The sequence below is a fragment of the Gossypium hirsutum genome, chromosome D11, assembly GCF_007990345.1.
Source record: "Gossypium hirsutum isolate 1008001.06 chromosome D11, Gossypium_hirsutum_v2.1, whole genome shotgun sequence".
NCBI lineage: Eukaryota > Viridiplantae > Streptophyta > Magnoliopsida > Malvales > Malvaceae > Gossypium > Gossypium hirsutum.
The window spans coordinates 63421490-63493578 of NC_053447.1; the positions used below are offsets into that span (position 1 = coordinate 63421490).

The window sequence follows — 72089 nt, forward strand, 5'->3', positions numbered from 1 at the left end:
ACATATATATATATTTATTTCATAACATGAATTTGCTAATAGACTTACCTCGGACAGTGAAAAACTGAAATTGGATAATTAGTCGACAATTTTAGTTTTTCCCCGATCTAGCTCTTATTTCTTTGGTTCTTGATCTAAACATATTCAAAATGAGCTAGTTTAAATATTATTAACTTCAATTTAATCCAACAACACATCAATTGGAAAATTACAAATTTGCCCCTAACATTTTAAACTTTTTGCAATTTAGTCCTTTTTGCACAAAACTCATAATACACAAAATTTGCCCTCACTATGCTAGGGCCAAATATTCATAGGCTTCATACAAGTCCACACATTTCATTTATTTCACATTTTAGTCCCTCAAAAATTTACTTTCACAATTTTAACCCTAATTACTTAATTTCACTAAACATTCAAAGACAAAACATGTTAATCCTTTATATATCTTTCATATTTCATCATCAACTATCACAAAGCTCAAGCATTCATCAATGGCATATCTCAAAATCACCATCAAATTCTAAAATTAAAGTATGAGTCTTGTAGTACACAAAGCAACGATCTCAAAAACATAAAAATTATCAAAAACCGAAACCAAAACATACCTTAATTTTGCTATGGAAGTGCTGAAACTTTAAAAAGCCATGGAAGGTTCCTTCATTTTCACTATTCGGCTAAGAAAGGTGAAATATTCATCTTTTCATTACTTATTTTTAGTTATAATATTATAATTTACTTATTGACTAAATTAACCTTAATTAAATAAATTATAAAACATATAACTTAAGGGAAATATTGACCATTGCAGCCCACTATCAACTAAATGGCCTAATTTCCATTTAAAACCCTCATTTTTGAAAGACAACAACAATTGGGTGCTTTTAAGTTTGACCTTCTAAATTTTCATTTTACGCGATTAAGTCATTTTATCAAATTGAGCTCTCAAACGATCAAATTTTTTATACGAAATTTTCACACATATTAATTCACATACTGCAAATACCAAAAATAATTTAAAAATATTTTTTTGACTCGAATTTATGGTCCCAAAACCACTTTGTCTAATTAGGGCCAAAATTGAGCTATTACACTTGTACGCAAACTCACACTGAGCCAATCCTTGTGTTGCAGGTAGAAATTGCCTCAACCTATACTGCCTCAATACAAGTAGAGGTGCATATCCAATGACTCCCTATATCCCGAGTAGAGAAACCCAATCGAAATCTCCACATCGGTACAAAATCTCATTAGGGATCATCCAAGGGGCACTTTATTCAACGTCTTCGTCTTGGAGACTCTAGTGAATTGCCATCCAATTTTCTTCAGAAATGTTTTCTCGCCTTGTGTAGTCACGAACTCTTTTAATGGAGAGTAGTTCTCAGAGAATACTCAAAAAGAAACCTTCCCAGGGCTACAACCTCGCTTGAAAGTTTATCATTTTTTACTTGTTCAGCTCCTAATTTCCTGATGAGCTCCTCGTTTTGTTTGTAGAGTACTTAATTTTCTGCCATCTTTTTTGAGTGCTCTTAAGATTTTCTTCAAGCTCCCTTTGAGTAGCCTCTACCCAAATGATATTCTCTTCAAGGCCTAAACCGATTGCGGAGGCCTCATCAAGGAAAGTTTGCAAAGATGAGCTGAGTGTTAACAATGTAGACTTCTGCAAACTCCTAGATGAGTCACCAGCACATATTTTCCTTTTTGTATCCTCTTTCCACCTCTCAACAATACCTTTCAGCTCCCTACTACTTAAATTCTGGTGACTTGGACCTTGCTCACCATTGTTGAGTAATTTTCTCTGTCTCATGGAAGGAAATTGTAACAGCCCGATTTCGACTCTAATCGGACATAGTGGTTTCGGGACCACAAGTCTGAGTCAAAAAAATAATTTAATATTATTTTGTGTGTTTATTTTGTGTGCATTTGATTGTGTGAAATTTTCGTGTTTTAATTTCGTCGTTTAAGCGTCCGATTTAATAAAAGGGCTTAATCGCGTAAAATGAAAATTTAGGGGTTAATTATAAAAGCACCTAATTGTTGATGTCTTTTTAAATGGGAGGATTTATGATGCAATAAGACCATAAAGTAGATAGTGGGTGGCATATGACATAATTGACCTTAATATATATGTTATATATATTTATTATAATAAAGTTAATTTAGTCAATTGTTAAATTAAACATTATAATCAAAATAAATGATGAAAAGATGAATGTTTTCATCTTTTCTTAGCCGAATTCATGCAAAAGAAAAAAAAAAGAAGCCAAGCAATATTCGGCCATTTTGAAGCTTGATTTAGGTTAGTTCTTTGTTCGGTTTTTGATAATTTTTATGTTTTTGAGATCGTTGCTTCGAATACTATCCGACCCATGTTTGAATTTTTGATTTTGATGAATATTTTGAGTTGTTCCATTGATGAATATTTGTGTTATGTGATGTTTGATGATGAATAATGAAAGATATATTTTAGATTAAAATGTTTTGTATTGGAATTTTTAGTGAAATTGAGTAAATAGGGCTAAATTGTGAAATTAAATTTTTGGGGGACTAAAATGTGAAATAAATGCAATGTGTGGACTTGTATGAGAACCATGAATATTCGGCCCTTGTGTGGTATGGGCAAATTTTGTGTAAATTGTGTTTTATGCAATAGGGAGTAAATTGCAAAAAGTGTAAATATTAGGGGCAAAATAGTAATTTGTCAAATTATGTGTTTTTGGACTAAATTGAATGTGTTAATAAATAAATTATCTCATTTTGAATATATTTAGATCGAGAACCAAAGAAATCGGAGTTAGATCGGGGAAAAGCCAAATTAGTCGAATAATCGTCCGACTTCGATTTTCCATCATCCGAGGTAAGTCTATTAGCAAATTCATGTTATCAAATCAATATATATATAAGTATATTTATTTTATAATTAATGAGCTATAACTAAAAGTATAAAATCGATGTTAGTTTATGTGTGAATCTTATACATATATATATGATGTTCGAATAGGTATGTATATAAAAGTATAAATTTTTGGATTCAATTAAAAGTTCAGATGTTATGGTTGTGTTTATATAATGTACGAATATATATATATGTGTGTAATATATATATATTTAAATTCTTGATCTTAATTGAAGTATGAATGTTATATAAGTTCATAAAAGATTCGAATATATTAAGGTATATACATGTATAATTTTTTGGTTTTTAATCAAAGGTATATATATAATATATATATATATATATATGGATCGCACAAGCACGCATATACATGTATGATACCTTATATGGAGTTGAATATGAAATTAGGGATGTATATATTAGATTCGAATATGTATGAGTATACAAGTATAAATTCATGTTTTGATTATAAGTATGTAATTATATATGTATATGATAGACTCAAATATATATAAATGTATTCGGTTGAATCGTTGAATTATCAAGTTTGAAATTGGTGATCTGAATCAGGCTATAAGCCTAGCAGGATAAGTGCCGGTGATCTGAATCAAGCTATAAGCCTAGCAGGCTAAGTGCCGGTGATCTGAATCAGGCTATAAGCCTAGCAGGCTAACTGCTGGTGATCTGAATCAGGCTATTAGCCTAGTAGGCTAAGTGCCGGTGATATGAATCAGGTTATAAACCTAGCAGGCTAAGCGCCGGTGATCTGAATATGTTAAATTAAGTGATTATATGCATTTGATATATATATAAATATATAAATGATTTTGGTTTATTTTAACTTAATGATGGAATAATTATAAGTATATATATATATATATATGAATTTTTGCTTATGACTTACTAAGCTTTAATAGCTTAATGTGTGCTTGTATTTGTTTACCTCTGTTTTATAGATTTTGGAGTCGCGTTACGAGCTCGGGGATCGTCAGCATAGTCTATCACACTATCGACCGTCTTTGGTATTTTATATATTTTGAATTCGAACCTATGGCATGTATAGTCTAGTTAATATGTTTAATTTTGGGATATGTGAATATGAGCCATGCGAAAATGGCTTACTCTGTAACACCCCGAACCCGAGACCGTCACCGGAGTCGAACACGAGGTGTTAACAGACTTTAAAAAAATTTTCCAGACACTGCCAATCTGCGTAATAGTCACTTTAAAAATCATATCTTGAGTTTCACAACTCGAAAATCAGTTTCGTGATTTTTACCTGAAACTAGACTCATATACCCATCTACATATTTTTTTCTAGAATTTTTGGTCTGGCCAATTAGTACAGTTTATTAGTCAAAGTCTCCCATGTTACAGGGATCGACTACCCTGACCTTTGTGCATTACGACTTGGATATCTCCTTGTACAGGGCTCCAATACTGATGCCGGTTGTTTCTATAGAAACTAGACTCAGAGAGGAATCTATACATATATGGTATGACTCCTAATTATCTCTGGTTAATTTATGGTAAATTTTCAAAGTCGAAACAGGAGATCCAGAAACCGTTCTGGCCCTGTTTCACGAGAACTTTAATATCTCTTAATATACTGTTCATATGATTGTTTCGTTACTTTCATATGAAAATAGATTCATCAAGGTTCGATTACATAATTTATTCACTATTTAATTCCATTCCTACAAATTTTTGTGATTTTTCAAATCCACACCACTGCTGCTGTCAGCATCTGTTTTCATGGTAAACTTTACCTATTTCGTGGTTACCATGGACCAACTAGGGTTTTGTCATACATAGGTCCACATATGATCATATTTAGCCATTCCAATGGCTGATCATTTGCCCAACACTTCCATTCCAAACCATAGTCACATCATGAAACCATATATACATACATAAACACAAATGGTCTAATGCCATACTCCACTTCTACAAGCCATTTTCGCATGGCTGTACACACATACATCACAAAAAGTGCTTAAAACAACAAGGGGTAGTCCTATACATGCCATATCCAGAGTTCAACTAAAAGAGTACCAAAAGAGCTTTGATAGTGTGGATGACTTCGACTTCGATGATCCCGAATCCGATAGCTAGCGAACAAAATCTATAAAACAGAGAGCCAAAGCAACGGGGTAAGCATTTTAAAGCTTAGTAAGTTTCAAGTAATGAAATCGGCTTTGACTAAAGTATTACATTCACATAGCTAAATGAATCACTTTATTAGTACACATTCTCATAATCATGCTTACTTCACAATTCATCAACATATATACACACACAAGGTATCAACCCATATAAAAGCCCAAAAGTTCGTTAGTCGATTGAACGAATACTACTTAAAACGAATTGACTTTTCCGAATCACATGCAAACATACCTTATCGTTTGGGTTTGTTGAGCGTATTAATTGAATTTATTACAGCACAAAACGCTCACATTCATACCCAAGTTTCTTCGGAATTTAGCCGGATATTACCACAAGCACAATTGCCTTCGGGTCTTAACCCGGGCATAGCAACTCGCACGAATGCCTTCGGGTCTTAGCCCGGATATATCAACTTGCACAATTGCCTTCGGGTCTTAGCCCGGATATATCAACTCGCACAAATGCCTGCGGGTCTTAGCCCGGATATATCAACTCGCACAAATGCCTGCGGGTCTTAGCCCGAATATATCAACTCGCACAAATGCCTGCGGGTCTTAGCCCGGATAAAATCACTAGCACAATTGCCTTCGGGACTTAGCCCGGATAAAATTCAAATGCTCATGCACATATATATCAACAATCATGACACATCCATATTTCACTTTCATTACTAAGGCTCAAACACAAAGCATTTATTAAACCTTTCCAATTTCGGCTCAATAGCCACACACAAAGAGCATGGTTTCAATTGGCTTTATAACATAGTCTCTATGCACATTTGACTATCCATCATAGGATGACTAATCATTTCAATATAATTCAAGTAGGGTCATTACTCGAAGACTTACCTCGGATGTTGTCGAACGACTTCAATGGCTATTCAATTACTTTTTCCTTCCCTTTATCGGATTTAGTTCCCCTTTGCTCTTGAGCTTAAGTTCAACAAATTTTAAAATAGTCATTAATCGACTATTCAAGTATTACTTTCAGAATAATATATAAATTGATTCGACTTTCACACACATAGATTATAGTAAGCTTTATAAAATCAATAAATAATTCATTAGCAAATTTTCATTAATGTTTACAACAAAATCACATATTCACTACGAGCTGTTTTCCCTGAGCAGCAGTCACTAAATTATTTATAACTGGAGCTACAAAACTCCAAATCACTTGCCGTTAATTTTCCCTGAATATAGACTCGTATATCTTCCATCCATAAAATTTTCAGAATTTTAGGCTTGGCCAATCAATACCAGATTTTTCTTAAAGTTTCCCCTGTTTCACTGTTTGACTAATCTGACCACTCTTCACTACGAATCAAATTTCTCATTTTACAGAATTCAAAATGTGTTGTATTTGATTTCATTTGAAACTAGACTCATTAAGGAGTTTAAGCATATAAATTTTATCTTATAATCATTTTTGTACAATTTATAATGATTTCCTAAAAACAGAACAGGGAATCTAGTAGTCATTTTGACTCAGCCCCACAATACTTCAAATATCTCAAGATCGGTAACTCTTTAGTTCTTATAGTTTCTTTTGTAAGAAAATAGACTCTTCAAGCTTTAATGACATAATTTACTCAGCTTCTAATTCAACTCCTACAAATTATGGCGATTTTCCAAAATCACCTTACTGCTGCTGTCCCCAAGCAGATTATTACCAAATCAAATACTAACATTTGCATTTCACCTTAATAGCTAGCTTAGCAAACCTTAATTTAACATATAATTCACACATATCACATTCCAAGCATTCACTCTATTCTATCACTTAAGGTACAAACATTACTCAATAACTTCCTAATTCAAGTACACATTCGGCCTTGGTACATAATAAGGTAGTCGATTCCTTTCCCTTTAGCACCCATTGCTCACATATGATTATTTGTATAGCTCAAACACTCATCTATCTTTATCATGAAACAACAAAATTTACCATTGTCAAATACCATAGCCGAATGTCATTAAACCTAAACCACCATGAAAATTTTACTTAACACCTCATACCTTATTATCAAATTGAACTAATTATGCCTATAAAAATAATATCAAAACCGAAACCTTTTGATAATTAAGCCTCTAATTATTTATTACAATTACCCAAACAAAATTTTCTCACATTTAACACTTATATACCAATCAATTGTTGAAGACAAACAAAATCTCATTTCCTCCCTTGACAACCACAACCGAAAGCTCAAACCAACATCTAAAATTCCAAGTTTTCAAATGGGCTAATATGGAACTAGCTAATTGACTTAAACTAAACTTAAAATTTCAAAAACTAACAAAATTTTTACTAACCTTCTCAAGCTTCAAGTGACTGAATGTTTCCCTCCTATCTTCCTCTTTACAATCGGCCAAGAAGAACCAAGGATACAAGCTTTGTTTTCATTACCTTTCTTTTTTCTTTTATTCTTTCTTTTATTCATTATAACTCCAATGACCCAATTTCTTATTATAATATCAAATTCAACAAATATATTGCCCATCATCAATCCATCTTGGCCGGCCACTATAAGGGAATTGGGCAATTTGACATGCAAGTCCACCCTTGTGTTGACATGCACTAATAAGCCCTTTAAAATTAGCCTATCATATTTCACCATGTCTCATGTTGATCCCTATTTAATAATTCCTCATGCAATTGGCAAAATTATGGAATGAAACTTCCACATATGCATGTACACACATATAATAAACATAGAACATAGCAATTAATTATTTTATAACTCGGTTTTGTGGTCCCGAAACCACTTCCCGACTAGGGTCAATTTTGGGCTGTCACATACTCATTTTGATTAAGCTTGGTTTTATAGTTTTGATCTATTTGGTATATATATAATGTTTAAGCTTATGCAAATTTCAATTATTTATATGGAAGTGTGATGTGTTTAGTATATTTGTTAATAGTTGTATAAAATAGTTATATTTAAGCCTATTTCGAAAATAATATGTGTATTATATGTATATGATGTATTGTGTATATACTGCCCAATTTTTTTGTGTATAAGAGCTGTCCAAACAGGGTAGATTACTTAATTTTGTAATATGTAGTATAATTAATAAATTGAAATGAAATAAATGCTTGGATAAATGTTTGATTTATGATATCAAATTTTGATTAGGTAAATGATAATGATATGGATGAATTGTTGAAACGTGGTTAGTATATGAAATTTGATTAAAGGTGCATGTTTGATTTTAATTGGTTATGTGATAATATATATATGGAATGGAATTTTGTGGTTGAGTTAAAAAAATACTAATAATAATAATTTTGGGTCGAATTTTGATCGGTAATACCTCGTAACTCTAATTCGGCGACGGACACGGGTCGGGGTGTTAGAGAAATATTCAGGTATTTATACATATTATCACTCTTCATGATTTGACTCCACTGTTCATGACTTGACCCCATTATTCATAAGACTGACATTCTGAGCGGAGCTTAGGCATGTTGAGCACGTGTATCGTTGTAGCTCGCATGCTAGAGCTCGCAGTTCCCTACATGCGAACTCCTTGGGTATATGTGAGCTAAGACCGCGAGCTCCCCTCGACTCATGCGAGTTGATACCACGAGATTGTCCTCTCACTGTGTGTCTCATGCGCATCGATCTGGTGGGGCCTAGCCTTATCTGGGTTTCGAGTTGGTGACTATTGGTGTATAACGAGTTTCAACATTTTCGTCCAAAATTTTAATCAAAATTAAATAAGAGATGGTATCGTATATGATTGATTATAGAATAATATTTATGTATCTTTAAAATTTGATAATATGACATTATTTTATTGATACCTAAAAACTATATATTTTAAGATATTCTAATATAAGTTATTCTAAAAAAAATTATCCCATATTTTCTTTAAAACCACGTGAAGAATATCATCAATGTTGAATAAAAGCTAAAACATTTAAATGCTGAAAATCTTTTCATAGAACTTAATAAGTCGAACTCCGTAAAAAATAATGTAAAAGACTATCCATAAAAATAGAAATCTGGAACTCTAAAATCAACAAGTCATCTAGAAATCTAAACATTTGTCCATATGCAGTACGGTGAAAACCCTCAAAGGCTGGTGCCAGGGGCGAATCAAGTTGCTGGTAGGGCCTTCGATTTTACTCCATTAAATTTTTTAAAAGTTTGAATTAGTAAAGGTAAAATTGTAATAAAATTTTAATTTAATCCTTTAAAATTTTCATTTTTACTATCGTAAAATTACAATTTAATTTTGTTCCCCTTCTAACTTTTCTCCTAGCTAGTGCCTATAAATAGAAGTGACTCATAAAAGCATTTGGATCACACAAAACTCATTAGAGCTTTTACCATACTAAACAAAATGTCTTCTCAAATCTCTACAAATCTTGTTCCATCTCAACATGGTAACACCTCCAAGGAAAGTCGTCATTTGTCCAAATTTAAACCTAGCTTTTGGGGGGACATTTTCCTCTCTTCTCCTTCTCAAATGGTATGTTCAGACGTATGATAATCACTTTTAATTTGTTTTTGTGTGACATCATATACCTATATTATTTAGATTTGATGTAAGTGCTAATATGTATTTCATACAAATGTATTCAATTTTTTAAAACTATTTTCGTAGTTGAAGAGACATACGTCTGTTCTCATTTCAATGTGTCCTTACATGCATGTGAATCATTTAAAATTAATATAAAGCTTTTCATTTAAATAGGAAATGGGTGCTGGAACTCAACAAGAGTACGAAGAATTGAAGCAAGAAGTGAGGAGAATGTTAGTGGCAAATACGGATAAATCGTCCCAAAAGTTGCCCATAATTGATGCAGTCCAACGCTTAGGTGTGGCTTACCATTTCGAGAAAGAGATAGAAGAGGCCTTGGAAATTATATACCATGATCATTGCAATCATATTGAGATTGATGGTGATGATCTTTACACTACTGCTGTTCGATTTCGCCTGCTAAGAGAGCATGGCTTCAATGTTGATTGTGGTATGGCTTAGCTTTTTAAAAGCAAATCTGGTAACAAAGAAAAGTTATGGAATATAAATTGGTTTAAATATGTCAAATGTTACTATATTATTTTAAAATTTAAAATTTAGTTTTTATATTTTAATTTGGAGACCTTAACTCTTTGCATTTTTTTAATTTAAAAATCTTAGTACTTCCATCTATTTTTGTGGTGAAAGTTAACGTGGTCAAAGGTGAAACAGCTCCTTTTTAGCCTTCAAAAAATTTATAAATATTGAGGGATAAAGGCTATTTTACCTTTGATACTTTAACAGAAAAATTAGATGGAGGCACCAAGATTTTTAAATAAAAAAATATAGAGATTTAATGTCTTAAAATTATAGTACATGGACTAAAACATGGACTAAAAACATAGTCTTGTAGCATATTTAAACCATTTAAATTTTAGACACGCTAGATACGACTATTTAAGGATTGTTGAAAACTCGAACCATACTAGTCTGTGGAACCTCTTGATCTAAGAAGTTGTAGTTTGTTCAATCCAGAATTATCATGATATTCTAATGATAAAAAATCAACAAAACAATTCTTAAAATCTGAAACAACAACATATTTTAAACCTTTTCCTTTAAAATTTCAATAAAAATTAGGTTAAAATATGTCATAAGTCGCTATACTCTTCACAAATTTAGAATTTAGTCCCTACACTTTTATTTTTTAGGAATTTAGTTCCTTTACTTTTTAAAATTTAAAATTCAGGTCCAACTGTTAACACTGTTAACTTTTTATGGTTAAATTTTTAAGTGTGATATTTAACAAAATAATGAACTTGAAATTAACAAAAAAAAACCTAGTAAAATTTTAACAAAATAATAAAAAAAATTCTCACTTGGTAGTCAAGTAACTAAAAAAATGAAGTAGTAATAAACTTGAATCTAATAAAATAATTTTAATGGTATCAACAGTTGGACCTAAAATTTTTAAATATGAAAAGTAGAGAAACTAAATTCTAAGAAATAAAAGGATAGAGACAAATTATAAGTTCATAAAAAGTATAAGAACTTTTGACATATTTTGACCTAGAAAATGTTATATATAATTAGATTATCTTTAGTTAATTTTTAATTTTTAAATTTTAATATAGTATAAATACATGGCAGCTGTCTAACCATACTATGGAGTTTTTAAAATCTACCCATAGTGGTTGTCCTTAGTCAAATACACATTTATTAAATCTAGTACGATGAATTGAAGTATTTCAATCCATAATTAGAGGACTCACCATTTTGACTCAATTTGAAATTTCAAATATTAGACTGTATGAACTAACTTAACTAATTAAGCATTAGATTTACAATTATTGTAATCTTGAATCAACCAGTTTTATTATTGAATACAAATTTGGTTTTGGCTAACCCAAAAAATTATAATTGAATTAAAAGGTGACTAGATTTTGAAATCCAAATCCTTCCATAAATATATTTTAAATTTGTAAAGTGGAACTTAGAAAATAACGTCTCAAATTTGTTTGATGATTGAGCAGAGACATTTAACAAATTCAAAGATGAGAATGGAAATTTCAAAGAATCTTTAATTGGTGATGTGAAAGGCATGCTAGAATTGTATGAAGCTGCACACTTTCAACTACATGGGGAAAATATATTAGAGGAAGCCCTTTCCTTCACTACAGTTCATCTGAAGTTGGCAGAAAGTACGGTAGACTATCCTCTCTCCACACAAATTGCTAATGCTCTAAAGCGACCCCTTCGCAAGAGCTTGCCGAGGTTGATTGCTAGGAGCTACATTTCCATATATGAAGGATATGGTACCCAAGATGAAAATTTAATGAAATTTGCAAAGTTAGATTTCAAAATCTTACAACATTTACACAAGAAGGAGATAAACAAGATAAACAGGTAACCGATAGTGGTAGAGGTTTCTATAAGTCAAGCCAAATAAAACTCTTATTCATAGCCTAGTCGATACACGGGTCTACTAATAATATATATGTATCATAATTTATTCTTCTTTCTTGTTTTAGGTGGTGGAAAGATTTAGATGTTGCGACTAATTTTCCTTTTATAAGGGATAGATTTGTGGAATGTTATTTTTGGATGTTGAGTGTATACTTTGAGCCCCATTACGCCATTGCTAGATCTTTTGCGACGAAAGTGATATGCCTCATATCAATTTTGGATGATATTTATGATGCGTATGGCACATACGAAGAACTTGAAATCTTTACAAAAGCAATCCAAAGGTCATATAAAACATATATTCACTTTTACTTCAAATCATTAGAAGTAAATGTTTTTTATTGAATTGAATAATAGAGAGAATTGACCAGTTGAATGGATGATATATTGTAGGTGGGATACCAATTGCATTGATCAACTTCCAGACTACATGAAATTGTGGTATAGTGAAACTTTAAATGTTTATAAAGATATGGAAGATTTGATGTCCAAAGAAGGAAAATCATATCGCGTCCAAGTCGCAATAGAAGCAGTATATCTGATTTTTACTCTCTCTTTTTTCTTGAAAAAAATTCTTATTTTGCAGTCTTAATCAGCTACATTAGTTGGTTTTTGCTCACTTTTTGTTTCTTTGTTTGTTAATAGATGAAACGACAATCTCAAGTTTACTATGTTGAGGCCAAATGGTTGCATGAAAATTACATACCGACAATGGAGGAGTATATGCCGATTGCATTAGTCTCTTGTGGTTATTGGACTCTTACGATGTCATCTTTTGTTGGCATGGAAGATAGCATAACAAAAGAGACATTCAATTGGGCATTTAATGACCCTAAGATTGTCAGAGCTTCAAGCACTATTTGTAGGCTGATGAGTGATATTGTTGGCCACAAGGTACAATAATTTATTTGTTTATTTTTATTATCTGACACAGCTCTACATTAGCTCAAATTAAGTTATGTTTATTGTAGGTTGAGAGAGAGAGAGGACATGTGTCCTCAGCAGTGGAGTGCTACATGAAACAATATGGGGTATCAATGCAAGAGGCCTATGATGAGTTATACAAGCAAATAAACAATGCTTGGAAGGATATAAATGAAGAGTTCTTGAAACCAACAGCAGCACCAACTTCGGCTCTTAATCGAATTCTAAACCTTGCAAGGGTCATTGATCTCCTTTACACTGGCGAAGATGCTTATACGCAAGTAGGGGAGTCAGCAAAAACTAGCATCACTGCTTTGCTGATAGATTCAATCCCAGTTTGATCAAGAATTTAAGGTTCAAATGAACATGAAGTCACTTTTGAAAAGTGACATTCAGAAGATTATTCTCTTATCCTCATGTTGTCAGCTCATTTGCAAAATAATTACTTGTCAGTGTGTTGTTTTATGGTGCTCTTCAATCTCTTGGCATGTGCTGGAGGATTGTGTTTGTGTTTGCGTCCATTGTCGTTGTGTTTTAGTGTTGGTCATGTTGCTTTAAATTCAAGTAGCTCCAGTTGTTTAAGTTTGTATTATGTATTGTCTCTTTTGTATTAATAAAACTTAATGAAGGTTCATTATCAGATTTAATTCCCAAAACCAGAACAAGAAAAGTGAGCTCCTTGTTTTTTGATGTATTGTCTCTTGGTTTTATGGGAGCTATGCTGTTTTTGTTTTTGTTGGATGAGAAGGCTAGTTTTGTTTCTTATGGAGGTGCACGTGATGCTTACTTAATCCTCTCTGGTCTTGAAGGTTTTTTTATTTATTAATATTTTAGGTGGCTTGGGTTGCTATCCTAAGGTGTGTTTTCAGGTGGATTGTGGCACATTAAAACTAAATAGAATTTAAATAAATATTTATATTTATGTTATTAAAATATTTATTATAAAATATTTAAAATTATGTTATTTATATATATTTAAAATATTAAAATATAATTGTCGAAACTATTTTTTTGGGAAAAGAGGTTGACTTTTATATTGAAAATAAATATAAAAAGGGGAGTCACCACCGATCATTTTTCTGAGGTATGATTAGGTCACCTCGTAATGATTTAATTTATTAAAATAAAAATATTGGTCTATGAAATTCAGAAAAATGAGCTCGAGAGTCGGTTACGTATGAGGAAGGATTAGCACCCTCGTAACGCCCAAAATTGGTACCTAATTGATTGATTAATGTCTTAATGTCGAAAATCGAAAATTTTGAAGAGATTCAAAATACAATCCTCTTGTTAAAATCGCTTGATTGAATTTTTTTTTGGAAAAGGGCGTGTTTCACGTTAATAGAGAAAAAGAATTATATCCCGTGAGTTAGGACACAATATTTTAAATCCCGAAACGAGAATAAACACTAAAAGTTTTATTTATTTTAAAGATATTTGATTATCTTGGTTTTAGAAAAGAAATCATAGTCTGTAAGTTAGAACACGATATTTTTTTTATTCTTGAACACGATTTTTTTTATTCTTGAGATTATTTTTTAAAAAAAATTATGTTAAAAAAGAGGGTTCGTATATTTGGATTTATCGAGAAAAATCGAAACCCCATAAGTTAGGGAACGAATTTTTGAATTCTAAAATACGAAATATTGCTTTTATTTTCAAAATTTTATTTTATACAAGTTTGGGTAAAATATGTATGATATTTGAAATGATACATGAATGAAATATCGCATTAATAAATGACAATAATAAATAAAACAATAAAAACAATTTATGAGAATCACATAATGTACACTATTTTATCATTAATATGAACAATCAAAAATAAATAAAATAAACAATAATAATGACTATAGCAACAATGTATGCACATAAAGGACAACACCAATAAAAAAATAAAGACAAAGAAACAAATACATAAATAAATATAGGGGAGGATAATTTATAAAATATCTAAAATAAAGAACCAAATTAAAACATAAATGAGATTAGGGACACAATTTGTAATAAAATATATAAATAAATAATAGTAAAATATAAACATACATGAAAAGAATGTAAATAAATGAACTTTAATTATTAAATAAGGTTGAAGAACTAATAAATAAATGGAGAAATGAGATTAATAAACTAATGGACAAAACAATTTGCAAAAAAGATTGAAGTTAAATAAATCAGGTATCAAATTGAAATTAAAATGACATTAGGGGTATAAATTATAAGTAATAAAAAGCTACTAAGGATTAAAAAAATACAAAACCCAAAATCATAGGATAAAAATAAAAGAAACAAGAAACAAGACCAAATTGTAAACCGTTTAAAACCAGAAGGACCAAGACACCAATTAAACGCATGGATCCCATCTAGAAACCAAGTCGGGTCTAGGGTCATCAAAAATGGCACCGTTTTAGGCGTCCGTCTCCTCAAATGGTCCAAGGACCAAATTGAAAATAAAGTAAAATTAGTGACAAAATTTTAAAAAGAAGAAATGTATTAAAGTGAAGCATGCCGAAAAAGTGGAAGGGCTAAATGCATAAATTGCCCATTAATAAAAAACACGTGGATCCTCCTTGGCGGGTCGGGTCAACACGCAAATCCTAGGTGAAACGACGTGGTTTTGGCCACTGGGATTAAGGCCTAAAACGAGGTCGTTTCGATCCTTTATAAAATAAAAAAAATCATTTTTCCTCTTCTTTGTAAAAAAAAACTTAGAACACTCTCTCCCCTCTCTCTCAGCCTCGCTCTCCGACCATGGCTTCGGCCGCCGGTCGCCGGCGATGACGCCACCGTCCACGGTGGTCGGAGATAAAAAATTGCCATTTTTTGGCTTTTTGACTCCCCGAGCCTATAAAAATGTCATTTTTCATCAGACACAACGAACCTCGGCCTCCCATGGCGGTGCAAACACCAAAAAAAAAAGGTAAGGTTCAACTTTTCTCTCTTTTTTTTTTTTACTTTCTTTCCCTTTAAAAAAATAAAATAAAACAGAAGACCAAAAAGAATGAAAGAAAAAAAGAACTACCTTTAAAATTTTTATTTTTTGATTGTTGTTTTTGTATTGATTTTGTGTCAATAAAAAAAAGTACATCACTGTTTTTGTGGCTTTTTATAGCCGAAAAGAAAAAATACAATGCTATCATTTTTTCTCTGTGTCTGCGTGTTTGTTTTGAATGTACAAGGGCTAGCTGTGTACGGAGGTCGATGTGGCAGTACGGAAGCACTGACATGGGCGAGGGCAGCGGCAGCTAAAAGGGAGTGGGAAACCCTAGGGTTTTTGGATTAGATTAGGTTGTGGGCCTTTTAGGCTGTTAGATTTTTTAATTTTTGGGCTTGTATTTGGGTTTGTAAATTTAGGCTTGTAAATTTGGACTTTTTATTTATTTTTTGGTTTTGCTTATTATTTGTATTTGGTTTTTGGGCTCGGGCTAATTGGGCCTACTACAGCTGCCCCTCTTTACTCGTTGTCGTGTAACGAGAATGGAGCAAAGACTATTAAGAAGGACTAATTTCGCCCAGTCTCACCAAATTTTGACTTCTTGGTGTTCCTTTTCTTCAAGCAGCCTCGTTCTAACCTGCTGCCACTTTAGGGGGATAAGACTTGCGGTTTTAGTCCGCTCCTCTGCAATTTCAAGGAGATAAGAGTTGCTATGGTAGGTTTAATCTGACCTACTGCAACTTCAAAAGTACAGGATTCAACATTTTAATCCGCTCCACCGCAACTTCGGGGAGATAGGATTAATAGTTTCAATCTGCTCCATTGCAACTTCAGGCAGATAATATTAGTATCTTCAATCTGCTCCATTGTATTCAGGGAGATAAGACCTGTAACTTCAACCTACTCTACTGTAACTCTAGGGAAATAAGGTCGTGACTTTAATCTACTGTACTGCAACTTTAGGGAGATAGGATTCGATATGATCTGCTCTACTGCAACTTTAGAGAGATAAGATCTATAATTTTTAGCTTCAATCTGTTCCACTGCAACTTCAAGAAAAAGAGATTCACTATCTTTAGTCTGCTCCACTGTAACTTTAGGGGGATAAGACTTGTAACTTCAATCTGTCCCATTGCAACTTCAAGGGGATAAGATTAGAGGCTTTAATCTACTCCACTACAACTTCAGGGAGGTGAGATTTGCCATAATGACTTCAATCCATCCCACTGCAACTTCAGCTGTATAGGACTTGTAGTTTCACTGATCTGTTCTCTGGGGAACATGACCTATAGAGTCCATTTCATGGACCTATTTATGTCTAATGATTAGGATGTCATGACCAGAACGAGTCAAATGCTCCTAACTAGGTGAGTATGAATGGTATTTGCATGAATATTGAATACTATTTTTTGAGAATGATCCTTTTTTAATGCTTATGTTGTCATTGCTCTTTATTTATCAAGGTTCTGACGTAGTACCCTGCCCTCTTGTTCAGCTGGTAACTTTGATAGAAAACCTAAAGAAATAGCCATAATTTAGACTATTCTTTCTCAAATGTTTTTAACCCTTAAGTTTGGTTAGTTCTAAATAATAGTCCTATTTTAGGTCCTTGTACTATTTAGAAGCTTTTAGAGTAATATGCAGAACTCCTTTTGCTTGAATATTATTATCCCATTAATCGTTATTTCAATGAAAAATGCTTGAAGAGGATTATCACAATGGACCTAATGAAATTTTATTGAGAGCAAAACTTGAAATGAATAAATTAATCAAGATAGCAAATTTTTTTAAGATACAAAATGAATAAGATAAAAACAAGTGCTCGAGATATCGTAACATGAGCTTCTTTGCACAAACTTCTTGAGAACCCTTTTGAACTTGAAATGTGTTTCGAAGATTCAGAGCGTTTTGTTGATGCCTCAAGACGTAGCATCCCTCATTCTTGTTAAATCAGAGAGGACAAGACTACCACATGCCCCATATTTGATCAGAATTTAAGCTGCCCTTTTTTGAGTTTTCAACTCAAAACCCCTTTGGTCTCAAGACGTCCTTTGCGAATTTTTTCATTGGCCTCTCCTTTTTTTTAGGTCTCAAAGCACCATTTGTGGGTTTTTGCATTGGCCTCTCCTCTCTTTTTAGGTGAAGTACTTCTTGATTGAATCTGAATTTACAGGATTAGGCAAGTTTTGACCATCCATCTAGGTCAAAATCAGCACTCCTCCAGAAAAGGCCTTCTTTACCACATAAGGTCCTTCCCAAATTGGCATCCATTTTCCTCTAAAATCCTTTTGTATAGGAATGATCTTTTTCAATACCAGACCCCCCTCATAGAATTCTCTAGGATGAACCTTTTTGTCATAAGCTCGTATCATTCGTTTTTAGTACATCTGACCATGACGGATAACCCTTAGCCTCTTTCCTTCAATCAAGTTCAATTGATCATATCAAGACTGGATCCATTCTGCTTCATCTAATTTTAATTCTGAAAAAACTCAGAGAGAAGGAATCTCGACTTCAATAGGCAAAACCGCCTCCATTCCGTAAATAAATGAACTTTAATTATTAAATAAGGTTGAAGAACTAATAAATAAATGAAGAAATGAGATTAATAAACTAATGGACAAAACAATTTGCAAAAAAGATTGAAGCTAAATAAATCAGGTATCAAATTGAAATTAAAATGACATTAGGGGTATAAATTATAAGTAATAAAAAGCTACTAAGGATTAAAAAAATACAAAACCCAAAATCGTAGGATAAAAATAAAAGAAACAAGAAATAGGACCAAATTGTAAACCGTTTAAAACCAGAAGGACAGGGCAGCAATTAAACGCGTGGGTCCCATCTGGAAACCAAGTCCGGTTTCAGGTCATCGAAAACAGCATCATTTTAGGCGTCCATCTCCTCAAATGGTCCAAGGACCAAATTGAAAATAAAGTAATATTAGGTGACAAAATTTAAAAAAGAAGAAATGTATTAAATTGAAGCAGGCCGAAAAGTGGAAGGACTAAACGCGCAAATTGCCCATTAATCAAAACACGCGGATCCTAGGTGAAACGACATCGTTTTGGCCACTGGGATTAAGGCCCAAAACGACGTTGTTTCGACTCTTTATAAAATTAAAAGAAATTTTAAAAAAATTCATTTCTCCTCTTCTCTTTTTTAAAAAAAACTCAGAACACTCTCTCCCCTCTCTCCCAGCTTCACTCTTCGGCCATGGCTCGGGCCGCCGTGACGGCCGCCAGTCGTCGGCGACATCGCCGCCGTCCATGGTGGTCAGAGATAAAAAAAATTGTCATTTTTTTGGCTTTTTGAGTCCCCGAGCCAAAAAAAAAACATCGTTTTGCATCGAAAACTACGAACCTCGGCCTCCCATGGCAGCGCAAACACCAGAAAAAAAGGTAAGGTTCGATTTTTCTCTTTTTTTTTTTACTTTCTGTCCTTTTTTTAAAAAATAAAATGGAAGAGACGACAAAAAGAAAAACAAAGAAAAAAAGAACTACCTTTAAATTTTTTGTCTTTTGATTGCTGTTTTTTGTATTGATTTCGTGTCTGTAAAAAAAAATTACATCACTGTTTTTGTGGCTTTTTATAGCCAAAAAGAAAAAGGAAAATACAATGCTATCATTTTTTCTCTGTGTCTGCCTGTTTGTTTTGCAGGTACAAGGGTCAGCTGTGTACGGAGGTCGACATGGCGCTACGGAGGCGCTGACATGGGTGAGGGTAGCGACAGCTAAAAGGGAGTGGGAAACCCTAGGGTTTCTGGATTAGTTTATGTTGTGGGCCTTTTGGGCCATTAGATTTTTTAATTTTTGGGTTTGTAAATTTGGGCTTGTAAATTTGGACTTTTTATTTATTTATTGGTTATGCTTATTATTTGTATTTGGTTTTTGGGCCCGGACTAAATTGGGCCTACTACAATAACTTTTTAATAAAATATTAATAATATTATTTAAAATTTAAAATAATTATTAACATTAATTTTTATTATTAAAATAAAATCATAATGTTAAATAACATTATTAAAATAATAAATTATATTAATTATAAAAATAATAGTTGATGCACCGTGTGCTCTTGTGCATCATCAATGACTAATAACATAACATATTGTTAATTGTGTAATTTCTCTATTTATTTGTGACATTTCTCACATTGAATTATGCTATTTATGTTCTTAAATATATTATTTATACTTATATTTTATTTATATTTGATTCAGAGGATAATTAGAGAAAAACGAGCTTAAAGTTTATTTTTTACGAGATTTTGCAGCTTGGACTATCAACACAATACAACTTTAATATTTTGCCTACAACTTGAGCTATAGACATTCATTTTAGGCCTGTAATATACTGAGTCGAAAGGAATTGGAATATCTAACCAAATTTATTTCACAATTTGAGCCCAAAAAGTGTCAGGAAGATGCCCGAAAATGGCTTGAATGTTTGATGCGAAAATTACCAAGAAACCTAGAAATATTATGTTTTATTTAATTAATGGAACTTTTATATTTTCTTTATTATATTATTTTTGCCCTACAAATAGACAATATTAGGTTAAGATTTGGGGGACTTAGACCTAATTTATTTTAATTTACTACTATTGTTTCTCTTTATACCTCAATCTCATAACACCTCAAACTCAGCCCAAACGTTACAGTTAGATTATGAATGTTACATTGACATTTCAAACCTTGTTTGTTTATTTCCATGCAAAACTAAAGTCTGAATCGATAAACACGCAAACTAGAATTTATATTTGTCATCCTAGTAGTGTTGTTGTTACCAAAAATTTGAGTGAACGCGCATTGATGAAAGTATTGTTTGATTAATTATTTTAAAAAAAACATACCGTTTTTGGTACTCAATTAGTAAAACAAAATTTTAAAATAAAAAACCTTGTAGTAGAAAAATACTTTAGAGTTCTTATTTTCGAATAGCATAGAGTTTCATTGATTATGCCATCTTGTTAAAACCACTGATTAAAATTATATGTTTGCAAAATAAAAACCAAATCCAAAATAATTGTCCCGAAAATAAATTAAAATGTTCGAAAGTCCATAAAGTCCGAAGTAAGCCCAAACATACTTAAAGTTAAAATATCTGAATCAAGCTCCAGAATCGCTGCCAAATCCTAAATTTGAGGATCACTTGAAAAGTATCAAAACAAACGAAGTGAGCTAAAAGCCTAATGTGTGACTTGGCCCACATATATAATTTATTATTGACATGCTCATATGCAAATCTCAGAACCGACAAAATTGAAAATTCACATATTCAGAAGCATATATTAGAATAGAATATATCCTACCCCCATCGGCTATTCACCAACTCCACTCAACCAATCATACCAAATAGGACTACAAGAGTCCATCTATCCAATCACACTGGTACGTGGTGGTATGCCACTTAAAAGGTGTAGCTGAGTTGCTAGACTGATATTGCAATTTAACTGCCAAAATTACAGTAATACTGCCATAATACACTTCCTCCATTACATATCAAATCTTACCCCAATGCATATGCATAATCAAACTAATATACATCCATATCAAATGAGATGTATGGCATGCATACTTAAATGTCTTTTCACAAATTATATCGTATCATATTGTTTACACAAAATTTATCATACTAATCATGGTTTCTAACATACTGACACACAATATACCAAATTTATGGTTTTATAAGCTCACAAAATAGCCACGGATTCAATTTTAGAGTCTCCTAATCGGCCCTAAACGAGGCCTATAAATTGACCAAAATGGGCCCACACGCCCTACCTATTTTGCTCGTGTAATCACACATGCCCATATGTTCCACACAATCATGTAGCATACAGTAGTTTCAAAAACAACCTTTGTTTTTTAGATTTTTTTTTCCAAGTTCTAATTGACGTTTTGAGTTAGAATCACACCCCTAATTTTATTTTTGACTAACTACACAATCGAGAACTCATGAATCCTCATACAACAATAAACCACAGAAATTAACAACCAAGAATTAACCCAACATCTAACTTGATAATTTGTTTTTACTAAAATCCAGTCCCCAAAACTGATATTCAAGCACTGGAGGATCACACACCTCTCACCCTTCACCTAATCAAAGATTACAAAAATGTTCAAAGCAACAAAGAATGAAGATTAACACCATTACCACTCCTACCTTGCTCAAAGAATGAATTAAAATAAAATAACAGAAAATAGTTCGACGAAACTTACACTACGTTTGCACTACGATCAAAGAACGAACACCAGGCACGATCACAAAGGAAAGACAAGACAACAATCCACCAAACAAATTAATGGAAGCAAGAAAGAAACAAAACAAAAAGAAGAGAAGAAGGATAGAAAAAAATGCAAGAAAAAGAAAGAAAAGAAGAAAAAGAACATGTGACCAAAGAGGAAAAGTGGAAAGTAAGTAGGGGAGAAAAGTTAGTGAAGTAAGTTTTTTAAAAAATGAATAAAATCAAGATAACTGAATATCTTAACCCACCAGATTACGTAGAGTTCAAATTTAACTCAATTACTAACAAATGGTAAAGAAACAAAAAGAATTCCACTTTTGTATCTAACGAAATTAGTAAACCAAAAAGCTCATTCTTATTAGTAAACCAACGAAATTAATAGATAAGCCCTAAGACTCAAATCTGACATAATTCTAGAATTAATAAAATAATTCCAAAACAAGGGAATTGAACTCAAGACTCAAAACAAATATTCAAGCACTTAACCACCATACTGAATTAGATTATTTGATAAATAACAATCCAAAATTTGAAAGAACAACAAGAAGGTTGAGAAAGGAAACTATAATCAACCAAAATACATTGTTTACCGCTACTGAATCAGATATCAACAACAATTCATTTTGTGGAGTCTTGTTGGTGTTGGGGGTAGTAGCAAGCTGCTGAAGTTTTGCTTGAACAGCAAGTCTCGAGACTTGGAGAAGAAACAATCAAGAAAGAAAAGCAGAAAGAAAAATGCAAGTGGGAAAACAGAAAAGAAAGAGAGAATTTTTTAATGAAATAAATGAGCTGATTTCATTAAAAAAACATTCAAAGAGGCTTGATGTCATTACATATATGAGTTAACAAATCACAAAATAAACAAGTTACCACCTAATCTTATACCTAACACCACTAAATTACATTGAAACTTGTTAATATGACTTGCTTAAGTTGTATTGCTGAATTATCAGTCAATCAACATCAAAGATACATCAAAATGTTTACCTACTTAGTTCAATTTGAACTAAATTACAAAAGAGTTAAAGGGTAACAAAATACAACAAGAAAATCAGTAACTTCAAACTCCAGCTGCTGCACACCATGGCTCGACTGCCTGCTGCCCTTTCCTACTACATGGCCACCTTTGCATGGGAACTAAAATCAACACTCCTAATTCCCTTATTAATTTAACAAATTTGGACACATTGAGTGCCTTTGTAAAGATATCAGCAATTTGCTCTTCTGAATTGCAATGAACCAGCTCGATTTCATGAGCTTGTTCCATCTCCCTTATGACATGTAGCTTGATGTTGAAGTGCTTTGTTCTGCCATGGAAGATAGGATTCTTTGCAATTGCAACAGCAGATCTGTTGTCATAATAAATCTTTGTTTCTCCTTCTTGACTTTGGTTTAAATCAGCTAGGATCTTTCTAAGCCATATGGCTTAATTCACTGCAGCAGCAGCAGCATTATATTCAGCTTCTGCTGTTGACTGTGCCACAACACTTTGCTTCTTAGAGCTCCAGCAAAACATGCCCGAGCCAAGGCTAAAAGCATATCCAGATGTGCTCCTCATGTCATCACATGATTCAGCCCAGTCACTATCAACATAGCCTGTTAATTTCATGCTTTCAGCCCTATTGTACAAAACACCATGACCAATGGTGCCTTTGATGTATCTCAACACTTTTTTAGCTGCCTGAAAGTGCTGATGATTGCAGCAATTCATAAATTTGGATAGTACACTAACAGCAAACATGATATCAGGCCTTGTTGCAGTTAAATACAACAGACTTCCAATGAGACTCTTGTAGATTGTCTCACAAACTGGTTTACCACTTTCCTGCCTCTCATTCCAACAGCCATTGGTGTGCTTGTTAGCTTACAGTTCTTCATGGAGAACTTGTTTAAGATCTTCATAGTAAAGGAACTCTGGCTGAGAAAGATTCCTTTTGCAGTCTGTTTCACTTCCATTCCTAGGAAGTAGTTCATTATGCCTAGATCAGACATCACAAACATTTTCATCATTTTTCTCTGGAAGTCATGCAGCATACTCTTATCTCCTCCAGTAACTAATAGATCATCAACATAAAGTGACAAGATAAGCTGAGTTTCAGCTTGATTTTTCTTGACATACAATGTTGGTTCACTGGCACTTCTCTCGAATTGCAAACTGACAGGTAGGAGTCAATTCAAGCATACCAGGCTTGAGGGGCCTGCTTCAGGCCATACAAGGCCTTCTTCAGCTTGTATACCATGTGTTCTCTACCAGAACAATAAACCCTTGAGGTTGGTCAATGTAGATTTCTTCTTCCAGGAGGCCATTGAAGAATGCTGACTTTACATCCAACTGATGAATAGTCCATTAATTTTGAGCAGCCAAGGCAACTAGCATTCTGGCTGTATCAAGCCTGGCTACTGGTGCAAAGGTTTCCATGTAGTCCAGGCCATATCTTTGACTAAACCCTTTGACAACAAGCCTGGCTTTCAGCTTGTTTAGACTGCCATCAGCATTCTGTTTTGCTCGATAGACCCATTTCCCTCCAATGGTCTTCTTTCTTGCAGGTTTATCAACCAATTCCCATGTCTGATTCTTTTGAATCATGTTGATTTCATCAACCATAGCCTGTTTCCATCTTTCATCTGACTCGGCCTCTTCAAAACTGGTAGGTTCTACTATAGCAATCTGTGCTCTCTCATAAATATCATCCAAGGGTCTTGTGCCTCTTACAGGCACATCATCAATGTCCATTTCAGGACTAAGCTACTCGAGTTCAGCTTGATTAGGTACCAAATCTTCTGAAACAGCTTCTGGCTCACTCTTTTTCCAATTCCAGCAAGCCTTCTCATCAAAGATGATATCTTTGCTTACCTGAACTTTACTTGTCAAAGGATCCAGAACTCTGTAGCCCTTCTTAACTGAGCTATAACCCACTAGGACACCTGGTTGAGCCCTTTTTGAGAGCTTGTCCCTCTTTGTTGTTGGTATTTGTGCATAGCACAGGCAACCAAACACCTTCAGATGTGCCAATGAGGGTTTGAAGCCAAACTAAGCCTCGAAAGGTGTCTTGGAAGCAAGAGCTTTGGTAGGAAGCCTATTCTGAAGGTAGACAGCAGTGTTTACTGCCTCAGCCCACATGGTCTTGGGCAGTTTCCTCTCAAACAGCAAGCATCTGGCCATATCCATCAGGCTTCTGTTCTTCCTTTCAGATACCCCATTCTACTGAGGTGTATATACATTTGTTAGCTGGTGTTTGATGCTAGCATCATTGCAAATGGCTTGAAACTGAGTTGAAGTGTACTTAGTGCGATTGTCTGACCTTACTGACTTCAGCTTGCAACCTGTTTCAGTTTCAACTGCAGTCTTTAACTTCATAAACACTTGAGCTACCTCAGACTTGTGCTTCATGAAGAAAATCCAGTAATATCTTGAAAAATCATCAATGAAAAGGATAAAGTACCTATTTTTACTGAGTGACTCAGTCCTCATTGGACCACACACATCAGTGTGCACCAGTTGCAGTCTTTCTGTGGCCCTCCATGCTGTGTTTGTAGGAAATGGCAGTCTTGCCTGCTTTCCCAACTGACATACTTCACACACATCATCATGCTCCACTGAGTTGGTGAAGTTTTCAGCCAAGCCTTCTCTGGCCATTTGAGCCATTAACCTGAAGTTAGCATGTCCAAGCCTTTGATGCCAGAGCCTGGAATCATCTGTAGAGGCTGTGTATGCTGATTTTGAGTCATTTGGCCAATAAATCTCAAAGCATTTATCAGTCATTGTGACTGTCATAAGGCTTGATCCACTTGGATCAGCAATCTGGCATTGTTTGTCCTTGAACACAACTGAATAGCCTTTCTCGAGCAATTGAGCTATGCTGAGAAGATTTCTATCAATCTCAGGCATCAATAGCACATTCGAGATGATTTTGTTGCCTGTAGGGGTACATATCAGCACCTCTCCTTTTCCTTCAGCCTTTATAAACTGCCATTTCCAACCTTGACCTTGGTTTTGCAGCTTCTATCCAAGGTTTTAAACAAGGATGCATCTGGTGACATGTGGTTGGTGCAACCACTGTCCAATAGCCACCCTTTTGAACATTTCTTCTCAACAGCTAAGCAAGACACAGCAAAGACCTGCTCTTCTTGGTCACTACTGTCTTCAGCCACTCGAGCTTCAACATTTGGTTGTTGAAATTGGCTCTGCCTTGGCTTGATTTTGTTTTTACAAACCTTTTCAACATGGCCCTTCTTTTTGCAGTATTGGCATACTGCATCTAGCCTGAACCAGCATCTATCTTCAGGATGTCCTGGCCTCTTACAATGTCTGCAGGGCTGGTCACTACTCCTTGTAGCATCAGGCTTAGGCCTATTTTTCCAGAGCTTTTTGCCACTGTGAGCATTGGTGCTCGAGGCTTCTCTGGCTTTGGCTTGAAAGGCTCCTTCTTGATGGTCTTCAGCTCTGCTAGCTCTTCTTTGTTCCTGAGCATAGAAGGTATTAATCAGCTCAGTCAAAGAGATGCTGGCAAGATCTCTTGAGTCCTCTAAAGAGGATATCTTTGCTTCATATCTCTCAGGAAAAGTGGAGAGGACTTTCTCTACAATCTTTGCCTCATTAAAGTGCTCACCAATGAGCCTTATACTGTCGACCACTACTGTTATTCTGTCTGCATACTACTTCACTATTTTTTCCTCCTTCATCTTTAGATTTTCAAAATCCCTTCTCAAATTCAACAGCTGCTGTTGCCTGGTCCTCTCTGTGCCTTGAAACTCCTCCTTAAGTTTGTCCCAAGCCTGTTTTGGAGTCTCACAGGCCATAATTCTGGTGAAGATGATATCTGACACACAATTCTGAATGCAGGACATGGCTTTGTGCCTTTTGGTTTTCTCATCAGCATGTTGCCTGATCTGAGCTACTGTGGGGTTGGCCCTCAGTGGTTCTGGCTCAGCATCTGTGTTGACAACTTCCCACAGATCAAAGGCTTGTAGGTAAGTCTTCATCTTGACCAGCCATATATGGAAGTTTTCTCCATTGAAGACTGGTGGGGCTACTTGAGAAAATCCTGAGGAAGCCATGGTTGCTAATGTTGATTTAACACAGGTCCTCTAAGAATACAGCTCTAGATACCAATTGTTGGTGTTGGGGGTAGTAGCAAGCTGCTGAAGTTTTGCTTGAATAGCAAGTCTCGAGACTTGGAGAAGAAACAATCGAGAAAGAAAAGCAGAAAGAAAAATGCAAGTGGGAAAACAGAAACGAAAGAGAATTTTTTAATGAAAAAATGAGCTGATTTCATTAAAAAAAAGTCAAAGAGGCTTGATGCCATTACATATATGAGTTAACAAATCACAAAATAAACAAGTTACCACCTAATCTTATACCTAACACCACTAAATTACATTGAAACTTGTTAATATGACTTGCTTAAGTTGTATTGCTAAATTATCAGTCAATCAACATCAAAGATACATCAAAATGTTTACCTACTTAGTTCAATTTGAACTAAATTACAAAAGAGTTAAAGGGTAACAAAATACAACAAGAAAATCAGTAACTTCAAACTCCAGCTGCTGCACACCATGGCCCGACTGCTTGCTGCCCTTTCCTATTGCATGGCCACCTTTGCATGGGAACTAAAATCAACAAGTCTGTGTCGATGGCATTATAGTCATAGGCAATCATCAGTCAAGTATTCATGATTTTCTGCAGTCCTTAGATTCGAGATTTTCTCTCAAAGATTTGGGACAGTTGAGTTATTTTTGGGGCATCAAAGTCACACATACAACTTCAAGGATTTTTTCAGTCAACGAAAAATACATTCAGGACTTGTTACAAAGGAGTCACATGGAAAAGTCCAAAGGCATCCCTACTCCTATGATATCTTCTTGTATGTTGTCTGCTCATACGGGGAGTCCCATTGACATTGAATCAAAATACAAGAGCATTGTAGGGGCCCTTCAATACATCATGATCACAAGACCCGATATTGTGTTTGCTGCCATTAGGGTCTGTCAATTCATGCACAAGCCCCTCAATCACCATTTCAAAGCTGTTAAATGTATTTTAAGATGTTTACAGGCAACAATAGATCATGGTGTTTATTTCACTACTGCCTCTCGTCTGTCTCTTGTTGGTTAATTACTCAGATGCTAGTTGGGGAAATGATCTTACGTCTTGGGGTTTTAAGAAACAAATGTGGTATCTCATTCTTCAATAGAAGCAAAATGTAGGAGCCTTGCTCAGGCTAAAATAGAAGTTACTTGGCTGGAGTCTTTGTTGGGAGAAATACGAGTTCAGATTGCTAGAAAGGCAGCCCTATGGTCTGACAATTTGAGTATAGTGGCCATATTCGCCAATCCAATCCTACATTTCAAGTTCAAGCATGTGGAGCTTGATTTTGTTCTTCAAAAGGTGACCACAGGGAAGCTAGTCGTTGGTCATGTTCTAGCTCAAGACCATGTGGCCGATGTGCTAACAAAACCTCTTTCAGCTGGGTGTTTTACTAGATTCAAGACACAACTTAAGGTTGTTAGCAGATTGGAGTCCTTACAAAGCATAAGACCATAAAGGCTCACTAGTTGGGTGAATGTCAAGGAATAAGTCAACAATTGACAATTAGTTTGTTAAGTAGTTAGCTGTCAAAGTATTTGTTTTTGTTACTAAAGCAATTGAATCAATTTTTAGTCAAAATGTTGTATAAATACAGTAGACTCAATCTCTTGGGATGTATTATTTTTAAATGAAAGAAGTTGTTTGTTCTATCAATTTGTTGTGTTTTTCTACAATGGGCGTCAAAGGAGATGGCTATAAATGCATGCAACTTAGATAAGCATTTGGACCACACAAATCTCAAATAGCTTTTAGCACGCAACAAAAAAAATGTCTTTCAAAATTCTAAAAATCTTGTTGCAGCTCAAGATAATAAAAATGTCAAAGGAAAACTGCCATCTGGCCGATTTTAATCCTAACTTTTCAAAAGACATTTTCCTCTCTTCTCCTGTTGAAATGGTACGGTTCTTACCTGTGAATATCTCGTGTTTATTTATGTCATGTATTTGATAGATAGATTTTAAAAGGTAAAAGTACCATAGAAGCCTCTGTACTAAGAGTCAGATTGCATTTTGTCCCTTTTATTTAAAAAATGGATAAATTATTCACTATATGTTAGATCAAAGAGCAAATTGGTCATTTCTGTTAAAAATGGTCTATATCTACTGTTAAAAACTGGCGTAGATGACGAAATGACCAAATATTTGCACGTAGTGTGCCACATGTACCTAATGCTAATGTATAAGAACCAATTTTTAACGGTAAAAATGAATAAAATTTTTAACAAAAGGACCAAGTTGCTCTTTAATCTAATGTATAGGGACTAATCTGCCTATTTTTTGAGTAGATGGTACAAAATGCAATCTAACTCCTAATACAAACCTCCATAATTCTTTTATCATTTTATAGTTTTTTTTTGTTTTTTATATTTGATATTCTTTCAACAACAACAAAAAAAAGGATTATTTATTTATTTGTACCTCATGCTGATGTATAGAGATAAATTTTTAAAAGTAAAAATGGACAAAAGTTTTAATAAAAGGATCATTTTGCTCTTAAATCTAATGTATAGAGATTAATTTGCCCATTTTTTTAAGTAGATGGTGCAAAATTCAATCTCACTCCTAGTACAAGGGCTTCTATAATACTTTTACCATTTTAAAGGTTTTTGTATATATTGAAAGACTATAAATTCTTTCAAAATATATATATCTATTTTCATTTCATTCTGTATTTGACATAAATGTTAGATAAAAAATATTGAAAATGTTGAGTAACATAACATCAAATTGATTATAACCTTAAAATACAATTGATAATGTGATTTTTAGAATGAGTTGAAAGCGTTTCAAACATGAACAGAAAATAGATGCTAAAGCTCATCTACAATACGAAGTTGAAGCAACAAGTGAGGAGAATGTTGGTGATAAGTACCGATAAACCTTTCAAAAAGTTGGACATAATTGGTGCAATCCAACGCTTAGGTCTGGTTTATCATTTTGAGAAAGAGATAGAAGAGGCTTTACATTTTATATATCATCATCACTGCAATAATGCTTAGATTGATGATGACCTCTACACTGCTGCTGTTCGATTTCGTCGACTACTGAGAGAGCATGGCTTCAATGTTTGTTATGGTATGCCTTAATTTGTTACAAGCTATATATATATATATATTAATAAAGATATTGCTCTAGGTATATATTATAAAATTATTGAATTGATTAAAAGTTTTATATAATGATAAATATTATTATATTGATAAATTTAATAATTTAACCGATATAATTTATGTGGATCCCTCCTTATATATATAAAACTAAAAAAAATCATGGAAAGAGGTTGCAAATCTTTGGGATTCAAACTCATTGCTTTCTTTTTTTTTTTATGTTTTCAGATTGTGACTTCCTTTATACCAAAACAAAATAATATTTCAAATTTATTTAGTGATTGAGCAGAGACGTTTATTAAATTCATTGATGAGAAAGGGAAGTTCAAAGAATCCTTAATCATTGATATGAAAGGCATGCTAGAATTGTATGAAGCAGCACACTTTCAACTGCATGGAGAAACTATATTAGAGGAAGCTCTTGCTTTCACCATGTTCCATCCAAATTCGACGGAAACTACAATGGACTATCCTCTCTCTACACGGGTTGCTAATGCTCTAAAGCAACCCCTTCACAAAAGCTTGCCGAGGTTGGTTGCTTGGAGCTACATTCCTATATACGAAGGATATGGTACCCTTGATAAAAATTTAAAAATTTTTGCAAAATTAGATTTCATCATGGTACAACATTTACACAAGGAGTTAAGCAAGATAAATAGGTAACTTTATTCATAGTCAGACCTATACACAAGCCTACTATTGACATAGACGTTTTTTTTCTTGTTTTAGGTGGTGGAAAGATTTAGATGTTGCAACCAGTTTTTCATTTATACGGGATGGACTGGTGAAGTGTTGTTTTTGGATATTGAGAGAATAATTTAATCCCCATTACACCATTGCTAGAACTTTGATGACCAAAGTAATATCGCTCACATAAATTTTAGATGATATTTATAATGCATTTGGCACATCAAATTGATTTGACGTAAATGCCAAATAAAGAATTTATTTTCAATATTGATTTGAAAGCAATATCTAACATTTATGTTAAATACGGAGGCAATCAACGTAGAATTTTAACAATCGGTAGAGAATCAATTTATCGAGAATTGATTTAATATAGTAAGCAAAATAATTTTAGCAGTAAAATATGTAAAATTTGACATGAAAAAGAGGAAAGTAAATTCTATTTGGGATTGAAAATAAAACAAGAAACCTAGTACGATTAGGGAAAAATGGCTAAATACCTAGGGTTTAAAACCCTAGGGGTGGCAAGAGCAATTATCCCAAGTTTTGAGTCGAAATTTAAAAGAAAAATGAAAGGGAACCTCAAACTTAAGTATGCAAGAGGGAGACATGACATGTAACCATTAGGCCAAGGCTTATTTTTTGCTTAATTTTTACTTTGATATTACTTTTATCTTAGGTTGCTGAAAATTTAGAAAGGAAAAATGAAAAAAATATGGTTTAAACCTAGGATCTCTAAAGAATGCATAAACCACTTATTCATCAAGCCTAGGCTTATTTCTTATTTAATTATTTTAACTAACCCTCTATATTTTTGGGTGTGACAAACCTTCTAATATAATACAATCCCTTAAATTACAAAGAATAAATAGAAGCTTAATTACAATATATAAACCTCATAATTCCATTGAGAGTTATGAACATCGATAATAAAAAATTATTTATAACAAACACGACTTTATCAATAACATAATTATTTTTAGACTGCTTTAAATTAAACTTTAAATGAGAAAACTTTTTCAGTATTATAAAAAAAAACAATGAAGATTGAATTTGTTTTATAAATAACTTCAATAAAAAATTTAAATATTTCTTTTAAAAATTTTTAAAACAAAAAAGAAATTCAAAGGGTTAAACGGTAATTTAGATATATTTTGTTTTGCCCAACGGCGGTGTCAGCCTCTAGATTGGTTATCACTAGCTTTTTTCTCCTTCCCACCAACCCTTTCTTTCTTTCTTCTTCTCATTCATTCTACATGTTTTCTCTCTTTTCAGTTTGCAGATCTATTTTGTGAGTATCTTTGTTGTCTTTATAAGTTGTGATTGACAGATGACAACACCTCTTGTTCACTAAAACTCTACCGGCCACCAATAATTTTTCTTGGAAAGCGGGTGGCTCTTCGTTAGCTTCTTAATATGTTTATGCTTTGGGAGTATTTCAGAATAACAAATGATTTCACGAGTCAATTTGGACCCGTGTTGTCTTAAGTTTTATATGTTTTATGTTTGTTTTTTCATTGTTTAATAAGTTTTTAGTTTTAAAAGTTTTTGTCTCTCTTGTAGCATGTTTTTTAGTTTTGCTTATGCATGTAACCTTAGTTTTACAAGTGATTTTAGGGATGATTTTGTTGCCATCCTCCCTAGCTTGGTGAATGCTTCGTATTTTGTCAATTTTTTCTTGCCGCTTTAAACCATTTGGGGATAATTTTCTTATCGTATTAAGTGCTTGCAGTCAATTCAAATATGTCGTATTTGAGTGGTGACAAAGCAAATTGTCAACGTGTTATGATTTTCTATTGACGCTGAGGCTAAAGCCTTTGTTATGTTGACAGAGCTTGTCTTTCACCATCTACGACAAGTATTTATTATTTTTTTCTCTGAATTGTATGGTTCTATTCATTGAATGAATTTATCTTTAAAAAAAAGTGTTAAACATTTACAAAAATTTAAATACATATTTAAAAAGTTATTAGGTTTATATATATATATATATTTCTATATTTGACGCCAATAAAAAATAAAAACATGGTTAAAAACAAAAAAAAATTCAAAAGATTCTGGAAATTTTAAATGGTATTTTAATTTTTTTACATTTATGTTTTAAATATTGTTTTATACTTAATTCTAATTAAGAATCTTACAAAATTAAAATACTTTGTTGATTGAATTTTAGTTTGATTGGCATTAAATATTTTTTACCAGTGCAAGAGGTCGTGGGTTCGAGTGCATTGAAGTGCATTATCCTCCTATTTAAGGTTTGGTACAACCAATCCAATTATTGATTTTTTTAACTCAATTTCTAGTTTTTTATTAATTTCTCGTGATCACGTAAAAATCGCTTCAATCTCTATATTCAAATTAATATATTAATTATTTTTTATTCAATCCATCCGAACGACTAAAAAAATTCAAATAGAAGGGTTTTAAGGGTTATCCTTGTGGTATATGTTCATACATTTGTGTGACTAATCATGTGATAAAAACTGTGAAAATTATTATAATTTTGTTTGGCTGAATTTGAATTATTACATTATTTTAGCACTAAACACCAACAAGAAGAGAGAAAACATGACTACAGAAGGATTTGGTAGATATATTTATAATGCATATAATAATATTATTTTAAGATGATAAAAGCAAAAGCATAAGTTCAGATTCAATTAATGTCATTTGCAAGGGACAAGTTTCATACACTTGTAGTTCATCATTGAGAAATAAGAGTGGAGGATGGACTTAATTACTTTCCTTTTTTAGCACTAAACACCAAAACTGGTGGTAGTGACACATAACTCTATCCAACAATATACCTATCCTCACGACAAGATAATTTTAATTTCGGGATGCTCAAATAAATCGAAAACATTTAATATAGAAAAAACATTAATATATTTGTTTTCAGAATCTGACCGGTTGTATTGGGAATGTTTTGCTTTCCGACTAAAATGAGAACTTTGTATGTATCCAATGTCCTGAAATCAGGTTTATCTAAGAAATTATATATATCTCTATAAAAATATATATTAATTTATGATGAACAAAAAGTAAAAGCGATTGAAAAACTTTTTTGGTAGAAAAGATTACATAGTAGCATAAGGATTATGTTATATACGTGTGTTCGTATGCCTCTTGTTTATTTATGTGAGATTATATGTCGATGTTATTTGGATTTTATGCTATTTGATACCATAGATATATTAAATGTTTTATTTTTTTAATCATATGTTTATTTTCATTCCAATACACGAGAAAAATGATAATAATTTTGATTATACTTACCGCCTTACTGTGATTTTTAGAGTGAATTGAAAGGTTTTTAAGCTTGAACAGACCATGGATGCCAAAAGTAAACTACAATACGAAGAACTGAAGCAAGAAGTGAGGAGAATGTTGGTGACAATAACAGATAAACTATCCCAATAATTGGACATAATTGATGCAATTCAACGCTTAGGAGTGGCTTATCATTTCGAGAAAGAGATAGAAGATGCCTTACAGATTATATATCATCATCATTGCAATCAGGTTCAGACTGATAATGATCTGTACACTACTACCGTTCGATTCCTTTTGCTAAGAGAGCATGGCTTCGATGTTCATTGCGGTATATATGTTTTAATTTCTTAGAATCAATTTTACACTCTTTTAATTAATATTTTATACATTTCCAGAATTTTTTCTATAATTAATATTTTTTTGTATAAGTAATATTTTATATCACTGACTAAGTAGTTTTATACTCTTCAAGAATATTTTGTATAATTAATATTTTGGCAATCTTATCGTTATATATATTCATGTTATTTTCAAATAAGCTATACATATTAATTTTTTTAGTAAATTAATAATGTTTAACTATTTATTTTATGTAAAAAATTTCAATAATTGAACAAAAACATTCAACAAGTTCGAAGATGAGAAAGGAAAGTTTAAAGAATCTTTAATCAATGATGTGAAAGGAATACTAGAATTGTATGAAGCTGCACACTTTCAACTTCATGGAGAAAATATATTGGAAGAAGTACTTTCTTTCATTGTGTTCCATCTAAAGTTAAAGGAAACTACAATAGACTATCCACTCTCCACACAGATTGCTAATGCTCTAAAGCCACCCCTTCATAAGAGCTTACCTAGGTTGGTTGCTTGGAGCTACATTTCCTTATATGAAGGATATGGTAAACAAGATGAAAATTTATTGAAATTTGCCAAGTTAGATTTCAAAATGGTACAACATAATCGCAAGAAAGAGATAAATGAACTAACCAAGTAATCTATAATGCTCAGAGGCTTCCATGAGTCAAACTGAATAAGAATCTCATTCATGGCCTTACCTATACACAAATCTACCAATAGCATACATATATCAACGTAAATATTTTCTTATTTCAGATGGTGGACAGGTTTTGACGTTCCAACCAACTTTCCTTTTGCACGAGATAGAATGGCGGAATGTTACTTGTGGATATTGGGAGTGTACTTTGAACCTCATTACTCCATCGCTAGAACTTTTATGACCAAAGTAATATCCCTAACATCAGTTTTGGATGATATTTATGATGCATATGGCACACAGGAAGAACTTGAACTCCTTACAAAAGCAATCCAAAGGTCATACAAAGCATGTATCCACCTACATATTGTAGGTGGGATATCAAGTGCATAGACCAACTTCCGGAATATATGCAATTGTGCTATAGAGAAGTCTTAAATGTTTATAAAGAAATGGAAGATTTGACGTCCAAACAATGAAAATCGTATGGTTTCCAATTTGCAGTAGAAGCTGTACATATTATCTAACCATTTTTTCCTTCAAAAGTATACTTAATTTGCAATCTTAATCAACAATATTAATTAGTTTTTTTAATAAATTTGTTTATTTGATAATAGATGAAACAACAATGTCAAGCCTACTATGTCAAGTTCAAATGGCTCCAAGAAAGTTACATGCAAACGTTGGAGGAGTATTTGTCTGTTGCATTAGTTACTTCTTGTTATTAGCTGCTTACAATTGTATCTTTTGTTGGCATGGAATATAGCATAACAAAACAGACTTTCATTTGGGCATTTAATGACCCAAAAATACTTCGAGCTTCGACAGTTATGTGTAGGTTGATGGATGATGTTGTTATCCACCAGGTATATAATTTATTTTATTCATTTTGTACAAAATTAATTTAAAACCATTCGATATAAGACTAAGAAAAGATCGAAAAGCTGAAAATTGTTTTCTCCTTATATATATAAACTAAAAAAAAAAATTATGGAAAGAGGCTGTAAATCTTTGGGATTCAAACTCATTGCTTCCTGAAATCAGGTTTATCAAAGAAATTATATATTTCTATAAAAATATATATTAATTTATGATGAACAAAAAGTAAAAGCTATTGAAAGTTTTTTTTGGTAGAAAAAGATTACAAAGTAGCATAAGGATTATTAACAAAAAAATTAGTCGTAATTAGTCAGCAACCGTTGTAGGGATATCCTGAAAAACTTGGGGACCAAAAGGGAGTCCCTCAAACAGTCCAGCCAGTGCGTGATCAGTCATCCCATCAGGCTTGTTGTATATCCACTCGCCACTCTCGTCTACAAAGTTTTAGAATTCTTAAGACCAAGTCTATTCAATTGCCCTCAAAAACTACTATGAATGGCTTCAATTGCTAGGGCACAATCCTTTTCAACAATAACATTCGCCCATTTTGCATCCCAAGCCAAAGAGTAGCCCGTCATAAATTGCCCAAACTAATTAAAAACACTTTCAGTTCCTACATTCGACATTCAACTAAACTAATTAGCAATAATACAATAAAATCAAATCATTCACTCGACCCTTACTTGGTTAGAGTATTTATCCAAAAGAAACCTTAAAGCATTTGGCCAAGACAAACAGAATCAATCCCTAACTAAGGCATACAATCCCTTACCCTTAGAATGAGAGTCGACGACAACCTCAGTTCGCCGGAGAAGTATTTGTCCCATGATCTTCAACTAAATAGATTCGAAAAAATTAAATTGAGATCTCACAGACCAGCCCACTTGCTTCACATACCTTCCACGTGAAAAGAGGAAAAAAACATCATTTAAAAGTAAACAAAAGATACTTACGAAAAGAATACAGTACTAATCCGAAGCACCCTAATCACACACAACCCTCACGAAGGATAAACAAAATAGAACAACGGTGAGGCAAGAGCACAAAACCAAATGTCTAAACGGCAGCAAAAGAGCAGGGAGAACGACAAAGGATCAACAGGAGTGATTAACGAGCAAAACAGGCAAGAAGAAAATCGGATATGTTTAAAAAATAAATTAGTTTATTCCGAACTCCTTTACTAAAACATGTGTAAAAAATAATACTTCTACCATATGTATTGTGAAAGTTCAATTTGAATATAATTAAATCACACTAGATATTAATAATAACTAACCCATATTAGTTACTAAAAAAAACTAATTGATATTATACAATAGGCATAATGATAAATTTAGTCCTCAACGTTTACATTTTTTATCAATATTACTCCTATACACAAATATACTAATAACATACATATATCATCGTAAATATTTTCTTATTTCAGGTGGTGGACAGATTTGAATGTTGCAACCAACTTTCCTTTTGCACGAGATAGAATGGTGGAATGTTACTTGTGGATATTGGGAGTGTACTTTGAACCTCAATACTCCATTGCTAGAACTTTTATGACCAAAGTAATATCCCTCACATCAATTTTGGATGATATTTATGATGCATATGGCACGAAGGAAGAACTTGAACTCCTTACAGAAGCAATCCAAAGGTCATACAGAGCATGTATCCACCTCCATTTGATATTTTAGAAATATCTTTTTATTGAACTGCAGAGAGAATAAACCATGTGAATTGATGACATATTGTAGGTGGGATAACAAGTGCATAAACCAACTTCCGGACTACATGAAATTGTGATATAGGAAGTCTTAAATGTTTATAAAGAAATGGAAGATTTGATGTCCGAACAAAGAAAATCGCATCGTTTCCAATTTGCAATAGAAGCTGTACATATTATCTAACCTTTTTTTCCTTGAAAAGTATACTTAATTTGCAATCTTAATTAATTAGTTTTTCTAATATACTTAATTTGCAATCTTAATTAATTAGTTTTTCTAATAAATTTCTTTATTTGATAATAGATGAAACAGCAATGTCAAGCCTACTATGTCGAGTTCAAATAGCTCCATGAAAATTACATGCCAACGTTGGATGAGTATTTGTCTGTTGCATTAGTTACTTCTTGTTATCAGCTGCTTACAATTGTATCTTTTGTTGGCATGGAAGATAGCATAACAAAAGAGACTTTCATTTGGGCATTTAATGACCCAAAAATACTTCGAGCTTTGACAAATATTTGTAGGTTGATGGATGATGTTGTTAGCCACCAGGTATATAACTTATTTTATTCATTTTGTACAAAATTAATTTAAAACCGTTCGATATAAGACTAAGAAAAGATCGAAAAGCTGAAAATTGTTTCGTTTAGGTTGATTTCGGTTCATTTTTTATTGTAATGTTTCATATGAAAATTGTGTTTATTGTAGTTTGAGCAAGAGAGAGGGCATGTTCCTTCGGCTGTGGAGTGCTACATGAAACAATACGGGGCATCAAAGCAAGAGGCATACGATGAGCTATACAAGCAAATAAAGAATGCTTGGAAGGATATAAACGAAGGGTTCTTGAAACCAAGGCAAGTGCCAATATCGGCTCTTAATCGCATTCTCAACCTTACAAGGGTTCTTGATCTCTTTTACAAAGACCATGATGGTTCTACGAATGTTGGTGATTCCATAAAAGCTAGCATCACTACCTTGTTGATTGATCCTATCTCTGTTTGATTCCATAAAAAAAATATAGTTTGGATCTTAAGGAGAGGAATCTATGACCATGGAACATATAACTATAAAGAACTCTATAAACCCAGAATCACTTTGCATTCTAGTAGTTTTGGGGTTCCAATCCTAGCATAGCTTGAGTTTATTAGGTGTTATCATGTGTTATATCTTGTATTAATAAAGCTTTATACTTTTAAAAGAAATGGATTAAATCTAGTAGTGGAGTTTTCAAATGGGTTAACAGCCTGTCAAGAGTCATTAAGCTATATTTGAAAACATAACCACCCCAAAAATCCACTATTAATATATCCAATAATTAAACATATCCTTACATAAATTTATTTTATTGTCTTTTTTTTCAATACCTTAAATTGTTTGATCTCTATGTATTCAAATTAGTTTTATAGATTTTTTTGACTAATCTCATTATAAGATTTGATCATATCTGCTCTTTTTGACACAATGCCTAGAACTACTCATAGCCCCTCCCCAACCCATAAATAGGAGGATAATACGTTTCAACGCACTTGAACCCACGTCCTCCTGTATTAGTAACGATACTCATGCCAATCAAGCTAAGACTCAATCAACTAATTTTATATATTTCAAACATGTAATCAAAATTGTATAATTATATTAAAATAATGGTCTCTATGCATTGAAAAATTATATTAAAGTTTTAAACATGTAACAAAAATTGTATAATATTTTCTCATTACATAAAAAAAGGGCCAAGCAGTATATGCCACATCACTGTCTATTTCAAAAAAATGTTGATTGAATCTTACTTCGATTGGCATGGTCATTGTTGTCAATGCAGGAGGATGTGGGTTCGAGTGCGCTGAAGCACATTATCCTCCTATTTATGGGTAGTTCTAGGCATTGTGTCAAAAAAAGCAGATATAATCAAAACCTATAATGAGATTGTTAAAAAAATCACACGCCAAATTATTTGATAAAATTAAGAAAAAGAAATTAATCTTTGTTAAAACTAACGTCGATAATGGCAATATAGAATGATCGAAAAGCAATAAGAAAGAAAAAAAATAACACACTAATTTTACGTGAAAACCCTTTCAGGGAAAAACCACTGGCAGGGGAGAAGAAAACTCACTAATGTTGAAATTCGAATGATACAAGAGGAGTTTTGACTACATCTATTTAAAGGTTGAAAAACCTTATTCTAATCAAAGTAAACTAGAGGAAGTGTAGTTCTATATTGATTCTACTTGTGCAATCAATGTCAAATAGAAGAAGAGTAGTTCTATACAGATTCTACTTGTGCAGCCTGATCCGTACTACGGGGTCTTCTGTCTTAAGGCCACCACAGATCCCTTAGTTTTACCACTGTATTATTTCTTGAATAAGAATTTGGATCACAACTCTAACAATCGCCACCTTGACACGAATTCTCAATAAACAAGTTTTTTACCATGAACTTTGAACGAACAAGTTCTCCACCTCTTCCACGAAACCCCTAGAAAGGGGTATTCATCAACAATGAACACCAACCAAGTCCAAGCAATGCTCAAACTTGGTTATAGGAAGTGACTTAGTCATCATATTTGTAAGATTATCATGAGTACTAACTTTTCTTACAACAATATCATCGCGAAAATAATATCACACAAAAAATGATACCGAACATCAATGTGCTTCTTCCCCTCATGAAACATTTGATTCTTCGTAAGGAAAATCACACTCTAACTGTCACAAAACATTATACTGATCTGAAGGTCTTTACTGAGTTCACCAAAGAGTCCCTTTAACCAAATAGCTTTTTTACAAGCCTTAGTAATTGCCATGCACTCAGCCTCAGTAGTAGACAAAGCAATTATAGTTTGCAAAGTGACTTTCCAACTAATTGCACAACCCCTAATAGTAAATACATACCATGTGAGAGATATTATTTTATCAAGGTCTCTAGCAAAATCAGAATCAACATACCCAATGACTTTATCTCTAGTTCTTCCAAACTGTAAGCAAACATCAGTAGTACCTCAAAAATATCTAAAAATCCATTGAACTACTTTCCAACATTTTTATCGAGATTCGCCATGTATCTAGTGACTGCACTAACTGCATATGATAAATCTGGACATGAGCAAACCATAACATACATGAGAGATCGTACTACACTAGAGTATAGAACACGTGACATGTAGTTAATCTCATCATTTGATTGTGGAGACAAAGTTGACGATAGTCTAAAGTGGGCTACTAATGGAGTACTAACAGGCTAGGAATTCTCGATATTAAACTTGCAAAGTAATTTCTCAATGTACCCTTTCTGACTTAGGTACAATTTATATGCTTTTCTATCTCTGAGAATCTCCATCCCAAGTATTTTCTTTGCTACTCCCAAATATTTTATCTCAAATTCTTTACTAAGTTGGGCTTTGACCTTTCTTATCTCTCTTTTATCTTTGGCTGCTATCAACATGTCATCAACATAAAGGAGTAGATATACAAAAAATACCATCACAGTTTTTCTTAAAATAAACACAACTGTCACTGCTGCTTCTTTTGAAATCATGAGTAGTCATAAAAGAATCAAACCTGTTATATCGTTGCCTTGGTGACTGTTTCAAGCCATAAAGGGACTTTTTCAGCAAGCGAACATAGTCCTCCTTTTTTGAGACTATAAAACCCTCTGGTTGTTGCATGTAAATATGTTCCTCAAGTTCTCCATGCAAGAACGTTGTTTCTACATCTAACTGCTTAAGCTCCAAATCAAACATGGCCACAATACCAAGTAAGGCTCGAATTGAACTATGCTTAACAACTTGAGAAAACAAATTTTTAGAGTCTACACCTAGAATTTGATTGTAACCTTTTGCAACCACTCTTGCTTTATATTTGGGTTTTCAACTTCTGGAGTCCCTTCTTTCCTTGTGAACATCCATTCACAATGAACAACCTTTTTACCTTAAGGAAGCTTCACTAGGTCCCATGTTCTATTCCTATGGAGTGATTTCATCTCTTATTGTATGACAATCATCCACTTTCCTGAATATTCGTAGCTAATTGACTCAGAATAGGTAGATGGCTCTTGATTTGCATCTATATCTTCAGCCACATTTAAAGCATAAGCAACTAGATCAGCCTCGGCGTACTTTTTTGGAGCTTTAATTTCTCTTCTAGGTCTATTCTTGGCAATAGAATATTGTGGTGAAGAAGCAACTCTACTCTAAGTTTCTGTACTAACTTGAGGAGTAGACTATATTGTATATCCTGGATCAATTTGAAGCTCCACCTACTTTTGCTGGCTTTTATTGGAAGAGTCTTTAAGAGATGAGTTAGGTAGCATAGTAGTTTCATCAAAAATAACATCTCTACTAATCATAATTTTTGTATTTTCAGGACACTATAACTTATACCCTTTAACACCAACCTTATAAACAAGAAAAACACATTTAATAGATTTAGGTTAGAATTTCCCATTATCAACATGAGCATACGCAGGACACCAAAAAATCTTAAAATTAGAATAATCAGTAGGATTATCAGACCATATCTCATGTAGATTCTTTTGCTCGATGGCAGCAAACAGAGACCGATTAATTAAAAATATGCAGTAGAACCTGTTTCAGCCCAAAACGAATTTGGTAAACAAGCATTCGACAACATACATCAAAACTTTTCCATGATTGTTCTATTCATCTATTCTGCAACGCTGTTTTACGGTGGAGTATGACAAATTGTCAAGTGTCTCACAATCCCTTCTAATTCGTACATTTCATTAAACTCATTAGAAAAAAATTCCAAGCCATTATCTGTGCGAAGGTGTTTTATTTGTTTTCATGCCTACTTTTCAATCATACTTTTCCAAGCCTTAAACGTGGAAAACACAACACTTTTCTGCTTCAGGAAGAATGCCTAATCTTTTCTGGAAAAATCATCAATAATCGTCACCATATAATTAGCACCACCCATCGATGGCACTTTGGACGGTTCCCAAATATCAGAATGAATATCATCCAGAATTCCCTTTGTGTTATGGATTCCTCTAGTAAATCAAACTCTCTTTTGCTTCTGAAAAGTGAAGTGCTCACAGAACTTCCATTTGCTTATGCTTTATCCATTAAGAAGTCATCTTTTGCTTAATGATGCCATGTCATTCTCACTCATATGCCCTAAAAGCATATGCTAAAGTCTAGTAAAATCATCATCTCACAAGGAAGAAGAAGTGATAGTTGCATCACTAGTAATAGTAGAGCCTTGCAAAACATATAACCTGGTAGTCTTTCTCTGCCTTTTCATCATAATAAGGGAACCCTTACTAATCTTCAAAACCCCACTTTCAGTTGTGTACTTATGCCCTTTTGAATCAATAGTACTCAACAAAATCAAATTCCTCTTCAATTATGGTACATGTCGTACGCCTCTAAGTGTTTTGACGACTCCATCGAACATCTTAAATATGATCGTACCAATACTTGTGATTTTACATGAAACATTATTTTTCATTAAAACAACACCTTCAAACACTGTTTCAAATGTTGTAAACCAATCTAAGTTGGGACTCATATGGAAGCTACAACCAAGAGGATCCTCTCCTCACTTACTTTAGAGTTGTCAGAAGAAGTAACTAGGAGTTCACCATCAATGTAGCCTTCTACAACATCAACTTCATCATATTGTTCTAGTTATTTTCACTTTTGATTCACAACCTCCCTTTTGATCTCGTTCTGTAACTTATAAGACTTAGACTTAATGTGTCATTTTTTCTTGAAGAAGTTACAAGTTATACCTCTATTTGAAGATCTTGATCTATTTTTAGATTTACTGTGATGATTTCACTCATATATCCTTCCACGATTATCATCGGTATTTTATTCTTATCTCTCACAAACAATGAAACCCTCTCCTTGAGAGTCAGATCAAACCACAATGTGTTTCATCTTGTCATACGAGGTTAAGAAAGCATAAACTTCATCAACTGTGAGAGATTCATGGCTATACAAAATTGTATCTCTAAAGGTTTAATAAGACAGGGGCAATGAACAAAGTAGAATTAACCCTAAATCTTCTTTATCATATTGAAACTCCATGGCCTCTAGGTCCGAGAGAATTTCTTTAAACATAGTTAAGTATTCGTGCATAGGTGCACCTTCCTCCAAACGATGAGCATAAAGACGCTGCTTCATATGCAACTTGCTAGTTAGGGTTTTTGACATGCAAAGCTGCTGTAGCTTTGCCCATAATACAGCGATGGTCTTCTCATTTATAACATCCTGTAAGATTTCATTCGACAGATGCAGACATAATTTCGTTAAAGCCTTTCGATCTTTACGCTTATTCTTTTCCTCCGTTAACGTTGAAGGCATCTTATCTATCTCTAATAGGGCATCCTCTAAATCCATCTGCATAAGAAATGTCAGCATCTTTATCTGTCACAACACAAATCTAGTGTTACGATCCAATAATAGAATATCATACTTTAGTGTCTCATTATCGTGATTGATACAAGCAACCCAAAAAGCTCTGATACTAGTTTGTTAAAACTAACGTCAATAATGGCAATATAGAATAATCGCAAAGTATTAAGAAAGAAAAAATAACACACAGGTTTTACGTGGAAACCCTTTTGGCGAAAAACTACGGGCAGAGGAGAAGAAAATTTACTAATGTTGAAATTTGAATGATATAAGAAGAGTTTCGACTACATCTATTTAAAGGTCGAAAAACCTTATTCTAATCAAATTCAAATAGAGGAAGTGTAGCTCTATATAGATTCTACTTGTGCAATCAATGTCAAATAGAAGAAGAGTAGTTCTATACGGAATCTATTTGTACACTACAGATCCCCTAATTTTACCACTATATTATTTCTTTAACAGGAATTTGAGTCACAACTCTAATAATCTAAAAAGTGAAAATATAATGTGAAAAGATAAAGGAATTAAAAATGACTCTTGTGAGGAAATATTTTTCTCACCTAATAAGAAATTTTATTAAAAATAAACGAAAATGGTAAATAAAAGTTCAATACACACCACCTCAATTAGGAACATATTTTTCGATATCTAACATCGAATCAAATTTGGATTTCGCATTTTTTCATTAGGGACCCTATACTTTTCATCTACAACATAATCTAACAACAGTTTTTAATTTATTCAATTTAATCTCTTGTAACGCCCAAAAATTTTTAATTTTGAATAGTTAAATCACGTTAAGTTAATTGAACTGGTTCAATGGTTAAGTATTCTAGATTATGTGCCTAAGGTATTGTGTTTAAATCATTTCCTTTAAATTTTTGTTATTTTTGTCCCAACCCCTATCTTTGAACTTATAGCTTATGTTTTATTTGTGTGCATATAATGACAAGAATAACCTTGCTTGTTCAGTGGTGAAGCCTTAGCATACCCTCAACTCTCAAGTTTGAATCTTGTTGTGTGCAAAAGTAGAATTCTTTTTGCTTCTCCCTAAGTGTACCACCCATATAGTGGAATTTGGGTTGAATGTAAAAACTCTAGGGAAATTTGTTAGTGTAACAGCCCATTTTTTAGTGGTGTTGAAAATAATAGTTTCAGGGCCACAAATTTGACGAGTCAGTTTGTAAATATTATTATTTAATATTTACAAGTCAAACATGGTGCTAAAAAAGTTTTTGATTTGATAATTTATGTTATTTAAGTGATTTATTAAGTTTAAGTGATAATACCCTAAGGTCAAGTGATTTTAGAAAATGAGGTATCAGAATCTCATTTCTATAAACCGAGCCATAAATATTTTTATAAATATTTACGAAGTGTCATTAAGGTGGTATTAAATTTTTGTTGAATAATTTTAACTTTTAGATAGTTAATTAATTAAAAAGAACTAAATTGTAAAGATGTAAAATTTAATGGTTATAGCATTATTTGTATCCAATGGATATAAAAGCATGAAATGATGGCCTAAAGTAGTAATTCAACCAGTTTAGAGGATAATGGATGAACATAGCTTGGCCTTTGGTGAAATTTGGTTGAGTTTTTAAGGGTAAAATGGTAATTAGTCAAATTAAATTAAATTAAATTAAATCAAAATCTTTTATCATCTTCACATTTCATCTTCACCGAATTTTAAGGAAGGAAAAATGCCATTTTTGTGATGAAGCTTTCGGCCATGGTATTATATTTGCATAGTATGTGATTTTAACCGCATTTTTTTTAATTTTAATGTTTTTGAGATCGTTGCAATTAGGTCCAGCTAGCCCGAACTTTTGATTTTAAAACTTTTAAAGATTTTGAATTGTCGAAACCATTTTTTTGAAAGGTTGACTTTTTATTTAAAAACGAACATGGGAGTCGCCACCAATCCTTTTTTATGAGGTGTGATCGGATCACCTCGTAATTTAACTGTTTTAGTAAGAGGTTTAATTTATTAAAATAATGTTTTTTTCAGTCTATAAAAAAATCTAAAAAAAAGGTTCGGGAGTCGGTTACGTACAAGGAAGGATTAGCACCCTCGTAACTCCCAAAATTGGTACCTAATTGATTAATTCATTTCTTAGTGTCGAAAGTTAAAATTTGAAAATAGTTTAAAATACAATCCCTCTTTGTATTAAGGGTAAACTACACCCATGGTCACTTTTGTTTACCTTAGGTTACATTTCAGTCACTTATGTTTGAAATGTTACGTTATTGTGTTGTAACATTTTAGTCACTGAGCCGTTAATTTTTGTTAATGGTGTAATGGTAAGCTGACGTGGCACGTTAAATTATCATTTCAAACAAAAACTTTAGGTTAAATTATACAATTGGTCCCCATAATTTTTCATTTTGAGCAATTTAATTCTTTTATGTTCTTTTAACTTTCTTTCTTTATTTTCCATTCTCTTCTGCTTTTCCCTCTGTTTTCCTACCTTTTTTTATTTCTTTTAACATACCAGGAAGTCGAATTGGTAGTGAAGAAAGAAGCATGGTATGGGTTTATGGGTTTTGGTTATAGGGTTTTGGTTATAGGCAAATGATGATAGTCGACTTCCTACTTCTTTTTTCACTGCCAATTCGACTTCTTAATATGTTAAAAGAAATGGGAAATATATGAAAATAGAGGGAGAAACAAAAGAGAATGGAAAAAAAGATGAAAGTTTAAAGAACATAAAAGAAAAAAATTAAATTACTTAAAACGAAAAAAATATGGGGATCAATTGTATAATTTAACCTAAAATTTTGTTTAAAATGATGATTTAACATGCCACGTCAGCTTACCGTTACACCATTAACGATGATTAATGGCTCAGTGACTAAAATGTTACAACATGATAACATAAATGACTAAAACGTAACATTTCAAACATAAGTGACTAAAACGTAACCTAAGGTAAACAAAAGTGACCATGGGTGTAGTTTACCCTTGTATTAATGTTAATTTTACTTAAAAACAGCTTGAATAAATTGAAACAAACGTTAAAGACCCTCTCGTCTTGAGATGACAAAATGTAACGTCCCGTAAGTTAGGACACGACACCTTGAACCTTTGAGAATAAGCTTGCCTTTATGTTTATTTGAAATCTTATATTTTTTAAATTTTAACAGGATATTGGGTCATTTAAATTCAACGAGAAAGTCGGAACCCCGTAAGTTAGGGCACTACTTCTCGAATCTCTAAATACGGAACATTGCCTTATTTTGAAAATTCTTTTTTTATGTGTTTGGGTAAAATTAATGTAATATTTAATAATAACATACAATAGATGATAAAATATTATAATAGTAATGATGTAATTACAAAGATGAATACAATATTTAATAATCAGGTCGCGATAAATAAATAAATAAGGCAATAAAACAAAAAATGCATGGTTAGAATAATAGCAAACATGACATGAAGATGTTAAAAATAATAATAAAATAACAAGTGCACAAAATAAAATAAAATAAAATAAAAACGACAATAAATAACAAGTGTACTAATAAAAAGGGTATAAACAATTTTAATTTTTAAGTGTAAAAAATGAAGTGATAAAAAAATAAATGAATAAATAAATAAACAGTTTATAAAAGTTGAAATTTAAAAAAGAGAGGAGTTAAGTGGAATTAAAATGCAGTTTAAGGGGGTAAATTATAAATAATAAAAAAATTTAAAACAGAACCAATGATTAAAATGAAATGCGCAAAAAGGAGCGGGAATTAAATGGGAAAATATCCCATAACCCAATTAAACGCGTCGTCTTCGGCAAATCAAAGGATTAAATTGCGCAAAAAATAAAATAAAAAGAGGAAATAAAAAATAAAAAATGAAGGACAGGACGAAATTGAATAATAGTGAAAATACGAAAGGGTTGAAACAGTAATTAGCCCATTTTTTAGAAAAACACGTGGATCCCGTTGGTATCTGGGTCGGGTCTCAGGTCGATTGAAACGACACCGTTCAAACATGGACCATTTTGAAAATAAAACGAAATTAAATAGCCAAATAGAAACGTAGGGCAGGATCAAATTGAAACTAGGTGCAAAAGCGGAAAGACCCTAGGAATAAATATCCCTTCCAAGCGAAAACGCACGGATCTTGGGGGTCCTGGATCAAATCTCGAGTTGGCCCCAAAACGACATCATTTTGGGGCCTTTCAGAACGCCTTGAAACGGCGTCGTTTAGCGCTCGTTATATAAGTAAAAAAAAATAAACAAAAAATCATTTAAAAACCCCCTTTTAAAAAAATGCTTCTCCTCTTTTATATTCTCTCTAGCCCCTCCTATGTCCGGCCTAGGGGTCTATTGAGTCCCACGTCGGCCACCACGACGGACTCCGTTGTCCCCGGTGGCCGGAAAACACCAAAAGCTCCCTTTTAAAAGCCCGTCACACGTAGAACGTTGATTCGAGACCAAAACCCCCCAAAAACCTGACCAAACTCGACAGAAAAATAAATAAATGTTTCGTTTCTTCTCCTTTTCCGGCATGGCCTTCAACGGCGAGGATACCCACCGACTTAGGTGAGTTTTCTTTTCTTTTTATTCTTATATTTTATACTTTTGAAAAAAAATAAAAAGAAAAGAAAACTCACCTAAGTCGATGGGTATCCTCGCTGTAGAAGGCCATGCCGGAAAAGGAGAAGAAACGAAATGTTTATTTATTTTTCTGTTGAGTTTGGTCAAGTTTTCGGGGGTTTTGGTCTCGAATCAACGTTCTACGTTGATTCTTTTGAAAAAAAATAAAAAGAAAAAATAATAAAATAAAAATAAAATGACAGATATATAAAAAGGTTCACCTTTTGTTTCAAAGTTCTGTTTTTGTATTTTATCTCAGTTTCTTTTGTGCATAAAAAATTACAAGCAGATGTTGTGGCTTTTTTATAGCCAAAATTACATGATCATTTTTTGTTTTTTTTTGTCTGCTATTGTTCTTTTGTTTTTTTCTTTGTTGTTTCCTTCTGCCTTGCATGTTTGTTTCTCTTTGCAGGTGACCGCGGAGTGGCTGATGGCAGCAGTGGTAGAGGCATGCACAGGTGAACGCCGACGTGGCATGCGGCTAGGGTTCCTTCCCCTTTTTTTTTGCTGAAAATTAGTTTAGTTTTGGGCCATTTGGGCTACTAGGGTTTTAATCTTGTTTGGCCGTTTGGGCCATTGTAATTTAGGCTGGTAGTTTGTAATTGGACTGTTTTGGACTATTTATTTTTGGGTTTTATTTTTTTATTGGGCTGGGCAGAATTGGCCTGCTACATGAATGTTGTCGAATGATGAATTTGAAGTATTAGTTGATATTTAAAAGCATATTGTCAAGCGATTTTTGATGAATTTTTTTATTAGGGACTAAATTGTTAAAATATTAAAATTACAAGGATTTGATGTAAAATGGTTGCAATAATGGGCTGAAAAGGGTGTCATGAATATTGAACTATTATAAGTTGGCATTAAAAATGGTTAATTTGCATGTTTTGGGCTCAGGGACTAAATTGAATAAAAGTAAAACTTTTGGAGTAATTTTATAAAAATTCAAAATGACTAAATTGCATAAAATAAATTTTTTTTACTATCTAAATTAATAAATTGAATAAATTTATTAATTTAGGTCAAGATCGAGTGGAAAATCGAGGAAAATAAAAAATTACCAAAAAACCCTGTATTTTGATATTTCTGCAATTTAGCCAAGTAAGTTCGTTATATAATTATTCTTAATTGTATTGAATGTTTCATACTATTTTATTATTTTTTAAATCTTAAATGTCATTTAGCTATGTTTTAAGAAATTGAAATGTAATGTTAATTCGGGCTCTATGCCTAGTAGGCTTCATGCCGGTGATATTCGGGCTTTGTGCCTAGTAGGCTTTATGCCAGTGATATTCAGGCTTTGTGCCTAGCAGGATTTGTGCCGGTGATATTTGGGCTTTGTGCTTAGCAAGCTTTGTGCCAGTGATATTTGGGCTTTATGCCTAATAGGCTTTGTGCTGGTGTAATTGTATCAGGCCTCGAGCCTAGCAGGCTTTGTTTTGGTGTGTTATATAGATAACTGGTACGGTAAATATTGTTTCAATTATCAGATGTTATTTTATTTGGTTTAACAGGCATGAAAAAGGAAAAGTAAGGTATATGCTTCAGATGAACTATGTCATGAAATTATGAAAATGATTGAAACGATAAGTTTATAATTGAGATGTAAATAGAATGGTTTATAATCTTATGAAAAGATTGATGATTATGTATTATGACTTAGAAATCTCAGTATGTTAAATGATTATGTATTACGACTTATAAATCCCTGTATGTTATATATGAGAAGTATATGTGATCTTATTGAATATACTAAATTGTGAGTTGAATAGTGTTCAATAGGTTTATACTAAGTTTAAAGTATTAGTGTTGAATCATGTTTAATCTATGTATTATAGTATTGAAGTGATCAGTTATGTTCCATGTTCTACAAGCTTATTAAGCATTCATTGATTGCATAGTTGTCTTTCTCTTACTTTACAGATTATCAGAAGTTCGATCAGGTTGGAAGCTCGTCAGAGATTTATCACACTATCCAATAATTATATTGGTAGATTTTGATGTCTTAATCAAGGTTATAATGGCATGTATAGGTGGATTTGTGTATAAATAATCTTGTGGTTGTTTTGGTATGTGTAAGTATCATTATTGTTAATGTACTTATAGTATCTTGATGGTTGGTGTTAATATGGTTAAGTTGATGCATGATTTTATGACCAAAGAGGTAAGTTTGGAATGTTTGCAATATGGTTAATTAAGGTATGCTTGAATATGAAATTTAGTTAATTGTGTTTGTATGAAAAATGACCAATTGGGTATATTTGCAAAATATGTTGAATATTAAGGTAAGTTTGGCATGTTTGCAAAATGACCAATTGGGTATATGTTGTATAGTTCAATGTGGTCGATTATGGTATAACTTGGTATGGATTGAAGCTAAATATCTATGGATGAGTTATGATCAAATAAGTATAAGTTTAAGTATATGTGTGTTTGAGATGCATAAGAATAATGGTTCAAATGGTAAGTTATATTGACATGGTATAAGTCAATTATGGTATGTTTCAAAATGGTAGTAAGATGACCAATTATGCATATGTTTGGTTAAGTTGAATGCTTGCTTGTGAGGTGCCTTATATGGCATATTGGTTGAATGAAATTTAGTCATTCAAATTGGTCTTATTATGCATGTTTTCTTAATGCTTGATTGTGTGTGCAAATGACTTGCAAATGACTTGTAGGTGAGTACTTGAATTGGGTGAAAGAAATGGCTTGAATTTGACCTATTTCTTGTCTACACAGCCTAAGACACGAGCGTGTGTGACACACGGCCATGCAACATGGTCGTGTGACACATGACCACCCTTATAAGTTTCAAAAGGTAGCAAGTCAGGCAGTTACACGGCATGATTGAGTAGATCTAGCATAATTCAGTGGAGGAAAAGCCCTTGTTTAAGAGTAGATCTAGCATAATTAAGTGGAGTTGCAAGCAATCCTAGAAATAGGATGACATAAATCTACCGAATTAGAGTCAAATCTAATAGGGGAATGCATAAATCAAGTTAATGCGACGATAGGGGTTTTACTTAGAAAGAGATTTCAATTAATCAACCTAGAGTCAGTTGTTCTTACTCTCGAAAGATATATTAACATGATTTAGGGATTTTTACGGATCAAGACACCAAGTGAATAAATCATTTAATTCAGATTCATAATAATAGGTGAAGTCTAGTTGGATTCTTTCTTGGGTATTATTTCTCTCATTCGTTAATATTCAATTATTTCCTTGATTCATTCTTTGTTGCATTCTTAGTTAAATTAGTTTGGTAATTTTAGCTTTAAAACCCATCACTCCAATTTGTCGGCTAAATAATAAGAAAACGGTAATTACTAATACTTTTAATCATCGTGGATACGATATCTTTACTTACCGTAGCTATATTATTGTTCGACAGGTGCGTTTGCCTTTGTCGTATTTATAGTTAGTTTTGTGACTATCAACACGCTAACTATATTCGACTCTGCCCGAACAATTAATAGGGTATCAATGATCCTATTACATTTTATAAACCAATTCACATATCATAACCTCATTTCATTTCACCATCAATTCACATAACATGCCAATATCGAGTTTATAGAATCCTCATTTATGTTATGTACATCTCAATTAAATTCTCGACATATTATCATAAAATACGAATCAATTCATATGACAAGTATAAACTTATCTTGATAGCTAATCATGGAATCAAAATATATATAATGATCTATAATCATAAAAGTACAAATCAAAATTGTTTACTACTCATCTACAATTTTTGACTCACTTCTCTCGCGACGACCCGACATTGTCTTTAGCTATGTTCAATAATTCAATAATAAAAACAATATTATTTTGCATAAAATTCACATCCAAATACATAGCCAATATATTTTTTATTTTAATCAATTTAGTCCCTATACTCGGGATACACATATTTTTCGATATCTAACATCGAATCAAAATTTGATTTCACATTAATAACATCGAATCAAAATCTGATTTCACATTCTTTCATTAGAGACCCTATACTTTTCATCTACAGTATAATCTTGTAACAAATTTCAATTTATTCAATTTAGTCTTTAATGTTACAAAATTATCTAACAAGTTTAATTTAATTTCCAATTTAGTCCTTAACATAATCTAAATTCACTATCTAATAATCTCTTTAATTTCAAGCCTAATTAATCAATTTCTCTCTAATGACAACTTGTTAAAAACTTAACAATTGAACAAATTGATACACGAGCTAGCTAAATCAAACTCCTATGATCATAAATCTATAAAAAAAATTATGAATTTAGCTTGATTACCTTGACAATTTGAATGATCGAATGTAAGCTTGCAAAATTGAAGTTTTCTTTCTTTCTTTTGTTCTTTTGTGGACGGTGGAAGAAGATGAAATGTTTTTCATCTTTATTTCCACTTAGTTTAGTACATATAAGTTAATAGTATATTAGTTAAGCTTAACTAATCTAGTTTATTAATCATTAATCTAGTTTACTAGTTAATTAATTTCATTAATCAAAAGCAAGTGGATTTCCATGAATTTTCACTATCTCAATTTAATTTAATGGTTAAATAACCATTTAGTACCTTTAGATTATTGCTAAATAGGTCCTTCACCACTTTCTAAATTAAAATTCAACAACATTGGCCATTTACAATTTAGTCCCTAAGTTTTTATTAATTATTTTTTTGGTTAAATTACTTAACCGATCTTTAATATATTTTCATAATAACTTTTTTAATCTTTATATGTCAACCTCACGAATTCAGTTTACGAAAATGAAGTTTTAAAACAACATTTTTCGAACACCACTTAAAATCAGGTTGCTACACTAACATACTAGCAATCAATTACAATTCAACCCCTTAATAACAACTATAAAATAAAAAAAGCAACATGCTAATAAAGATCAATGTAAAGTGATTGTTGGAGCTTCATTCTTAAAAGAAGTCTTCAAAGCAATCTCAATCAATTATCTACAATCTGAAGGGTTTAATTGTTTGATCCGAGCCAATCCAATCTCCAAAGATAGTTGCTTTAAATGGATTGGTTTTCAAAGTTGAACTTTCATATATCCAAAATATTAACACAATTTAAAGTTCTAACTCAAAATATGATAAGGTAACGAAGTGTCACAGGGATTGGAAGTGGCCACTTTGATTAGCACTTAGCAGGCCAATTAAAAAACTTACCTCAAAATTCTTGTATTACTAACCAATTGGTCAGACTTAGCTCCATTCTTTTGGGGTTTAATAAAATTTTTAATTTGGGTATGGACTAGTCTAAATGTCTTCATGGCTTGCTTCAAATCAAAGGTTATATGTTGGAAAAAAGTTCACAATCGAAATGAATGTATAGAGAAGAAGGCTTTTATTTTTATTTTGCTCAATCATTAACAATTACCAAAAAATGCCATAGAGCATCCAAGCCATTCCTATCTCAAAAACTTGCAGCATACAATAAACTCTACCAAAGCCAATAAAACCAACTTTGCAAAATCCCCTTAACTGAATACATAGCAGCAGAAATAAAACAACTAATCAAACAAAGACCAATACTCCCATTCTCTTCAACACTCTCATCACCATGCTTTAAAGGTATTCGAACGCTTAACCCTACTAATGCCAGTGCAAAAGCCATTTTGTTCCCCATATGTTCTGCTTTCCCAAAAGACAGATATGATCTTCTCTCAATTTCAGCAAAAAATAGTGTAATTTTTTTCAGTCTTGACTCTATTTTTGAAAGCCATTTAAACACCACATTAGAACAAACTTCAATCAATAATGAACAACATGTTGCCCATCCCATACCTTCATATAAATCTAGAGAAGCAGGTTGGTATTAGAGATGGTGTTTGAGATGAATTCCAAGGGGAAGGTAGTAGAAGAAAGAAAATGGCTCTAAGTAGTAGGTAATGAAATACTTAACGGTATTAACAATTTGGAATAAGTTTTTTGAGTTGGAGTGGGGGATGAGAAATCTTTACAATACTCATTAGACTCGAAAAAGTTGATTGTTTGGCGATGTTTGCGTAACTTCATCATGTCTACAGATTGGTCTTGCTTTTCGTTTCTTTGAGATGTCTTTGTTCATGCTGGTTTGATGGATTTGGGCATGCTTTATGATTATTTGATAGCATATGTTGGCTTTATTTGAGCTTTTGGGGTTGTTTGAGGTGTTTTACGTGATTGCTTAGGAGATTGTTATGGGTTTCTGCATGGTTGTTTTGAAGTGGTTTTGGTGTTTGGCTTGGGGATGGTGTTTTTAGTTCCGAATTTTAGGTGGTGCTGGTCTTGTTTTGTCTTTGTTTATCACTATCCTTTTGGTTAGTTACTTTTTTGGGATTTTAATAAAATGTTCTTTAATTTGGGTGAGAAAAAAACAAGTTGGAATAATTAATAACAATATACAAAGTACGAGGGTCAAATTATGTTGTATAGAAGCGAAATCCCTAAATTTAGTATTGTAAAGAGACCAAAATCATAGTTTAATGTAGAATGTACCTACCTTAGAGGTCCCCTATTTATAAGGATTTGATTAAATTAGCCCTTCTACTATTAAAAAGAATCAAATAAAGTCAAATTGGAATAAAGTTAATATTTATTATATAAAAATATTATTTACTATTTAACAAAGTTTATATTTATAAAGTTTTTATGATTCTTCAAATGAAATATTTTATTTGGAATTGGATTGTAATTAAAAAATATATTTTTCAAGACAATTTTTATACAACAAATGTTAGGTTTGTTACAATTTAGACTTAATTAATTCTTTTTAATAGTATAGGACTAAATCAATTCATTTAATAATAAAAGAACTAATTTGACTTAGTTACTATATTACAGCGACCTCTAGATAGTTTAACCTAATTTAACTAAAAGAAAATGAAAATAAATTATATTAGAATGATCCTAAATATATAATTTTTAGGCACCAATAAAAAAATGTCAAATCATCAACTTTTAAAAATGTAAAAATCTTATTAGATTTAATCCCCACTTGCACCGCCTTTATCTACTAACAATAAAAGAAGCAGCACCAACAGAAAAAACAAGGGCTGAAATTAGAGGTGCCGCCCGGCCCGACGGCTCGCCCAAAATATGGGAGGGTTTGGGTAAAAATATAGGCCGAAATATGAGCTTGGGCAAAAAATGAGGCCCATTTAGAAAACGAGCCGGGCCTCGGGCAAAATTTTTTTGGCCCGGGCCCGGCCCGAAAATATATTAAATATGTATTTTTTATTTTTAAAATATACTAGTTTTAGTTTTATTTTAAGTTACAAAATGTTAGATTTTGTTACAACAATTAATACAATTAATAATTAATAATTTGATATAATTTGATAATTTTACTAACAATTAATACAATTAACAATTAATAATTTTACTAACAAAATATTAGTAACAATTAATAATTAATAATTTAATATAATTTGATAATTTTAGTAACAATTAATACAATTAACAATTAATAATTTTACTAACAAAATGTTAGATTTTACAAAATGTTGACTAGTACAAAAAAAATATATAATTTGATACAATTTTAATAACAATTAATTTTGATAACAATTAATTTTAATAACAATTAGTTTTAATTTTAATAAAAATATAATTTTAATTTTAATTAAAAATAGGCCGGGCCGGGCCAGGCTCGGGTCCCATATTTTTTCCCCGGGTCCGGCCTGGGCAAAATCTCAGGCCCATATTTCAGGCCGGGCCGGGCCCGGGCCTAAGAAGCGGGCTAAAAATTTTTGAGAAAGAAATATAACTGAGAATGTACCTACCTTAGAGGTCCCTCTATGTATAAGAAATTGATCAAATTAGTCCTACTATTTAAAAAAGCCAAATACAGTCAAATTGGAATAAAGTTAACATTCACTTTATCAAAATATTATTCATTGTTTAACAAAGTTGATATCTATAAAGTTTTTATGGTTCTTCAAATGAAATATTTTATTTGGAATTGGATTGCAATTAAAAACAATCTTTTCAAGACTTTTTTTATACAATAAATGTTAGCTTTGTTAGAATTTGGACTTAATTTATTCTTTTTAATAGTATAGGACTAAATCAATCCATTTAATAGCGGTCGAGACCTTTTTGAAATCGACCTTTATTTTTATGAAAAATGGGAGTCGCCACCTATCTTTTTTATGAGATGTGATCAGGTCACCTCGTAATTTGATCGTTTTAATAAACGATTTGATTTACTAAAACAAAGATTTTTTGGTCTACAAAATTTAGGAAATGGGTTCGGGAGTCGGTTATACACGAGGAAGGATTAGCACCCTTGTAACGCTCAAAATTGGTACCTAGTTGATTAATTAATGTCTTAGTATCGCGAATTAAAAATTTGAAAAGAGTTTAAAAACACGATCCTTTTTGTATTAAGGCACTACCTAACTAAAGTAATTTTTACGAAAATGGCTTAATTCAAGTTAACCGAGAAAGAGGATCATGTCCCTTAAGTTAGGACACAATGCTTTAAATCCTCGAAAACGAGAATAAACACCAATTGATCATTACTTAAATCTCGTTTTTATTTATTTTAAAGAAAATATTCTACTATCTCGATTTTAGAAGGAAGTCATATTCCGTAAGTTAGGAACACGACTTTACTAAATTCAAAATAACGAACATTTGTCTTGGCTTAAAAATTTTCCTTTTTTATGCATCGCGTGAAAAAAACAAACGCAACACTTAAAGTGATGTGTTTTTAATTTATTCAGGTATAATATACACATGGATAAATGCTTAAACTTAATATATGATATAGTGACAGCGAAATAATATAAGATGACCATGTGGGTAGAACATTTATATTAGAATAATAAAAATCAAATAAATGGATAAATACTATAATAATAATGTAAATATAGCAATAATAAGAATATTAATTCATGGCATTAACAACAAAATAAATAACATAACTTAAAATAAAAAATGAAAATGAAAGGTGCTTAACGAAAGGGAAGTATAAGTAACATCAAATCTAAATAAAAAAGGTAAAAGAATAATAAATAAATAGATAAAACAAATATACATAATATTAAATTTAAGTATTTTAGAAGTAAAAAATGATAAATAAATAAATAAATAGATAAATAATATAAATAATATTAAATTTAAGTATTTAAAAAGTTAAAGAATAATAAACAAATATAAATAATATTAAATTTAGATATTTAAAGAGTAAAAGAATAATAAATAAATAGATAAAACAAATATAAAAAAATTAGATTTAAGTATTTGAAAAGTAAAAGAATGATAAACAAATAAATAGATATAACAAATATAAATAATATTAAATTTAGGTATTTAAAAAGTAAAAGAATAATAAATAAATAAATAGATAAAACAAATATAAAAGGATGAAATTAATTGAATGAAGGACTAAATTGAAATCTAAATGGAATTAAAGGTATAAATTATAATAAATTAAATAATAAAATTGAATAAGGACTAAAATTAAATAAGCGTAAAAGAGGAGGGACTAACTGGGAAATTATTCCTTGTCCCAAAACTCGTCGTTCCTTAAGGGACCGAATCGAAACAAAATTAAAATCATAGGGTATAAATTAAAAAATGAAAAATGGCTGGATTGAAAAATAAATAAAAAGCGAAAGGGCTAAAGGCGTAATTAGACCTCCCTTTAAAAAACACGCTGATCTTGCTAGGTCGGGTCAGATCAATTTATGCTTCAAAACGACGTCGTGTTGGTAGCCCTATAAATATCAAAAATTTTCCAAAAAAAAAAAATTTCAAACCTAGCCTTTAAAAAAATTTCAAAAAACCTCTATTCTCTCAACTCTCCAAAATTCGGCCACTTTGAGCCACTATGGCCACCGGTCATCGGCGACAGCGGCCGTCACCTCCGGTGGTCAAAAAAGGTGGCCTTTTTAATCCCTCCCTTTTTTAAAATAAAAAATTCTGATCTAAGACCGAAAGTTTCCTAAAACAAAGGGAAGAAAAGAGGAAAACAAGCAGTCTCCGGCAACAGTAGGAGACGGAGCGACAGGTAAACTTCTATTTTTATTTATTACTTTCTTTTTTCTTTTCTTGAAAATAAAAGAAATAGACTACCTTTGATATTTCTCCCTGTTGTTTTTGTTTTTTGTATTTCTCTTGCTATTTTTCTTATGTGTCCAAAAAATTACATTTCGAAGCCAGCCTTTATAGCCGGATTACATACTTGATTTCTACTTTTTTGCCACTGTTCATCTACTGTTCTTGTGTCCTTGCATTCTATTTTTTTGTGTTTGCTTCTGTCTCTTACTTTCTGTTTTGCAGGTGGCTGACAGTGGGGAGAGGCACTCCCGAGGCTTCAGTCCTCGGGCTACGTTCACGCTGTCGTGGCTACGTGGAGGCGGCAGTGCTGCTAGGGATTTTAGGGTTTTTTTATTAAAAATTTTGTTTGGGTTATTGGGCCTGGGCCATTAGGGTTTTTTTGTTTTGGGCTTGTAATTTTGTAATTGGACTGTAACAGATTCTGTTATATTATTTTGGTTTGCTTTTTGGTTGGGCCCGAGCAAAAATGGCCTGTTACAGCTGCTTCTCTTTGCTCGTTGACGTGTAATGAGAATTGAGCAAAGACCTTAAAAAGGGCCAATTTTTCCTGGTCTCGTTGAATCTTGACTTCTTTGGTGTTTCTCTTTCCAAGTAGCCTTATTCTAACCCACTGCAACTTCAGAGGTGCAGGATTTATCGCTTCAATCTACTCCACTGCAACTCTGGGGAGATAATATTAGTAGCTTTAATCTACTCCGCTGTAACTTTTGGAAGTTAAGATTTATAACTCGTAGCTTTAATCTGTTCCACTGCAACTTCATGGATATAAGATTCGCTATCTTCAATCTGCTCCATTGTAACTTCAGGAAATAAGATTTGTAACTTGTAGCTTTAATCTGTTCCACTGCAACTTCAGGGAAATAAGATTCTCTATATTCAATTTGCTCCACTGCAACTTTAGGGAGATAAAATTTGTAGCTTTAATATGTTCCACTGCAACTTCAGGGAGATAAGATTCACCATATTCAATCTACTCCACTGTAACTTCTAGGAGATAAAATTTGTGGCTTTAATCTACTCCACTGTAACTTCACGGCGTCATTTTTGCCTCCGACTCGAAACCCAACACGCTCCAACTTCAAGATCCGCGTGTTTTTACAGAAGGGTCTAATTACACTTTTAGCCCTTCCGCTTTTTAATTAGTTTGCGATCCAGTATTTTTCATTTTTTAAATTTACCTTATAATTTTATTTTTGTTTCATTTTAGTTCTATGAAGAACGGCGCCGCTTTAGGGATGAGGGATAATTCTCCATTTAGTCCTTGCCCCTTTACGCGTATTTTATTTTGGTCCTAATTCTTTTTTTCTCCTTTTAAATTTGGCCCTTCAATTTTGTTTCATTTTTAATTTAATCCTTCTCCTTGCTAGATGAAACGTTGCGCATAAGGGCCAGGAATAATTTCACATTCAGTCCCTATGGATTTTCGCGCCTTATACTTTAGTCCTTATTTGCTTATTTTATCGCAATTTTTACTATTAATTTCATCTTTATTATAATTTAGTTCTTGTCCCATTTAATTCAAATTTTTATGAAAGATTTTATTTAATTGTGTACTTATTTATTTACTATTCTTTTATTCGTTTCTTTTATATTTTAAATTTAATGTTATTTACTTGTTTTATTTATTTATTCATTTATTTTTTATGTTATTTAGTCGTTTATTGTTCATATTATTTGTTTATTACTTCTACTTTTAAATATTTAAACTTAATATTATGTATATCTATTTATCTACATATTTATCATTCTGTTACTTATTACTTTTTTATCTATTTATTTTTTGTCATTTACTTTTAAAAATTAGATTATTTATTATTGTTATTATTTTTTATTATCGTTATTGGTATTATTATTATCATTATTGTCATTTTCATTATTGTTATCATCCTATTATGCATTGTCCCTTTTATCTCTATTTTATGCATTGAATTTAGATGTGTTCGTCCGTTGATGTACCATTCCCGACTAAAAACACATATCGATTTAAAAAACGGTTTATTATTATTCAAAAAAGGAATTTTAAAAATAGGCAATGTTTCGTGTTTGGCGATTCGAGAAGTTGTACCCTAATTTACGGGGATTTGATTTTCTCATTGAACTTAAATAACCGAACATACTTTTAAAATTTAAATACACAAGATTTGATTAATTAATAAAATAAAAGGAAAGCTTATTTTCTGGTATTCGAGATATTGTATCGTGACTTACAAGATACAACTCTTTTGTTACTTCGAGATAAGATGACATTTTGCACGTTTTTATTAGAAAATACTTGGATATAAAGAAGGATCTTATTTTTAAATTCTTTTTGAGTTTTTAACTTTCGACATTAAGATATTAATTAATCAATTAGGTACCAATTTTGGACGTTGTGAGGGTGCTAATCCTTTCTCGTGCGTAACCGACTCCCGAACTCATTTCTTGAAGTTTATAGACAAAAAATCGTTGCTTTAGTAAATCAAACTGTTTATTAAAACCATAAAATTACGAGGTGATCTGATCGCACCTTATGAAAAAATGATTGGTGGCGACTCCTATTTTTTTATATTTTAAAATAAAAAGTCGACCGTCTCATAAAAAAGATTTCGACAACCTCCATCGAATACATTTAGTGCAATAGTCAAGGGCTTTGAATTGCAGCCCATGACACTAGGCCCAAATTAATAACATGTTCTCTAGCCTGATCACGACATCTATTATCTTCCTCCTTCCCAACATTGTTGCCAGCCCCAAACCCATACAATTGTTCCTCTTCCCCATTTGCTTCATTTTCCCACGTTCTCTGACATCCATCATCATCATTTTCTTTCTCGAGGAATATTACATTAATTACTTCGTCAACCCCGTTTAGTCTCCCCTCCGACGATATTTTTGGCCTCGTTCTTAACGTCGATCCCGATTCAACTAAGGGCCAGATTTTCATTGTTTTTGAGAAGTACTTTTGAAAAGTTTGATTTAAAATTTAAGTGCTTAGCATTGCTGTCAAAAAGTACTTTTGAGAAATAAAATATCCATTTTAGACATGTTACTATCAAGTAACAAATATGCATTTAAATAATATTTAAATTAGTTAATATTATTATATTTTAGTAAGAATATAAAAAAATTATTATAACTTGTTGTTAATATTTTAATATCTGAAATATAAATTTTAAATATTTTAAAGCAATAATTATTAATTATTTATAAAATTTAATTAGAATATATAAACTATATTTTAAATATTTAAATATAACCATCAAATATTTGTAACTAGTATTTTAAAAAATATTTTTCATTTTTAATTAATGATTTTAACACATTTGTAATTAAGCACCAAGAAAAAAAAGAAAATACTATGTTATTGGAGGGGTGAAAAAGTAATTAAGCACTAAAAATGCTTTTAGGAGAGGAAAAGCTAAAATATTTAGCTTCTCATTTTCAGAAGTGCTTTTGAAAAACACCTCTGAAAAGCTAAAAATTTCAACCAAAAGCAGCTCGTTCTTTACAACTTTTCTTCCAAAAGTACTTTTGGAGTCAAAAATATTTTTTTTAAGCAATGAACAACTTGCCCTAAATCTTATCCTCATTTTCTTATTTTGATTCCATCCTCACCCTTTCCATCTCTCTACTTTTCCTTTCGGTATCATCAAGCGATTCTGACAATCCCATCTCCTTCACTCTAATAAAAAATCTCACATGCGCAACTTTATTAATCATTAATCTAGTTTACTAGTTAATTAATGAAATTAATTAAAAGCAAGTGGATTTCCGTGAATTTCCACTATCTCAATTCAATTTAATGGTTAGATAACCATTTAGGCCCTTTAGATTATTGCTAACGAGGTCCTTAAGTACTTTAAATTAAAACTCAACAGCATTGGACACTTATAATTTAGTCCATGAGCGTTAATTAATTATTTTTCGGTTAAATTTCTTAACCTATCTTCAATATATTTTCACAATAACTTCTTTAAACTTTATATGTCAACCTCACGGACTCGGTTTATGGAAATAAGGTTTTAAAACTGCATTTTTCAACAACACTCAAAATTAGGTCGCTACACTAAGATACTAGCAATCTATTACAACTCAACCCTTCAGTAATAGCAACTATAAAATAGTAAAAGCAATATGCTAAATAAAGACCAATGTAAAATGACAGTTGGAGCTTCATTCTTAAAAGAAGTCGTCAAATCAATCTCGATCAATTATCCACAATTCGAGGGGTTTAATTGTTTGATCTGAACAAATCCAATCTCCAAAACTAATTACTTTAAATGGATTAGTCTTCAAAGTTGAGCTTTCATAAATTCAAAATATCAACACAATTCAAAGTTCAAAGATTTTGTTTCAATAAATTTCCAACTCAAAATATGACAAGTTAATGAACTGTCACAGGGATGATAGAAGTAGCCGCTTTGATTGGCACTTAGCAGGACAATTCAAAAACTTAATATGGAGACTTAATTGGTTCTTTTTAATAGTATAGTACTAAATTGATCTATTTAATAATAAAAGAACTAATTTGACCTAGTTCCTATAATACAAGGACCTCTAGATACTTTAAACTAGTTTAAATAAAAGAAAATAAGAATAAACTATATTAGGATGATCCTAAAATATATAGTTTTTAGGCACCAATAATAAAATGTCACATCATCAACATTTAAAAATGTAAAAGTTATTATACATTCATCCATATTGAATATCTTCTCTAACTTAATTTAACTTTAATTTAATTACTTAACAAATTAAAGAATTAATAAATAAACATGTTTTATTCTTTTATAACATTAAATCATTTTAGTTTTTTTTTTTAAATTTAGTCCTCTTTTTTTTTTTTTTTTTGCTTTCAAATCACGTTTTGTTTGTATGTAGTCATTTTTTTTAATTCTTTTAATTTCTAGGCAAGTAAATTTGTTTCTTTTTTAATTTTAATTTTCTAATTCTATTTTTAAATTTTTAATCAAATTTCAGAACTTGATAAAACCACTAATGGTGGATATAAATTTTCAAATTTTGATTTTTTATTAATGTTTTTTTAAAAGATTTTTAATGGTTGATTTTAGGTTCTGTTTTTGAATTTGTGCTTATGATGTTTATCAATTTTTTTTATTTTTAATTAATGATTTAAGCATTTTCAAATATTATTTATTTTTTGTTATGTTTTTTCTAGCATATAGTTTCAACATTCCCCCCCCCAATTTTTTAATTATTTTAATTAAAATTCACTTAAATTAAGATGATATCGTATGTGATTGAGTGTAGAATAATATTTGCATGTCTTTAAAAATTGATATATGATATTAGTTTTCAAAGTTAGTAAAATATTGTCTTTTAGTTCCCTTAAAAGATATTATATTTAAATATAGTGATGGTGCATAAGTTTTATATACAATAAACAAATTACATCATAATGTTGAATAAAAGCAGATGAAGAAAATAAAAAAAGGGTAAACTACAAAAATAGTCACTTTTGTTTGCCTCAGGTTACATTTTAGTCACTTATGTTTGAAATGTTACGTTTTAGTCACTTATGCTATTATTTTGTTACGAAGTGATCACTCTTCCGTTAAGTTCTGTTATCTCCCTAACGGTAATCCTACGTGACAGTCCAACTAGATTTTAAGTGCCAATTTGGATTTCCTAATGGGATGAGAATAGATTTTTAATTAATTAAATAAATTTAATTAATTAAAAAATTTTAAACTCTAAATCTTAGTTAAAAAACCGTTCATCTCTCCCTTTTTTTAGTTTTCTTTTTCAGGTGGCTAAGAAAGCTATTATCATCAGAATTTTTTATTCACCTACAAAAACAAATTGTTTTGGCTTTTCATTCTAGGATGTTAACTAGAACACCATTTTTTCACATGTTGCAATCATCGCAGTTCATCTTATTATATAAATTTGTCGACAACCACTTGATTTTAAGTCTTAGAACATAAATTTGTCAGTGAAGAAGAAATACCTGAACCCTTCATTGAATCCTCTTTTGTTTTTGTAGGTGAATAAAAAATTCTGATGATAATAGCTTTCTTAGTCAACTGAAAAAGAAAACTAAAAAAAAGGGGGAGATGAACGGTTTTTTAACTAAGATTTAGAGTTTAAAATTTTTAATTAATTAAATTTATTTAAATAAAAATCTATTCTCATCCCATTAGGAAATCCAAGTTGTCACTTAAAATCTAGTTAGACTGCCACGTAGGATTACCGTTAGTGAGATAACGGAACTTAATGGAAGAGTGATCACTTCGTAACAAAATAATAACATAAGTGACTAAAACGTAACATTTCAAACATAAGTGACTAAAATGTAACCTGAGGTAAACAAAAGTGACTACTTTTGTAGTTTACCCTAAAAAAAACTTTTAAATAAATATTTAATTAAGCTTATATAGATTTATTAATATTGGTAGATTTGACAACCTTCTCATTGTACTTAATAAGTTTCGCAATAAATAATGTAAAAGACTATTAAGTAGAACCAAAACAAACAAGTCATCTAACTTGGAAAATAAAATCAACAAGTCATCTGCAAATGATAAGAAATAAATCTAAAATAAATATGCGGTAAGGTGAAAAAACTCAAAGGATGGTGCCTATAAATAAAAGCTACTCATAAAAGCATTTGGATCACACAAAACTCAAAACAGCTTTTACCATTCTAAACAAAATGTCTTCTCCAATTTCTACAAATCTTGTTCCATCTCAACATGGTAACGCCTCCAAGGAAAATCGTCATTTGTCCAATTTTAAAGCTAGCTTTTGGGGGGGGGGGGGCGTTTTCCTCTCTTCTCCTTCTCAAATGGTATATTCGGACGTATGATAATCAATTTTAATTTGAGTTTGTGTGACATCATATGTCTATATTGTTTAGATTTGATGTAAGTGCTAATATGTGTTTCATACAAATGTATTATAATTTTTAAAACTATTTTCGTAGTTGAAGAGACATACATCTGTTCTCATTTCAATGTGTCGGATACATGCATGTGAATAATTTAAAATTAATATAAAGCTTCTGATTTGAATAGGATATGGATGCTGGAACTCAACACGAGTACGAAGAATTGAAGCAAGAAGTGAGGAGAATTTTAGTGGCAAATATGGATAAATCGTCCCAAAAGTTGCATATAATTGATGCAGTCCAACGCTTAGGTGTGGCTTACCATTTCGAGAAAGAGATAGAAGAGGCCTTGGAAATTATATACCATCATCATTGCAATCATATTGAGATTGATGGTGATGATCTTTACACTACTGCTGTTCGAATTCGCCTGCTAAGAGAGCATGGTTTCCATGCTCATTGTGGTATGTCTTAGTTTTTTAAAAGCAAATCTGGTAACAAAAAAAGTTATGGAATTTAAATCGGTTTAAACGTGTCAAAGGTTACTGTATTCTTTTAAAACTTAAAATTTAGTCTCTATATTTTAATTTTGAGACCTTAAATCCCTTTTTTTTATTTAAAAATCTTAGTACTTCCATCTATTTTTGTCGTGAAAGTTAATAGTGTCAAAGGTGCAATAACTCTTTTTTAACCTTAAAAAATTACTATAAATATTGAGGGCTAAAAATGTTATTTTACCTTTGATACTTTAACGGAAAAATTATATGGAGGCACCAAGATTTTTAAATAAAAAAAATACAAGGATTCAATTTCTTAAAATTATAGTATAGGGACTAAATTTTAGATTTCAAAAGAATACATAGACCTTTAGCATATTTAAACCATTTAAATTTTAGACACGCTAGATACCACTATTTAAGGACTGTTGAAAAAACGAGGGACCTCTTGATCTAAGAATTTGTAGATGGTTCAATCCAGAATTATCATGATTTTCTTATCATAAAAAATCAAGAAGAAAATTCTTTAAACCTTTTCCTTTAAAATTTCAATAAAAATTAGGTTAAAATATGCCGTAAGTCCCTATACTCTTCATAAATTTAGAATTTAGTCACTGCACTTTTATTTTCTATGAATTTAGTTCCTGTACTTTTCAAATTTCAAATTTCAAATTTCAAGTCCAATTGTTAACACTGTTAACTTTTTATGGTTAAATTTTTAAGTGATTCATTTAACAAAACAATAAACTTCAATTTAACAAAAAAAAACTGACGTGGTAAAATTTTAATAAAATAATAAAAAATTCTCACTTGGTAGTTAAGTAACTAAAAAAATGAAGTAGTAAAAACCTTGAATTTAACAAAATAATTTTAATAGTATCAACAATTGGACCTAAAATTTTGAAATATGAAAAATAGAGAAACTAAATTCCTAGAAATAAAAGGATAGAGACTAAATTAGAAACTCATGAAAAGTACAAGAACTTATAACATATTTTAACCAAAAAAATAAAAAATTAATATATGTTATTAGGTTTTAACTTCCGACCTTTAGTTAATTTTTAGTTTTGAATATAGTATAAAGACGTGGCAGCTGTCTAACCACACTATGGAGTTTTTTAATCTACCCATAGTGGACAGACAGGTCAATTGTCCTTAATCAAATACATATTTATTATATTTAATACTTATTTTATATTAATTTTTTAATATAATCAATTGATTTAACCAGTACGATGGATTGAAGTATTTCAATCCATAATTAGAGGACTCACCATTTTGACTAAACTTGATATTTTAAATATTGAATTGTATGAACTAAGTGAACTAAGCATGAGATTTTAAGTTATTGTAAACTTGAATGAACCAATTTTATTTATTGAATACAAATTTGTAAAATCCTGTTAATAAAATTATAATTGAATTATTAAAAGGTGATTAGATGTTGAAATCCGAATCCTTCCATAAATATATTTTAAATTTACAAAGGGGAACTTAAAAAATAACGTCTCAAAATTGTTTGATGATTAAGCAGCCACATTTAACAAATTCAAAGATGAGAATGGAAATTTCAAAGAGTCTTTAATTGGTGATGTGAAAGGAATGCTAGAATTGTATGAAGCTACAGACTTTCAACTACATGGAGAAAATATATTAGAAGAAGTCCTTTCCTTCACTACATTTCATCTGAAGTTGGCAGAAACTACAGTAGACTATCCTCTCTACACACAAATAGCTAATGCTCTAAAGCGACCCCTTCGCAAGAGCTTGCCGAGGTTGATTGCTAGGAGCTACATTTCCATATATGAAGGATACGGTACCCAAGATGAAAATTTAATGAAATTTGCAAAGTTAGATTTCAAAATCTTACAACATTTACACAAGGAGATAAACAAGATAATCAGGTAACCGATAGTGGTAAAGATTTCCATAAGTCAAGCCAAAAAACACTCTTATTCATACCCTAGCCAATACACATATCGACTAATAATATATATGTATATATATATATCTTAATTTCTTCTTCTTCTTGTTTCAGGTGGTGGAAAGATTTAGATGTTGCTATCAATTTTTCTTTTATAAGGGATAGATTTGTGGCACTACACCAAAACAGGCTTTTAGTGGCGTTTTTAGCGGCGTTTGGATAAAAAACGCCGCTAACGATCGATCATTAGCGGCGCATTATGGAAAACACCGTTGAAAATAAGCATTAGCGGCGTTTTTGAGAAAGCGCCGCAAAAAACCTAAGCCCAACGACGTCGTTTCCCAAGCTTTCGGGGATTTAGCGGAGTTTCTAAGAAAGCGCCGCTAATGCTCAGGGCTTTAGCGGCGTTTTTGGAAAAACGCCGCAAAAAAACCTAAGCCCAACGACGTCGTTTTCTGAGCTTTCGGGGATTTAGCGGCGTTTATAGGAAAGCGCCGCTAATGCTCAGGGCTTTAGCGGCATTTTCGGGAAAGCGCCGCAAAAAAACCTAAGCCCCACGACGCCGTTTTCTAGGCTTTCGGGGATTTAGCGGCATTTTTAAGAAAGCGCAGCTAATGCTCAGGGCTTTAGCGGCGTTTTTGGGAAAGCGCCGAAAAAAACCTAAGCCCAATGACGCCGTTTTTTGAGCTTTCGGGGATTTAGCGGTGTTTTTGGAAAAGCACCGCTAAAAATATTTTATCTTAATTGGTTTATTCATATTAAATAAAATTCAATTTATTTCTAATTTAATATTTAAAATCTTTAGAAAAAAATAATGACACGTAGAAATAATTTGAAATAAAACACATGGAAAAATTAAAATATTATTATTTAAAATAATTGTAAAAGAGATAATAATAAATTTGTTTAGGGTTTTTGGTTTAGGGTATATGATTTATTTAAGATTTAAGGCCGGTTTAGGAGTTCATATTTTATCTTCTTCTTCTTGTTTCTGGTGGTGGAAAGATTTAGATGTTGCTATCAATTTTCCTTTTATAAGGGATAGATTTGTGGAATGTTATTTTTGGAAGTTGGGTGTATACTTTGAACCCCACTACGCCATTGTTAGAAATTTTGCGACCAAAGTGATATGCCTTATATCAACTTTGGATGATATTTATGATGTATATGGCCCATATGAAGAATTGAAATCTTTACAAAAGCAATTCAAAGGTCATATAAAACATATATCCACTTTTACTTCAAATCATTAGAAGTAAATGTTTTTTATTGATTGAATAATAGAGAGAATTGACCGTTTGAATGGATGATATATTTATATATTGTAGGTGGGATACCAACTGCATTGATCAACTTCCAAACTACATGAAATTGTGGTATAGTGAAATCTTAAATGTTTATAAAGATATGGAAGATTCTATATCCAAAGAAGGAAAATCATATTGCGTCCAAGTCGCAATAGAAGCAGTATATATGATTTTTACTTTTTTTTCTTGAAAAATTTTTTTATTTTGCAATCTGAATTAGCTACATTAGTTGTTTTTTGTTAACTTTTTGTTTCTTTGTTTATTAATAATGAGGACCATGAAGAAGAGAAGATTGATTGTTATTCATTTTTAGTTGAATAATCAGCTACCATATTTATACAGACTTTAATAAACGAACTAGTAACTAATTGTTAACTACCTCAGTAACTGCTAACTACTATCTGTTACTTAACTACCAACAACCACAACTATTTCTATTCCTTAATATGCCTCCAGCTACTCAATCTCTGCTATTTGCTCTCGTCTAGTAACAACTTTGAGACTTGAATGAAACTTTGTAAACAAAGAAGCAAATAAGGGTTTGGTGAAGATGTCTGCTACTTGATCTTGAGTTGGCACATGTCCAACATTCAATTTCCCAGCAGCAACCTTTTCTCTAACAAAAAACAGATCCAACTCTACATGTTTGAACTTCGAATGAAATATTGGATTAGCTGAGACAGCAACAGCCCCGGAACTATCACACTAAACTGTAGCTTTCTTAGAAGGAACAACATGCAACTCAGACAGAAGAGATTCCAGCCAGATAACATTGGTAACAGTATGAGCAAAACCGCGATACTCAACTTCTGCAGTAGACCTGGAGACAACTTGTTGCTTCTCAGATCCCCAGGCCACAGGATTTCCACTAAGAAAAACACAAAAACCTGTGGTTGGCCGCCTGTCATCTACATTCGTTCCCCAATTTGCATCAGAAAACCCTACTAGATCCAAGTTAACAACAGTAGTAAATTGAAGACCATACTCCATAGCATTTTGAAGGTATCTAAGAATCCGTTTGACACCCTTAAAGTGCTGATCAAGAGGCTTATGCATAAATTGGCATACTTTATTAACAGCAAAGGTGATATCAGGCCGAGTGGTAACAACATATTGTAGAGCTCCCACGATGCTTCTATAGTCAGACTCATTGTCAATAGCACTACCAACGTGCTGCGACAAACTTGTTGAAGTGGGTATTGGCGTGGGGGAACCCTTTGCTTGATCCATTCGAACTCGCTTTAAAAGATCATGAATATATTTTTGTTGATTGAGGAAAAGTCCATCAGTAGTAGGAACAACTTTAATACCAAGATAATAGCTGAGAGGCCCGAGATCCTTCAAAGAGAACTATGTATCTAAATTTGTAACAAATGCATCGATGTTGCCTTGATGGTTACCAGTGACAATGATGTCATCTACGGATACAAGGACATACAGCAGCACTCCTTCAGTGCTTCGAATAAACAAAGAGCCATTAGACTTTGCTATCACAAAATGAGATACAAGCAAGAAGTTTCTGAGTTTAGAGAACCAAGCTCGTGGTGCTTGTTTAAGACCATACAACACCTTCTTTAGCCTGCATACCAAATTCTGACCACCATGCTGCTGCTCAAAACCAGGGGGTTGAATCATGTAGATCTCCTCAGATAAGTCGCCATTAAGGAACGCATTATTGATATCAACTTGTCTTAACTACCAACCAAATTTCACTACCAAGGCTAGAACAACACCGATTGTAGTCGGTTTGACAATAGGGCTGAAGGTTTCATGAAAGTCTATGCCAACTTCCTGAAGGTAGCCTTTGACCACCAAGTAACCCTTATATCGAGCAATAGTTCCATCCGAGTGTCGTTTACACTTGAAGACCCATTTGCAGCCTACAGCTCTCCTATTTACAGGTAGAGAAACTAAATCCCATGTATTATTCCTCATCAAAGCTTCATATTCTTGCTGAGTAGCTGGGGTCCATTCTTTTCTAGACAAAGCCTCATCAATCGTGACAGATTCAGTAACATCCAGCTTAGTTGAGAAAACTCGAGGTTTGAAAATACCATTCTTGGACCTGGTCTACATGGGATGCGAGTTAAAAGGAGGAACAGACACATCTTCAACAATCTGAGGACTACTAGAAGCTAAATGTGAGCCAAATAAGTGAACAAGCTGAGAGGAAGCATCACAAGGAGAAGAAGTAGACCTACTGCTGTTAGCTGCAGTGGCTGGCAACAAAACATCAGTTGACCTGGGAAGCAAGTCAAGAGAGTCACAAGAGACAAACCTAGAAGAAGCATCGAGATTAGGCTATTGTAAGGAGGAACCGATCACTAGAACTTGAGAACATTGATGCAAGAACTGAGGTCGAGCCCCAAGGAGGACAGTAGTACTATCTGAGTTGTTTGAACAAGCAAAAGGGAAACATGTTTCATCAAACACCACATATCTAGAAAGAAACATCTTACCAATATCATCAAGGCACTTGTATCCCTTATGCACAGGGCTATAGCCAAGAAAAATAGAAGGTTTGGAATGAAATTTCAACTTATGAGTATTGAAAAGCCTGGGATACAGATAACATCAGCAGCCAAAGACTCGGAGGTGCATGTAATCAAGCAGAAACTTGTGAATAG

At 32.2% G+C, this 72089-nt stretch overlaps 2 protein-coding genes and 2 pseudogenes across 2 annotated transcripts; 3 read left to right on the forward strand and 1 right to left on the reverse strand.

Annotated features, from left to right (window-relative positions):
- The first annotated feature begins 9382 nt into the window (after positions 1-9382).
- Positions 9383-13564, forward strand: LOC107929765 ((+)-delta-cadinene synthase isozyme XC14). Its single transcript, XM_041104811.1, has 7 exons — positions 9383-9543; positions 9769-10045; positions 11568-11940; positions 12066-12284; positions 12394-12532; positions 12646-12894; positions 12972-13564. Exons 1-7 carry the CDS (start codon positions 9415-9417, stop codon positions 13263-13265), a joined length of 1680 nt encoding a protein of 559 aa, XP_040960745.1. The 5' UTR covers positions 9383-9414; the 3' UTR covers positions 13266-13564.
- Positions 13565-26071: 12507 nt separating this feature from the next.
- Positions 26072-26911, reverse strand: LOC121223220 (uncharacterized). Its single transcript, XM_041104350.1, has 2 exons — positions 26777-26911; positions 26072-26698 (listed from the first exon to the last, which is right to left on the reverse strand). The coding sequence occupies exons 1-2, from the start codon at positions 26909-26911 to the stop codon at positions 26072-26074; spliced, it is 762 nt and encodes a 253-aa protein (XP_040960284.1).
- Positions 26912-27167: 256 nt separating this feature from the next.
- Positions 27168-38862, forward strand: LOC121223221 ((+)-delta-cadinene synthase isozyme A-like; annotated as a pseudogene).
- Positions 38863-65560: 26698 nt separating this feature from the next.
- Positions 65561-72089, forward strand: part of LOC121223407 ((+)-delta-cadinene synthase isozyme A-like) — a 9541-nt pseudogene continuing 3012 nt past the window's right edge.

Excerpts from the sequence above, each read along its gene's own strand:
- LOC107929765 (XM_041104811.1), top strand. The coding sequence starts at position 9,415 with ATGTCTTCTCAAATCTCTACAAATCTTGTTCCATCTCAACATGGTAAC. Across the intron at positions 9,544-9,768 it reads TCTCTTCTCCTTCTCAAATG|GAAATGGGTGCTGGAACTCA; the intron begins GTATGTTCAGAC and ends TCATTTAAATAG. Across the intron at positions 11,941-12,065 it reads GAGATAAACAAGATAAACAG|GTGGTGGAAAGATTTAGATG; the intron begins GTAACCGATAGT and ends TTCTTGTTTTAG.
- LOC121223220 (XM_041104350.1), bottom strand. The coding sequence starts at position 26,911 with ATGGCCTGTGAGACTCCAAAACAGGCTTGGGACAAACTTAAGGAGGAG. Across the intron at positions 26,699-26,776 it reads AGATGAAGGAGGAAAAAATA|ATTGTAGAGAAAGTCCTCTC; the intron begins GTGAAGTAGTAT and ends AATGAGGCAAAG.